The following is a 70,545-nucleotide window of genomic DNA, read 5'->3' as shown; positions in this document are numbered from 1 at the left end:
ATAGGGGCTTGGTGCACACGATTTGCCAAGAAATCCCGGTTATCACGGAATCGGTTTGGTAGTTGGTGTCCTGCTCGGCCACGGCGCGCAGGAAGAAGAAGAGCGCTGCGCGCTGGGTCCCACGTCGCAGTGAGAGAAGGGGCAGGGCCCAGCTGTCGGCCAGAGAGGGAAAAGGGAAGGGGGCGCGCCTGCTGCCCGGCTGGGCCGCGGCTTGCTGGGCCGCGGGGAGGGGGAATTGGGCCGCGCCCGGCCATGAGAGGGGGGAAAGGGGCAGGCCGGGGCCTGGTCTTCCAGGGAGTTTTCCCTTTTTTTTTATTTTTTTTTCAATTCCTTTTTCCAAAGAACTTTGAAACAAAATAATCACAATAAAACAGAACATACAATACAAAATAATTATGCTCCAGCGTGAATGCAAAACTCACGTTTCTAAACTTATGATAATTTTTATTTGCACAAAACTATTTATTTTGCTAGATTCAAATGCTCACACAAACTCTTAAATAAATCAAATTAATTCCTATTAATTGAAATTCACATTTTTGGGTGTTACAATATAGGAATGTTTCGTTTGACCGAAGCACAGTGCCATTCGTGAGGCCAGACAGAATGAATAATTGCCACACTATTTCGCCTGATGAAATACACCATCACTTGTTGCTCTGTCTCTCTGCCAATTTTCACCAACTACGCACACATGCATGTTCTCCATCCCCTGCAGCGACTTCTACTGAGAAACGTGTTTAGGCCTTGTTTAGTTCGCAAAATTTTTTAAGATTCTCAGTCACATCGAATCTTTGGTCGCATGCATGGAGCATTAAATATAGATAAAAATAAAAACTAATTACACAGTTTACCTGTAATTTGTGAGATGAATCTTTTGAGCCTAGTTACTCCGTGATTGGACAATGTTTGTCAAATAAAAACGAAAGTGCTACAGTAGCCAAAACCCAAAAAATTTTGCAAACTAAACAAGGCCTTAGTTACTCATTATTCTGAGTTCCGACGAGCTGGGCAACTTCATACTACCTACGAACGTCCAAAAGATAGCATTCTTAACTTCTCCTAATACATGTCAACCCATTTTAGATTTAACTAAATTTAAATAAAAAATCTCAAAATAAGCATAATTAAATGCATCATTAAATATAGATCATGCACTCCTTTCATTCCAAACTATAAGATATTTTGGCTTTTTTGATATTTTATTTTTATTATGTATTTAGACATAGAAAATTTATGTATTTAGAAAAATCAAAACGTCTTATAATTCAGGATAAAGAGAGTACATATTCAATTTTTAAATATCAATAATATTATCTATAAAATTAATAGAGTTTAAAATAGTTTGACTTAGGGCAAACCATGTTATTTTTGTTAGGACATAACTAGGTGCTGATTTCTTTGAGCTAATAACTCATTTGGGTACTATAACATATTTATAACTATAGCAATTAATATCTAATCATAGACTAATTAAGTTTAAAAAAATTATTTCACAAAATACATGTAAAGTATGCAATTAATTATTTTTTAATATATATTTAATGCTCTTTGCATGCGCATTCCATGTGATGGGCCGAAAAGTTTTTAGATGTGAACTAATCAGGCCTTTAGAAATTAAACCACCTTTTAGGGATAGTACTAGTGACAGTAGCAGTAAAGAAAATGACTTTCGAGGGACGAGCGAGCAGTGGACAATGCCAAGCGTAGTTGCATGGAAATTGTACACGGGCAATCATTACTTGCTGTGGCCAGAAGCACGGCTATGCACGCGTTGAAACTGTTGCGTCTGGATCGCCAACATTAGGCGCACTCGCCGGCTTTACACATTTGCTTGACGAAGATCCTTTTAGATATTCATCCATGCGGTGGTTTGCAAACTTGGTTTTACCTATTTATTATCGTGTCAGCCAACGGCTATAAGGTTGAACAGAGAGCCAAAGCATTTCAAACAAGAGACGTTTTTTTTTAAAAAATAAATAAAACAAATAAAAATGAGAAGGGATTATTGTATCTTATGAATATATGGATAAATGCCCAACATGGTTTGACTTTTCTTAGTTTCTGTTAACCTAATCATGATCTGACGGTAGATCCATCCCACCGTCTTATATAGAACCAGAAAACGGCGGAAAAAAAATGATTGCATTCCAAAGAGTACCTAGCACAGTGGAATGGAATCCTTTCATATGTATACAGTATTCCATATATTGAGACAGTACATATGAATGTACCGTATATGTGTATATAGGCCTTATTTAGTTCGGAAAAAAGAAAAGTGTTTGGACACTAGTAATTTGTCAAATAATAAATTAATTAGATTTAAAAGATTTATCTTGCAAAATAGATGTAAACAATATAATTAGTTATTTTTTATTAAAATTTAGTGCTCTATGCATATGTTAAATTCGATGTGACAAGATGGAAAAAATCATAAATGCAATTTGGTCTCACATACGACGGCGGGGCGGAGGAACAGGACAAGAGCGCGCAAGTACTGTGGAGCTGCCAATGGCATCAAAATTTTGTCCCGCCATGGATAAATGCTTGTACCGATTTGTTTGTTTTCATTTTTTAAGGGCAAAAAGAAAAAAAAACGAAGTGAAATGAAGGAAACGCTACTCTATACAAAAGGGACTGAAAGGAAACACGGGCTTAACTAGGGCGCACGACGCGCCATCATTGCGTCGGACGCAAAACGTACGTACTCCTACGCCGTTGGCCCAGCAGCCAGCACCGGCCACCATGGCTAAAAGTCTGGCCCGCCCACTACTCCGTGTGGCCCGATCGAGCAGGTAGGGTACTACTACGAATTGCCCGGTGGCGACGCCCGTTTGCCGGTCGTGCACGTACGTTTCGCCGGCGGCCGGCGGCACGGACTGGGCGATCGCGCTGCGCTGCCGCCCTGGCCAACGTAGCGATCACCCGGCCCCGGGAAATAAAACACGAGGCTGCTGCAACGCGATGCGCAGGAGTACTACAGTAGTACAAGCGAGGGCGACAGAGAGCGAGGTGGTCACTTCTCCCACCATCCCCATGCATGCAAAATGCGAGCACGAGCGCATGCAGTGCGCTGCAGCTGCACGGGCCACTGATCGCATCGCCATCATTGTGTTGTGTCCCGTGTGTTTCACGTCCTCTCTCTCTCTCCGCTATTGGTGCATGTGCATGCGCCTGCTTCCCTCTCATTCCAACACCGTCGACGTCGTACCCGCCCTTTGCCTGCCTGCATGGCGGCAAGCAATGGGTCGTGGATCGATCAAGTCAAGTTTGTGCGAAAAAGGCTGGCGCCTTTGGGGTGACTGGAAATTCTAGCAGCACTACATACCCTGCAGTGCAGTCTCGCTCGGCACGAGACCGAGCCATCATCATTCGTCGGCTATAAACCTAAACCCTTGCCCTGTGGATCTATACGTACTATGGGTTTGTAGATAGATAGGCCACTGTACCCCCGCCACGCTCGGCACCATGCATGCATTGAATTTTCCACCTGCTCTGGAGCGAGTATTTACGGGGATATAAATGATGACCTGTTGAAAGCATGTCTGAAGTTAACATATTAATTCTTGTCTTGCATGTGCATCGACGACGATCGACGGGCAAGAACAATGCCACGTTCGGCTCGCTTTGGTAGTACAAACTTATATATCGCCTTATTAGCCAGCTGATCACATAAAGAGAGAGCTAGCTAGCGGGCGCGAGAGGGACAGGAAGAATCATGTCACGTCGGAAACCTCGGCAACTATTGGTTGGCGACTGACTTGCATGCATGGTGATGAGAGACTGTCAAATAATTTGTACGACGACGACACAAGTGCTGATATGATGATCGATGTGAACCAAAGTTTCGTTAAAAGACTACAACAGTCAAATAGCGCGAGAGAGACGGCGTAGCTTAGGCACGCACGGTAGCTCCTTTGCATTGGGATCGATCGAGACGACGAGACAGAGAGACAGCGCGACACCGTACGTCGTCCTATTCGGATGTCAACCATTTGTTTACTCCAACTAACGCGCAACGTTCACACCCAGGCCATTTCTACTAGCTAGGACCGTACGTAGACCGCTCGTGTGCTCCATATCTTGAACCCCAGCTAGTGCTGTTGTAATGTTGTTGGAAATGACAAAAAAAGCAGCACTCATCATCAGTTTTTTTTTTTGAGAAAAAAACACCACACTCTTTATTAATAGAGTTGGTCATACAAATTACAAACGCCCTCAGGCGGAGTAAGCAGCCAGACATGTCTGCCGGGTACAAAAGAGATTAAGCTCCTAGCTAGGTTGTGAGCATCAACGTTTGAGCTTCTATTCTCATGAACAAACTCAACAAAATTAAAGTTACGAGCCCTAGCCTTCACCTCCTTCACAATTTGGCCATCAGTTCCTCGCACACTTTGAAACTGGGCCGAAGCTTTCCTACATCGCTTGGATACACGCGTTGATAAGCCCAGCCTGCATCCTCCTAGGGAAAGCCCATTTGAGCCAGCCCATAGGCGACTCCATAAATAAAGCCCATCTCCTCTTCCGGAAGCCGCTACGAGGCCTACGCCGCGATCGCAACCGAACCCAAAGCTCTCCCCCCTTCTACCCATCTCACCGCCGCACCGACCAAAGCCCTAACGCCCGCAGCGCGGCGCGGCGAGCGGGGGACAGCGAGAGCCATGGCGGCGGTGGTGGCGACGCAGCAGCAGCAGCGCAAGTACCAGTGGGGCGAGCTCGCGGACGATGACGGCGCCAGCGATCTCGGCCTCGTCCTCCTCCTCCCGCCGCGGGTCGTCGTCGGGCCCGACGCGGGCGGCCTCCGGACGGTGATCGAGTACCGCTTCGACGACGAGGGCAACAAGGTCAAGGTCGTCACCACCACCCGCACCTGCAGCCTCCTCGCGCGCGCGCGCCTCTCCAGGAGCGCCGTCGAGCGCCGCTCGTGGGCCAAGTTCGGCGACGCCGTCAAGGGGGACGACGCCGGCTCGCGCCTCACCATGGTCTCCACCGAAGAGGTCCTCCTCGAGCGCCCACGAGCCCGAGGTAGTAGCGCTTCTGTTCTCACCCGCATGCGTTGCGTTTCTTCCGGCCTAGATCTGCTGAATTCTGCTCCTCGTTGATTGATTTATCTGTCAACCATAAGAGTATATTCCAGTTGCTAGTTTTATGGACATGTTTTGTGTACACGAATTATGGTCTTATAGAACATCAAAAACCACCATCTACCTTGGAAAATTCTCTTTCCATGTGCTCACAATGGAATCAATGTAGTGTTACACTGTTGTTTAAAAAAAATGCATAGTTACCCAACAGCCAAAATTTGCATCCTCATTTTCTTATGACTCACCATTCTCCCTGAATTATGTATCATTCCAGTCTGTAGACCATGCATGATTTCAAGTTGCAGTACTGTGGAAGGAACATGCTGATGCAATTAACGATGCTATGGTAGTGTTACAAACAGACTAAAATTAGCATTGTGATTTTTAATCTCTTCATCCTCCCTAGTCATCTTCATATATAATGTAGTATTCAAGTCTAGCTAATGGATATACTAAAGTTTAGTATATGTTAAAAGAAGGGGGCTCACCCTTTCAGAGACATATGTGGGCACATTTTTCAGTTTCACCATGTAGACTCAAATCCCATGTTATGATCCATTGGTGATACTGTTGTTAGTTATGGACATGTTCTGTGGACATTGATTATAATGTTCTTTCTATATACACTAGTATAATCTACCATGGAAGGAACATGCTTTAGTAGTTCATTATCATTCCGATTGCTTCAGGTACAATCAGTGATTGCGTTACGAACACCCAAAATTAGCATGGTCCAGCTGTGGAGATTTGCTGCAGTTGTATCATCAACTTCAGGTGATCCATGGCAAAATATTCAAGGCAAACGCTCTAATCAGTAGAATCGTGAAAACCCTTTAGAAAAACATACTAGGAAACTATGCACATCCATAGTGTATATATTGATATACATTGTCATAGAATTTGAGATTTGAACTCGTCTTGTAAAAATTCACCTGAAAATAACAAATTTCATGTGCATATGCACTAGAGGTCAAAATTCTTGGGAATTTGTCTTCTAGTGCATATGCACTTGGAATTTATCATTTCCATATGATTTTTTCTAAATTGAGTTTGAATCTCTATTTTTGCGATAATGTACATCCATAGATGCACTACAGATGTGCACAGTTTTGAAATTTTTTGAAAACTTCAAAGTATGTTTCTGTAAAGTGTTTTCATGATTCCACTGAGTAGATGCATGGTTTGCACTTAATATTTTCCCCGTGATCTAATTCCACTGTAGAATTATATCCTCCTGAATGCAAACTCAACAGAACCTAACACGATTACTTTACTACCACATTACTAGTTTGTTTCCAGACATCCCAAGTTTTAACACAATTACTGTTGATCAAAACCAAACCAACCTGGTAAAGCATATGTCACTGTCTGCTCAATAGTTTACATCTTGTCGATATAGAGACATTCTGCAGCCAGTGTTATTGTTCTTCAGCAACCATGACACTAATATTTATGAAGTAGCTGACAGTTTATCTTCCTTTTTTTATAACACATACATCTTCCACCCCTTGTTTGAGAAGCCTCAAAACTTTTTTTTGGTGTTGCTTCAATTGTATCTTCTTGCCATAATTTGTTAGTCCTCTCAATTGTAGGGAAAAGGGCCGAGGAACCATGTACTTCTGATGATCCACTGGATATGGCAAGTACAAGAAGTGGCATTCTCATGGTTTGCCGAACATGTGGGAAAAAGGGTGATCATTGGACCTCGAAGTGCCCCTACAAGGACCTTTCTCCACAGACCCAAGGTCCTGTCGACGTTCCTTCTACTGCCGATGGCCTGGCAGCACCACTTGGTACTGGTGTGCGAGCATATGTTCCTCCAAACAAGAAAGAAGGTACTGATACAAGTGGAGCAAGCATGATGAAGAGAAGGAATGATGAAAACTCTATCCGTGTGAACAATCTCTCAGAGGACACCAGTGAGTTCGACCTCTTTGAGCTCTTCTCCAAGTTTGGCCCTGTAAACCGTGCCTTCGTAGCAAAGGACAGAAGGACTGGATCAAGCAGGGGCTTTGGCTTTGTCAACTTCGTTCATAGAGAGGATGGTGAGAGGGCTATCAGCAAGCTCAATGGGTATGGTTATGATAACCTTATCCTCCGAGTTGAGTGGTCAGAAAAGAAGAACTAGATTTTGCTTCTACTTACCTACTAGCCTGGCATATATTCACTGAAGTGTTTACCAGTATAATACGGTCGGAAATAGTACCGTGGTATGCGCATATCCTGCGTTCTGAACTTGTGCCGGTTATTTTGTTTGAACGAGATAGTTGTATGTCCCTGGTGTATTTTGTGCCCGCCACTTTCGAATGGGTATATTGGAGAATGGATGAATTTCTTATGCTGTAATTTGTCTAGAGCATTTCCAGAGTTGGATAATGGATGAGTTTTGGATGTCGTAGTTTGTCTACAGCATTTCTTTCATTTCGTTATTAGTTGCTTACATGGATCACTGGTTTCGTTTGCATGCAATTCTGCCAGCTTATTTCAAAATGACCTTGCACCGATATACTTGCAATGGCTGTCCATCCGTACTTCATACTAATTATTACAGTAATGCCCTTATTGTCCATACATGCACAGTCTAATTACCAATGCCCTTATTTTATTAATCATAATCATTGTTGTCGTATTGACGATTAACCCATAATCACGGCGGCACAAACACAATCTCGATCCCGGAGTCGTAGATACACGTAGGTATACTCCTACATCACACAGTTGTTCATGTATATATAGACCTCGTATATACTCGATACTCGTAGAGCAGATGTCGCTAGGCGCTAGCACATGTACTCTTAGGGCGGTAGGAGGTAGTAGGACCTCACTTAATATACTCGATCCGGACGCAACCAACAGTGACCATGTCTCCGGCGCACCTCGGCACGAGCGACACGACGATCGTCTTGTCCCCGTCAGCGCCGATGTCGTCGAGCAGGTCGCAGATGCCGAACCTCGCCGCGGTCTTCACGGAGCCCCTGCGCTTATCTGGGCGAACCAGGTGCGGCGTCATCGCCACGCTCCCCGCGAACTGCGCCGCCGCCGCACCCATGCCGCCGCCGCTCTGGGACTCGTTCACGAACAAGTCGAACTTGACGAACCTGCTGAAGTGGTCGGCGACCTCGATCCCCTCGACGACCAGCACCTCCTCCTCCGCGTCCTTCTCCTGGCGGGTCCTCGAGGTCCTGGGCCGCGTCACGGCCACCCTCACGGTCCGGTTCAGGGTCGCCGGGAGCGCGCCCGCGGCGGGCGCCGGAGACCCGGTCTCCGTGGTCGGCTTGGCGTTCAGCCACGGCAGGGCGACGTCCTGGTAGGTGTATCCCAGGGCGGCCGTGTCGAGGCAGTCGCGGACGCGGACGCGCACGAGGCGGGCCTCCTCGTCGTAGAAAAGGAAGCTGGCGTTCAGCCAGTCGGGGTCGGTGAAGTTGGTGTTGCCGGCGCGGAGGCCGTTCCAGACCGACCACAGGCGGTCGATGTTGCCGTGGTGCGCGAAGAAGAGCGGATCGCGCGCGGCGGAGTAGAAGTTGCCCATGTCCTCTCCGTTGGGCTGCCTCGGATCGCCGCTCCAGAAGTGTACTGTGTTGTGCGGGATGAGCTCGACGCTGCCTGCGCCGGGGTCTGGCTGGTCGCCCTGGTGGTAAGGAAGCCCAAAGAAGAGCTCCTTCTTCTTGGCACCGGAGATCATCTGGCGTATATAAGAGACATACATGTGTATCCATCCGTATGCTAATCAGTGATGAAGTGTTCAATTACGTCGAAGAACTGAGTGTTCAATGTTAGTGCGGTCTTCCAAGAACTGAGGTTGTAATATTGCGTACAACAAGACTATACTAACACTGACCTGACGGTACATAATCATTAGGTTCTGATCGATCTGCTGATGTCTTGGTATGGTTGGCTCGGTCCCGTCGTAGTCGAGGTCCAGCGTGAATGGCGGCTGGTGAGCAGGGTCACGCCTTTCGTCGTACAGCGGGGAGGTCTTGTTGGCGTAGATCGCCGGCATCGACATGCCGCCGGGCGCGTCCCAGTTCCAGAACGGCAGTGCAAACTTGTCGTCGCCGATGAGCTTCCCAAGAATCCTTTCGTGGAAGTACAGGTAGAACCTGCACGCGTTGTCCAATTTGTGAAAGAGAACTAATTAAGCAGTGCAATAGACGTTGAACTTCAGAACAAAAGTTGCACGTTAATTAATTATTAATCGCTAAAGCATACACGAGCCTTAGTTCACATGTGACACCCTACACGTACGCCAGCATGCATGGATCCGTCGTCGTCACCTGTGCCACGGGAAGAAGAGCCAGCAGTTGTGTATCTGGATCTCCAGGTCCGGGAACCCGACCTGGTCGAACGCGCCGTCGCAGTTGGCGCAGTGCACGCGCCACTGCTGCGCGAAGCTGCGCGGGTCGTCGTCCGGCAGTTCCTTCATCAGCGCCACGGCCTTCTCGTACTTGGCCAGGTACTCCTCGTCCACCAGGTGCGCGGCCGGGCGAACGCGGAGCCCGACCGCCGGCGGCAGCGTGAAGTCGACGATCGCCGTCCCCGCGCCCGGCGGGCAGCAGTTGACGTCGCCCACCGTGTCGGGGAGGTCGGGCGGGTGGCAGTCCCGGAGGTCCGGCGCCTGGATCGGCGCCGCGATCGCACCGCCGCGGCTGGACGACGACGTGAGGAGGCCGGCCGCTGCCGCGCCGCCGAGGCCGAGGAGCACGTCACGGCGGTCGGCGCCGCCGGTAGCCTTGCACCTCAGCGTCGTCTGGAGGCTGCAGCATGGCGGCGCGCGAAGCGCGGCGAAACCTCGTGGCATGGTGGCGCTCAACATGGCGCTAGGTGCTGCTCAGTGGTGAGCGTGCTGTGAAGTGTGTGAACTTTGTGAGCTGCGATCGGTGCCGTGCCATGGTTTACCGATCGAGTGGCTATATATAGAACGTGTGAGCTATGATCGGCTACTAGACTGATGTTTCATTTGGCTGTTTATTACGTGCTACTGCTACATGTGTCGTGTCGATGTTTGGTTCGTTGCCAACTATGCGTGCTACTCGTGTTTCAAAAAAACAAAAAATCGTTTCAAAAAACTATGCGTGCTACGTACGTCTATATATATAGTTCCTCGTAGACCAAGAGAAAATTACGTACTGTAGCTATCTAACTCTATGTATCACATCTCACACGCAGAATGTTGATAGCTAAGTATGGGTCGTTTAATTTGACGCAAAATTCACCGAACACACTAAATCGTGACATGCTTAGAGTTATATACTCTCTATCTGTACCACATCTCACACGCAGAATGCTGTCAGCTTCGTTTGTCACACGCGCACGTAAGTGCTACTGCTAACCCCCGTAGGATGGAGATCACACAGTTCACATTCGCTATCAGTTCATTAATCCCGACGAAAAAAGCAGCAGCTATAAACATCGTCGTTTGACAGGCGAGTCATGGACTGGTAAGTGCGATTAGCTCTGACGACCAGAACAGATGATTGAATAGTTTTTTATATCCCTTCCTTCTAATTATAACTTGTTTTAACTTATATATATATATATATATATATATATATATATATATATATATATATATATATATATATATATATATATATATATATATATATATATATATCTAAGTCCATCCCCTCTCCCCCTCCCCCTCAAAAAAAAGCTCGACCTGCAGGGATTACGACGGCCCCTGGGTGTTGGTGCAATGATGTTGGATAGTGTTTCGGATCGCACACCAGCTACGGTTAGCATATCTACGGTAAACACATGACCTTGATCACAGCAAGAATGCAGCGAACCGAGACACCAATCTAGAGATCGGTTAGGCCAATGTCGAGCCTGTTTTTCACCTGTTAGAATTTTGAGCATCTCTTGGGAAGATCCGTCGAGGAGGAGCACACGGAGGGTTTCCTAAGACTAGCAAGGGTGCCTCGAACGCCATTAAATCTCGCTAGGAGACGTGACGAACTGACGAATAGGGAGAAAAGAGGGTAAAAGGCCTGTAATAGATGTATTTTGATGATTGTAAGTTGGGATCCTTAATCGACCATGATCCTTTCGTATATAGAGACGGCGTGGTTTTATCTTACTAGGAAACAATTCCAAAACACATTCTCCAAATTCCCTGTTTAAAATGGGTCCAAAACTGTTTCGGAAACCAAACTGACTCGGAATACCAATGAAAGCCGGCTTTAGCCGACTTGGGAGTCGGCTGAGCCGATTTTCACGAGGTTTGAGCATTGTGGCTTGGCCGACATAGAGGAAAGTCGGCTTAGCCGACTTAGGAGTCGGCTAAGCGAATTGGGGCATGAAGAACTAGTTTTATCGACTATGCAAAGTCAGCCAAGTCGGCTCTGCCAAGGCAGACGCCACTTTCTTCCTTTTTTGTTTGATTACTTCACCAACTATTTCCAACACCTCTGGGATGTCAGAAACGTGTTGGTTATGCCCATATTTCATGTTGGGACACTTTTGAGTGTCAACACCGGGGGCACTGTGCTTAGGATCTTTGTGTGTAGGTCAGACATTGTGATTAAGAAGAAGACTTTTTTCATATAGGTCAAGAAAAACTTGAACCTCTGCCCTACCCATACGTAGCGGTACCGCAACACACGTAAGACTAGGGCTAACCTTAGACCTGTGCTTTGACATGGGACAAACGAAAAATTTTATTTACAACTAGCAAACCTGCGTATATGGAGGTGGGGAGTCGAACTCCTGACCTACATCATTGCACAATGGGGATGCTTTACCAACCGAGCTATTGGCTCGTCCGCATAACAAAAATTATATATTTAAAAAAGCTAGAAAAATACTTACAAGTTAGAGTAGAGGGAGTATATATATCTAGATGTAGTATTATGACATCATCGGTACATTTTTTTTGCGAGACGGCATCATGGGTACATATGACCTGAGTATCTCACTGCTGATGCGTGCCTGTTTGGTTGTTTGACAGTTTGTTATACGCAAGTGATGCTATGGGTCGTGTCTTCTCCTCCAGGAGCTGGAGAAAGTAATGAAAGAACGGTGCATATATATGTATGCTTTTAAACCGAAGGAAACTTGGTAACGAAAGGGAGCCGGTCGTGACATGCTGGTTGAGTAGTACGTATATATGGGCCTGGGTGCTGCAGTTTGACGCAAAGTTCACCGGAATACAAGTACACGAGATCGTGACATGCTTATCTATCAACCGAATCTAATTACACACACGCAACAATTTGTGAGCGCAGATAAACTATCTAGATGCGAGAATCACGGACAGATGGGTGAACCCTACCTTTAATTTTCCTGATCTGTACGTGCGGTTAGCTCGTACCGGAGGAAGAAGAAGAATGTACAGATGAGAGGTTCCTATCTTAATGGTTGAGATGAAGAGATCATATATGCATTTGCAGTGCAGGGTGTACATATATAAGTAGCAAAAGGGATTGGAGGCTGTCGAACCAAAACGATTGTAGCTACCTGCTACAAGAGCTTTAGCGCTTGTTTTGCTTGGCAGTCATAAGATGCCACGGCTTAAAGGTTAGAACAGCTAGCCAAATTTATTGACGAGAAAACTCAAAATGTAGCAAATTTAGCAAGACGTTATTGATCGAGGAGGCCGGCCGCTAGCTGCCGCTCCACACCGAGGCCGAGGAGCACGTCGCGGCGGTCGGGCACCGCCGGTAGAGCGTTGCATCCTGAGCGTCTGGAGGCTACGTACGTACAGTATGGTATGCATGGCGCGCGACGAGCGGCGAAACCTCGTGGCATGAGTACATGATGCTCTCCATGGCGCTAGCTGCTGCTCAGTGATGAACCTGCTGTGAACGAAGTGTGAACCTGTGAGTTGCATGACATGTGATCGGCCGGCCTGTTACGGCAGCCAGTTGCTTTGCCAAGTGTTTCGGTAAAGCCATATATATTTACACTCGGTAAAAGGGTCTCGGCAGAGTCTTATTCGGTAAAAGTTTTTTTTGCCCAATGCCATAGTTTAGCGCGAGAAGCAATATACAGAACGTGTGGACATGTGATTGATCGACTAGCTAGGGCTGGATGTGCCGTACCATGTGGTCTACTAGCTTGTTTTGTTACGTGCTACTCTACGTACATGTGTCGTAAGTGTCGAGGATTGGTTCGTTGCCAGGTGGAGTACGTGCTATACGTCTATACATATGCTTTGTCGTGTGTGACTGTAATTTTGCGATGCACGCACGGCACATGCATACTTTAAACCGAACAAAACTTGCGCTGTAATTAACGAAACGGGCTGGGGGCCGATGATCGTGTACCATGCTGCTGGTATAGACAAGCTATATGCGCCCGATCGAACTCGTACCACACACCAAATATATCCTGATAGCCTTAGCTATATACCACATCGATCTGACACACACGCAGAACGTTTGTCAGCTTCGTTTTTGTCACACGCGCACGAAAGTCCTACTGCTATAACCACGATGGTGATGAGCAGATGACGGTTCACATTATTCCGTATGAGTAACTAATTATTTCCGACGAAAAAAGGAGAACCTACGTACTAGCAGCAGCACACGAAAGTCCTACTGTAAACATCGATCGGACTTGGTAAGTGGCAAAAACCACTTTTTCTGATATGTGCGATTTGCCTGGACCAGAGAACAGATGATAAGTCTCTTTTCAGATCGAAGAAGGGAAAAAGGGAATTCGCTTCTACTAAAGCAAGAGCTGTTTCCTTCAAAAAAAAAAAAAACAAGAGCTGTTGCTGCAAGAGGTACTGTAGATGTGCTCACACAAGTTGAAGTTGGTGCGTGCAACTATATTTTCCTTTAAAAAAACACATTGGTTTATTTTGACTTATTTAAACAGGCTTATGTCGTCCTTTGAATAGGATGTATACGGAATATTCCCTCTATCCCTTAGTCTGTGTCGCTATATATGAGATGAGTGTTAGTTAAACTTTTTTTAATCTTAACTAGATTAATATAAAATATTAGCAAATATTTGTATTTTTAAATAAATTTTTTGTAAAAATAAATTAAAGATCTATCTAGTGGTACTAATTATGTATTATAAATATTAATATTTTAATATATATTTAGTAAAAGTTAGGTACACGTTTGAGGAGTGAGAACGATGTATAAAAATGGACGGGGAATTACTTAATAAGCCATACATTATCAAAGTTCGAACGTATCCTCCAAAATCATTTATTATTAAAGTTTGGGTGGAATAGGCTCAAACGGAATAGTAAGTGATAAATCTCTATCGGATGACTTTCATCCATGCATGGCCGGTAAAGATATCCATGACTGTCGTTTCCACAGCATCTTAATTATTCAGTATTCTACTTTTGCAACAGGACCCTAAGCTTATCATCCAGTGTGTGTGGCTCTATAAAGATGACCTGCATGTAATAGAGTGAATACTCTTTATGTCAAAATCTAACGACCATTCAACATCATTTCTTGCCTTTCAAACCACATCTTCGTTTACTAATTTCTACAACAACTTAATAAACATGCATGTAATTTCTTTGTCTAAAAAATAAATATGCATGTTGCATCTCTCTCTCTCTCTCTCTCTCATATACACACACTATTCCGAGGCCTTGGTGGTGAATAGTACTGAACACCCCGGATGAGTACACGGGAATCACGCGCGCGCGCACACACACATACATCGTGTGGGCCACTTTCGAATGGGTATATTGGAGAATGGATGAATTTCATATGTCGTAATTTCTCTAGAGCATCTCCTTGAGTTGATTAATGGATAGTATTGTATGTCGTAATTTGTGTACAGCTTTTCCTTGATTTGGTTAATGGATGAGTTCCGTATGTCGTGATTTATCTACACCATTACATCGGTCACTGGTTTGACATGCGGTTCTGCCATCTTCTGAGCAATCTGAGTGGCGCTTTACACCCCACATACTGCCATTGGTGTCCACCCTTTCTCCGATCGCATTACAAGTTTTTCTCCGGCGACACGGTAGTCACTGTTCTCTATGGTCATGCTGTTACACATTACAGACACTAATGCCCTTATTTGTTAATTATTGATGTCGCATTGACATTGGCCCATATTATATAATCACGGCGGCACGCAAACACAATCCCAAATAGTTCCCTACATATATAGTTCAACAGGAGTCGTCCATACACGTACAGCATCACACAGTTATTCATGTATACCTGATATATACTCCTGGTCGTAGAGCAGTTGTCTCTAGGCCCTAGCACTTGTGAGATGTACTCGTAGGAGGGTAGGACGTAATAGAAGGACCTCACTTAACATACTCGATCCGGACGCCACCGACAGTAACCATGTCTCCGGCGCACCTCGGCACGAGCGACACGACGATCGTCTTGTCCCCGTCAGCGCCGATGTTGTCGAGCAGGTCGCAGATGCCGAACCTCGCCGCGGTCTTCACGGAGCCCCTACCCTTCCCGGGCCGAACCAGGTGCGGCGTCATCGCCACGCTCCCCGCGCACTGCGCCACCGCCGCCCCCATGCCGCCCCCGCCCTGGCACTCGTTCACGAACACGTCGAACTTGACGAACCTGCTGAAGTGGTCGGCGACCTCGATCCCCTCGACGACCAGCACCTCCTCCTCCGCGTCCTTCTCCTGGCGGGTCCTCGAGGTCCTGGGCCGCGTCACGGCCACCCTCACGGTCTGGTTCAGGGTCGCCGGGAGCGCGCCCGCGGCGGGAACCGGAGAACCGGTCTCCGTGGTCGGCCTGGCGTTCAGCCACGGCAGGGCAACATCCTGGTAGCTGTAGCCCAGGGCAGCGGTGTCCAGGCAGTCGCGGACGCGGACGCGCACGAGGCGGGCCTCCTCGTCGTAGAAGAGGAAGCTGGCGTTCAGCCAGTCGGGGTCGGTGAAGTTGGTGTTGCCGGCGCGGAGGCCGTTCCAGACCGACCACAGGCGGTCGATGTTGCCGTGGTGCGCGAAGAAGAGTGGATCGCGCGCGGCGGAGTAGAAGTTGCCCATGTCCTCGTTGTTCGGCTGGCTCGGGTCGCCGCTCCAGAAGTGTACTGGGCCGTGCGGGACGCTCTCTACGGTGCCTGCGCCTGGGTCTGGCTGGTCGCCCTGGTGGTAAGGCAGCCCAAAGAAGAGTTCCTTCTTCTTGGCACCGGAGATCATCTGACGTAGAGTAGAGACATGCATGTGTATCATCCATATGCTAATCAGACATCAAGTGTTCAATTTTAAAGTTTTAAGATCAAGTGTTCAGTTACGTCCAAGAACTGAGTGTTCACTGTTAGTGCAGTGTCGCACTAGCAAACCTGACACCTGATCGAGGGTGTAATATTTCGTACAACAAGACACAGCCAGCTAGCTAGCTATACTAACACTGACCTGACGGTACATGATCATCAGGTTCTGATCGATCTGCTGAGCTCTTGGGATGTTTTGCTCGATCCTGTCGTAGTCGAGGTCCACCGTGAATGGCGGCTGGTGAGCAGGGTCACGCCTTTCGTCGTACAGCGGGGAGGACTTGTTGGCGTAGATCGCCGGCAGCGACATGCCGCCGGGCGCGTCCCAGTTCCAGAACGGCAGCGCAAACTTGTCGTCGCCGATGAGCTTCCCAAGAATCCTTTCGTGGAAGTACAGGTACAACCTGCACGCGTTGTCCAATTTGTGAAACTAACTAAGCAGTGCAACGACGTTCACAAAAGTTGCACGTTAATTAATTATTATCAATCGCTAAAGCATATACACGAGCAAGCTAAGATCACATGACGCCAGCATGCATGGAACCGTCGTCGTCACCTGTGCCACGGGAAGAAGAGCCAGCAGTTGTGTATCTGGATCTCCAGGTCCGGGAACCCGACCTGGTCGAACGCGCCGTCGCAGTAGGCGCAGTGCACGCGCCACTGCTGCGTGAAGCTGCGCGGGTCGTCGTCCGGCAGTTCCTTCATCAGCGCCACGGCCTTCTCGTACTTGGCAACGTACTCCTCGTCCACCAGGTGCGCGGCCGGGCGCACGCGGCGCCCGACCGTCGGCGGCGGCGTGAAGTCGACGATCGCCGTCCCCGCGCCCGGCGGGCAGCAGTTGATGTCGCTCACCGTGTCGGGGAGGTCAGGTGGATGGCAGTTGCTGAGGTTCGGCGCCGGGATGGGCGCCGCGAGCGCACCGCCGCGGTTCGACAACGACGAGCTGAGGAGGCCGGCCGCCGCCGCCCCGCCGAGGCCGAGGAGCACGTCGCGGCGGTCGGCGCCGCCGGTAGCCTTGCACCTGCACCTGAGCGTATGGAGGCTGCGGCATGGCGCGCGTGGCGCGGCGAAACTTCGTGGCATGGTGGCGCTCCCCATGGCGCTGCTTGTGAGCTGCGACCGATGGCGTGCCATGGTTTAGCGAGTGGCTATATATAGGAGTATATATAGAACTATGATCGGCTAGGTTCCGTAAAAAAAAAAACTATGATCGGCTAGCTAGTGGACTGGATGTTTGATTTGGTTGTTTGTCACGTGCTACTGCTGCATGTGCCGTGTCGAGGTTTGGTTCATTGCCAACTACTCGTGCTACGTCTATATAGTTCCTCGTAGACCAAGAGAAAGTGTTGCTGTATTTTGCGATGCACGGCACTTGTTTTAAACCGACCAAACTTGTTCCAAAAAAAAAAAACGACCAAACTTGCTTGGCAACGAAACGGGCAGGGCCGGGGGACGATCGTCGTAACATGCTGCTGGTATAGACTCCAGACCCGCGTAGCTATCTGTACCCAAGTTACTAGGACCGAACCGGATTTGATTGGTCCAATCGGTTAAACCGCCGATTTAATTTGGGTCAAATAGAATGAGGAACACTACTATAACACAACTACTAGTGGAGAACTTACCCTCCAGCCTTGGAGATCAGAGTTTAGGTCAGCCGGTTTTCATCGGTTCATTCTCACTGCGATCTATCCCTATGTATAGATAGCTAAGGCTTTGTTTAGTTACCAAAATTTTTATAAAATGAACACTGTAGCATTTTGTTTATATTTGACAAATATTGTCCAATCATAGACTAACTATGTTCAAAAGATTCGTCTCGTAAATTACAGGGAAACTGTGCAATTAGTTATTTTTTATCTATATTTAATATTTCATACATGTGTCATAAGATTCGATATGATGGGAAATAATTTTAAAAAACTTCATAAAATTTTTGGGAAGTAAAAACAAGGCCTAAGTATGGACCGTATTTGACAAATTCACTGAACACACCAAATCGTGACATGCGGATGTTTGGTTGAAGGAACTAAAATTTTATATATATATATATATATATATATATATATATATATATATATATATATATATATATATATATATATATATATATATATATATATATACACACACTTTAGTATATTTGTAATTATAGTAATTATTGTTTAATTATAGACTATTTAGATTTAAAAATCGTCTTGTAAATTATTCTCTAGCTGTATTTTTAGTTTCATAAATAATTTATATTTAATACTTCATGTATGTTTCTAAATATTCGATGTGGGTTTTAGCTATCTATACTCTCTGTACCATATTTACACGCAGAGTGTTGTCATCTTCGTTTGTCACACGGGCACGAAACTGACCACAACCACACACACACACACAACGGAGAGACCAGGATTCCTCCATAGAGACGCATCTTGGATGTAGACCTCCTATATCGTGTCTCCGTGTGATTGGAGTTTTGGGACACGTATCTTCCATCCAAAGTGGGTCTATACAGAGACATGGTGCAGAGTTTCTACCTAATTTTTTCCCATATTCGGTAACAGTTCAATCATTCGCGACGAAAAAGCAGCAGCTGTAAACATCGATCAACAGGCGAGCTGAGTCATGGACTGTAAGTGCGATTAGCTCCTATAACCGGAGAACAGATGAGTCAGGTTTCTATAGGGTGTTTGGATGTAAGGACTCGGATGTGGTTCATGGTGTGTTCAAATACTAATGAAAATAAATTACAAATTCTGTCAGTAATCTATAAGACGAAATTAGTATGTCTAATTAATTTATCATTAGCACTTTTTTATTGTAGCAATCATGGATCTATCATTAATTATGAACTAATTAGTCTTAAAAAATCATCTTGTAAATTAGTCTCAATTTATGTTTTTAGTTTCGTATAAATAGCATACTTCATACATATATTCAAACATTCAATAAGATAGAGACTAGACTTCCATTTAACCAAACATGGCCTATTTATAGCAGCTAGCTTTTTGTTGCTTCCTACTACACGCAAATGCATGGTTGAGATGGAGAGATCATCTGCAGTATATATCGCCATATTTAGATCTAAAAAGATTTTTAATTGTAACACTATAGTATTTTGGTTTTATTTGACAAACATTATCCAATCATGAAGTAACTAGTCTTAAAAGATTTGTATTGCGATTTACAGACAAACTGTGCAATTAGTTTTTGTTTTCATCTATATTTAATACTTTATGCATATGTCGTAAGATTCGATGTGACAGAGAATCTTGAAAAAAATTTGGTTTTTAGCGTGAAAGACATATGTAAAGCAAAAGGGATCGGACGCTGTCGAACCAAAATGATCGTAGCTACCTGCTACAAGAGCTTTAGCGCTTGTTTTGCTCGGCAGCCATAAGAAGCCACGGCTTACATGTTAGAACACAGCTAGCTAAATTTATTGAGAAAAATAACTCAAAATGTAGCAGATTTAGCAGAGCGTTATTGATCGAGGAGGCCGGAAAATTAAATCAAAATTAAATGTAGCAAATTTAGCAGAGCGTTATTGATCGAGGAAGCCGGCCGCTGCCGCGCGCCCCGCCGAGGCCGAGGAGCACGTCGCGGCGGTCGAAGCCGCCGGTAGCCCTTGCACGCCCGAACAGAAACCAAATCGTGACAGCCTTAGCTGTACTCTATAGTCTATACTACCACATGTCCACATCTCACACACAGTCGCACACGCAGAACGTTAATTTGTCAGCTTCGTTTGTCACAGGCGCACGAAAGTCCTACTGCTACGAGAAGATATGTGTCAGATGATTGTTCCGTATCAGTAACTAATTCCCGATATGTGCGACAATATTTTTTTTATCTGATATGCATGTGCGATTTGCTCGGACCAGAGAAACAGATGATAAATAAGTCTCTTTCTAGCTAGAAGAAGGAAAAAAAGGAGTTCGCTTCTACCAAAGCAAGAGCTGTTGCTTCAAGTGGTATTGTAGATGTGGCCTTGTTTAGGTGGCAAAAAATTGGGTTTTTGGCTACTGTAGCACTTTCGTTTTTTTGACAAACATTGTCTAATTATGGAGTAACTAGACTCAAAAGATTCATCTCACAAATTACAGATAAACTGTGCAATTAGTTTTTATTTTCATCTATATTTAATGCTCCATGCATGCGACCAAAGATTCAATGTGACGGAAAATCTTGAAAATTTTTGCGAACTGGGCATTAGTGCATGCGTGCGCAACTACAGTGCATTGGCTTATTTTGACTTATTTGCACATGCTTAGTCGTCCTTTGAATGAGATGTACGGAGCATATACTCCCTTGTCTCTTATTGAGTGTCGCTGAGTGTCTGTTCGAGCTTTTTTTTTTACTTTAGCTAGATTAATATAAAATAATAGTAATATTTATATCTCTAAATAAATTTATTATAAAAATAAATTTAAAGGTCTAACGAATGATACTGATTATGCATTATAAATATTAATATGTTTAATATATACTTTCCTCCATTTAAAAAACGCTGTCGTTGATTTTCAGACATTTTATTTGACCATCTATTTTATTATAACTTTTTGTATAATATTATTTATTTTATATGATTTATTTGATTATTAGAGATATTTTAATAATAATTTATTTATTTTATAATTTGTACAAAAATTTTGAGTAAGACGAGCGGTCAAACATGATATCTTAAAGTTCAAAATATCAGAGAGTATTTAGTAATTTTCGAGAATGACATATAAAAAAGGGGACGAGAAGGTACGTACTTATAAACATATAAAGAAACGATGAGAAGGTATGTACTTAAAGCATCCATTATCAAAGTTCGAACGTGTCCCAGACGAGTTTCATTAGAGTTTTATATCAGTCCTAATAAAGTTTCATTGAAGTTTTATAAATATTAAATATGTTGACATGGCATCATATAAATAAAGAGAGAAATAATAAAAATTTTATGAAAATAAATATAGTTTCATAGGGATAAAACCTTTTTGCACTATTTTCAAAATGCGGATGTGTTAAAAACTAAATCATAAGACTTTATTATTCAAGTTTGGGTGGAATAGACTCAAACGGAATAATAAGTGATAAATCTATCGGATGACTTTCATCCATGGCCGGTAAAGATATATGTGAGGATATAAATCCATATATCCTTATGACTAGACTTGGGTTGAATTGTAACCGGTTAGGATTAATTTCTACATTTGTAACCTTGTCCCCAAGACTATGTAAGGAGGGGGTATTACGCCTTTACGGCGGCCGAACCAAGATAAACTCCTTGTTTGTGTCTTACGTCACCATCAAGTTCGTAGTTTGCGCACCTGTCTGCCGATAAACTACTACTGTGGGTATACCCTAAGGTAGACTGCCAACCAGCTTTCGTCGATAGTGGCACGCCAGGTAGGGAGTGTGCGTACAGCTTCCCAGGCGAAGCAGATGGTCATTATCTCCGACTCCACGGCCGTGACGAGCGGTCTCACGTTCACCATCGGCCAGATTACCTAGACCACCGGCTTCAACGACTTCACCGCCACGACCATGGAGGAGGTGCAGATCTAATCTGCGCCGATCACTTCTTCATCGACGTCGGTTGCGGCTCTAACCACGCTGGCTACGGCTTCGACCACTTCAGCAACGTCTCCGACCACGTCGACAACACATCGCCGCTTCCCGGCTACAAAAGGAGACAGATCGACAACACCGATCTGCTCGGGCTTTCGACCAAGTTTCTTGGCCTACTCTGACCACCTGTCATGTCGCAATAATGATGGCTACAAAGAACAGCGCTCGCGACCACCTTCATGACAACACATCATAAAACTTGAGGATCAAACAATTTTGTCGCCACCGAACAGACTTTCGTCCAAAGAAAAGTGCACTTCTAATATTTTTATTTATTTTTAGCATAATATTTTTGATATTATTATCTTTCAAAATAACTTTTTGGTTAGCCGATTAGTTTTTTCTTCTACACGAGTTTTTTAGAGCCGGCACTGTCTCCGACTCCTCCCCACACATGCACGAGATCCGCCCTCTACGTTTCGGGTGGTCGGCAGTAGCTCTCTAGTGAGGCTGGCAATCCTATGTGTGTCTTTCCGCATCTCATGCTCTAGATTGTTGGCTAGACCAGAGCTGGTACAAGCTCTAGGATAAATTAACTATTCGTGCTAATTTTAATAAAACAAAAAATCTAAAACTGGGTGTTGTTTTTTATCTAGAGTTTATTTATACATCATGTATTACATATTTTCTATATTTATTTTTTAGGAGTTTGGCCTAGTTAACAAGCTACGCTTGGGGACTCGTCGACCATTCCCTACGCTGTGTTCGGGGATTGCTCCGACCACCGAGCATGCTTACATTCCCAACCACGCTCGGGAATTTGTTAACTAGTCTCTACGCTGTGCTCGAAGACTATGCCGACCACCGAGTACGTTTATGTTCCCAACCACACTCGGAGATTTATCGACTAGTCTCTACGTTGTGCTCGGGGACTGTGCCAACCACCAGGCTCGGGGACTAAGTGGTCACACTTCACCTTACGGTGAATATGCTTGCTTTTTAGAAGCTTATACTTTTCATAAAAGTAAAGTCGGCACACTTCACGAGAAAAGAAATCTTCTTTCTTAAGAGCACCATGCATTATTTGGACAACCTACTTTTTCGGTAATTATGAAAAAAGATTGTCCTTATCACTGGTCGAAGAAGTTCAAGACGGTGTGTCGCTTCATAATACATGGTGCTCGGGGACTAGTTGTGGGAGTATAAATTCCTATACCCTTATGGCTAGACTTGGGTCGGTAGTTTTAGCCCATTACAAGATGATTCGTAGCTTGATCCATCTACAAAGTTGTGCGCAAGAAAACTCGACGTAGGGATAAAGCAATATCCTAGTCGGTTTGAATAGGGACCCTAAGTTCATCCAGTATGTGGTTCTATGAATACGACCTCCATGTAAAAGTGCATTTCTTTATGTCAAAATCTAACGACGGTTCAACATCATTTCTTGTCTTCCCAACCACATCCTCGTTTAATATATACTAGGAAAACATGCCCGTGTGTTGCAACGGGAGAATAAACACTAATATGTCCAAGTCTAATAAACAACTGAACATTTTTTTAATTAAGGAATTGACAATTAAACATGGTTTGAGACTTTTTTAAAATTACTCGTCATTATTGCTTAATGATTTCTATTTGCATATACAATCTATGTTCACAATATTCATATGTAGACAATCAAATAAAATATGTGAAGGAGACCATATATATTCATAGTTACATATACTTTGTAACTTTTAAATTCGGAGGCAGGAAGACATTATTTAACATAATTTGTCTTTGTCTTCATCTATTTTGTTCTATAATATAAATATTTTTTTTTGAAAATAATTATCATTGTCTTGTTAAACATGTTAAGTATTTGCAAAAGTAAGATTAGGCGATGCGAACTCAAACATGAAATAAGTTGTGCACAAACACTATATAAAGAATGAATTTTATTGGATCATATAACAACCCAAAAAGAGTCACTATTTATTTGTGCTTCATGTCAAGGTAAAAGCGAGCGTCTAACTAAATCGACTGTTATTATGTGTTGGTTTGTATTTTAACCATCAATTAAAAAATTGAGTTAGCAGGAGTGGAAGTACGAAATAAAAATTATTGTACTCAACTCCCAACAATATGTTCCAAGAGTCACCAAATTTATTTTTCTATTTCCGAACCTTAACTATCCTTTCGCTTTGAACTTCCTATCAGCTCCGTCTCGAGCATACTTATATTTATCAATTTCATTTTGGATTTTCATTTGGAATGAGATGTTTTGTTACAGGTGTATTCCGGTGTATCTGTACCAGATGTTTTGTTATTCCGGACCAAACCAAAGACGAGCCAGGTGAAGCTGTTTTTTTCCGCTCCAGGTGCGCGTTCTAGCTCCAGTCAGCAGATTTTCTAGGCTCGCGGAGCTATTGCCGTCGGATATATCTCGCCCTTCTCCTCCCCAAATCAGCGCGCCCTCACTTCTCTTCCTCCCCGTGCCGCCACATCCCATCTCCGAATCAGTGCGATACCGAAGCGGACCAAACCAAAGACGAGCCGGGTGAAGCTATTTTTTTCGGCTCTAGGTGCGCGTTCTAGCTCCAGTCAGCAGATTTTCTAGGCTCGCGGAGCTATTGCCGTCGGATATATGATACATGATTTGTTTGTGGTTTCGTTTTGGCTCTACCTGGAATCTGGTATATGGTACTGATTTGTATGTGATTTTGTTTTGGACTCGATCTGAAATCTGGTACAAAAGTATGAGACGGACTGGGACTTGGATTAGACGAAAAAATTTCCTGACCAAATTTGAGGCTGAAATTTTGCCTCTTTAGTATTAGGTATATATATATATATATATATATATATATAGATAGATATAGATATAGATTAATAGGTATAGGTATAGATTTTGCATCTCAAGATATATATTCAAACTTGTATAAAATATTATATACATCGTGTGGGCACATATATGATCTGAGTATCTGACTAGTGGTTGCATGCCTGTTTGGTTTGACTGCTCGCCGTTACGCAAGTGATTCTCTGTTTTCATGTGTTGATCTAGATGCGAGAATCACAGACTGTTGGGTGAACACTACCTTTAAATTGGTGCACTGGCAAGTGTTGCAGACCACAAACTAATCAAGCAGCTTGATCGAGCACACTTGATCACTAGCAAAGAAACAGCGCCGTGGCTTCCTGTGCCTTTCTCCTACTACACTGCTTGCAGTGCTAGCGGTTGTGGGTTTTACTTCAGTCCCCGTGGTCTGGTAACTGTGATCCAACCCAGCTCCAGGACTTCTGCGTTGCTGATAACAATAGCCCTGGTAAATAAACACAGTACATTTGTAGGCAGGTACATATATGTGCATGCAACACAAAGCATGAACTTTTGCAGCACTATACAGTCTACAGAGAGAGCTCAGTTATCTATATTTATGCATGTATTGAAGGCATGCATGCAATGTATACTACTCAAAGGTGATTAATTGTGTATGATGATTTGCGATGACGACAAAAGTACTGACACGGGTGGACGTGTGCATGCATATGCATGCAGTGCCGGTGAACGGAGTGGTGTGCAAAAGAACCCGAACGTGGTGAACGCAACCGCGACATCTTCTTCCACATAGTGCCGATGGCACCAAACGCGCGCGCAGGGCTCCGCCGTGACGCCGGTGGCGGTGGCCCAGATGGCCAGATCCCGGGGCTGAACACGCTGGGCATCTCGCTGGCGCGCATCGACTTCGTCCCCGGCCGGCGGGCAGAACCCGCCGCACACGCACCCTTGCGCGTCGGAGATCCTGACACGGTGATCCAGGGCACGCTCCTGGTGGGCTTCGTCACCTCCAACCAGCTGCTCAGCAACACGCTCTTCGGTCTTCGCCAAGCAGCCGCGCACAAGTGCATGCAGCCGCGCACGCGGGTCAGGCCGCGCCATACAAGTATAGATATGAAGAGTTTGTACCACACACACACCAACACATATGTAACAATATTCTAGCAAAGGGCATATTTTACTTTCCCTCCAGTGGTTGAGAGTTTTTAAGTGGGAGTTGTAATTATGTTGCATTTTTTTTCCTCGACTAATAAAAATACGGCAAAATCTTTATGCCGTCTTTCGAAAAAAAAATATTTTACTTTCCCCTAGTTTGCTCTCTCTCCTTCTTCTTAAACTGAATTCATTACACAGCTGTTAAGCACAGCACGCTCTCCAGACGCAGCTGGACTGAGCTTCAGGTTAATTACTTGCTCCAAGTTGGGCCAACAAACTTCGGGTTCAGCTTCTTGTGTCTTGTACTCTTCTTGCTTGGGCTGCTAGGCCTCATGTGTACCGTGACAACATACAGTATTACTAGTGTGCTATAGCTATATTGTGCACGCGCAATGCGGCGTTTGCGTTGATCGAGCACATCAGTAGCATGTAGCTCGATCGGGTTGAATAATTTGTGGCAATACCGCACCGAATGTACTGCATATATTTGAAGGAACGGTGCATATATTTGCTTTAAACCGAACGAAAATTGGTAACGAAACGGGGCCGATCGTGACATGCTGGTTGAGTGTGCTGTTTGACGCAAAGTTCACCGAATACACACCAGATTGTGACATGCTTAATTGTCTATCTACCGAATCCTAATTACACGCTCACGCAACGTTTTGTGAGCATCGGTACATATATATATCGGTGGCATGCACATGAAGTGCTACTATTGGCATTCAGTCTGTTCGTCCTAGTGAAAAAGCTAGCAGCTGTGTATCCAGATGTGACAATCACGGATTGGTGGGTGAACACTACCTCTAGTTTTCCTGATCTGTGCGGTTACCTCTCGGACCAGAGGAAGAGCAGCTGACAGGAGAGGTTTCTATATATAGCAGCTAGCTGAATGCGTATTGCTTCCTACACGCAATGGTTGATGAGATGAAGCGATCGTCTGCAGAATTGCAGTACAGGGTGTATATGTAAAGCAAAAGGGATCCAACGGTGTCGAACCAAATCGATCATAGCTACCTGCTACAAGAGCCTTAGCGCTTGTTTTGCTTGGCAGCAATAAGATGCCATAAGGTTTGAACTCTTACGCGTTCCTAAACATGTCCTACAGAAACGTTGGGCACACATCTTGTCTCCATTTCATCAAGTATGGATCGAGTGGCGGTCGGGGTGGTCTGAGAGTCAAGCAACTTAGGAAGATTCGACGGTTGTGCAACAACAATTCTCTTTTGCACATGCTTGGGATCAAGCTGCATCTCAAGAAGAGGCAATGTCAGCAGTCCTGAACCTGAACATGTGGAGGCAAGTCTAGATGCACGGGATGGGGCGAGGACTGAAGAGGAGGCCCAACAAATGTTCTTGGGTTCCCAATGGCAGAACGAATGGCTTAGTAGTGTGATGTATACATGGACAGGGCAAGACCCATGAACTGAGGTGCCTTAGCTGTTAAATAGCTGGGCGAGTTTAGAGAGAAGGGATCGAAGACAAGGAACACAGTGGGAGCCTTAGAGCTACACGATGTCCACCTGCATGGCCGCAGCTTCACCTGGAGTAACGAGCGCCAGAACCCCACGCTGGAACGACTCGATCGGGTACTTGTCTGGACACAGTGGGACGAGATATTCACCAACGCCCACCTACGATCTCTTGGTTCGGACGCCTCAGACCACTGTCCTTTGTTGCTGTGCACCAACATGGGAGGCATGTCCAAGGCCAGGTTTCACTTCGAGGTGTTCTGGCCACGGTTCGAGGAATTTCAGCATGTTGTAAACGACGCCTGGAATGGATCGGACAGTCACCAGGGACCACTCGCACGGCTTGATGATCGACTTCGGATTCTAACCCGCGCCCTGCAAAGCTGGTCAGCGAAGAGGATCGGAGGGGTGAAGGAGCAACTCCTCATGGCACGAGAGCTCGTCTACTGCCTCGACTCGGCGCAGGAAGTGCGACAGCTGAGCGAAACAGAGCAGGAGCTGCGCAAGAGGATGAAACTCAGATGCCTCGGCCTCTCCTCACTCGATCGGACGATCGCCAGACAGCGTTCGCGTATCCGCCACCTCTCTGAGGGAGACGCGAACACTGCGTACTTTCACCTCATCGCCAGGGGCAGGAAACGCCGGAACTACATCCCATCTCTTACCATCGATGAACATGTCGCTGCGGACCACGATGACATGGAACGCGCGCTGTTCGATCACTTCAGCTCAGTCTTCGGTGCAGCGCCATCAACTAGAACCACGCTGAACTTTACGGCACTTGGGATTCACCCAGTACCGCTAGAGGACCTTGAACTGGACATCACCGCGGAAGAAGTTTGGCACGCAATCAAGCAGTTGCCCGCGGACCGAGCACCAGGACCGGACGGTTTCACAGGGGCGTTCTACAAGAGCGCCTGGAATATAATCCAGGAGGACGTGATGGCCGCCGTCAGTGCGTTCACTGCAGGAGATCGGCGCGGCATGAGCAAATTGAACAACGCCCTCATCATCCTTCTTCCCAAGCGGGTCGGAGCAACAGCGCCATCCGATTTTCGGCCAATCTCCATGATCCACAGCTTCGCCAAGCTAATCTCAAAAATCCTCGCGGTCAGGTTGGCGCCGAAGCTAGACGCGCTGGTGGAGAAAAACCAAAACGCATTCATCAGATCGCGGACCATACACGACAATTTCAAATATGTTCAACGGGCCGCGGTCATGCTGCGCAAAAAGAAGACGCCGATGCTGCTTCTCAAGATCGACATCTCCAAAGCCTTTGACACGCTCTCTTGGCCCTTTTTGTTCGAGCTGCTTCGGGCGCGGGGGTTCGGACCGAGATGGTGCCAGTGGATTGAGGGGCTGTTCGCCACCGCATCCTCCCAGATAATGCTTAACGGAACACCAGGACCAGCGATCAGGCACCTACGGGGCGTGCGCCAAGGGGATTCCCTTTCACCTATGCTATTCATACTGGCCATGGACATCCTTCACCGGCTGATGGCAAAGGCAAGTGCAGATGGCGTGCTGAGACCTATTGAGCCGCTTGGGATCAAATTTCAGTGCAGTATCTACGCCGATGATGCAATCATCTTCATCAGACCAACCATACAAGAAGCCCTTGCAGTAAAGGAAATTCTTTCCATCTTTGGAGCTGCGACTGGACTCCAAACCAATCTGTCCAAGTGCTCAGTAACCCCGATCTATGGCGGTGAAGAGGTCTTGAACGACATCGTGCGCATCCTAGGCTGCCAGGTGCAGCAGTTCCCACTACGGTACCTTGGTTTGCCCCTGACCACCAAGAAGGTGCCAAAGGCAGAACATCAGGCGTTGATCGAAGCGGTTGCAAGGAAGCTCCCGCCCTGCCACGGATCTCTCATGGCAAGGAGCGGTCGCCTGATCTGGATCAAGTCCGTCCTAAGGGCGATCCCCATCTACTCGACGATGGCTGACAGTTTACCTCCGTGGGTGCGCAAAGAGATCGATGCGATCTGCAGGAAGTTTCTTTGGGTTGGCAAAGATGCCTCGGTGCGCGGCCGATGCATGGTGGCCTGGGAAACTTGCTGTCGGCCAACGGAACTAGGTGGGCTCGGCATTTCAAACTTGAAGTTGGTCGGCTACGCCCTTCAAACCAGGTGGTTGTGGCTACAAAAGACGGATAACACCAGAGCATGGAGTGAGCTACCTATCAAAGCCGACCCAGAGGTATTGGCTTTCTTCAAGGCCTCCACGTTCACGCTCCTCGGTGACGGCAACTCTTCCTTGTTCTGGGAGGATCGATGGATCCAAGGAGAAGGTATCAGTGACATCGCACCCAACCTTTCCACAAAGGTGCCCAGAAGAATCAAATCTACCTTGACGGTGCGCCAAGGACTATCGGGACGGGCTTGGATAAGATCGATCTGTGGCGGGCTCTCTATTGTTGAGGCTGGCGAGTACCTAGATCTTTGGGCGGCCACTGAGAACATCATCCTTACCGATAGCCCGGACACAACCATCTGGCGATGGACAGTCGATGGGGAGTACACGGCAAAATCAGCCTACTGCAAACTTCAAGCTGGTGGAACCATTTTTCGGGGCCACAAGCTAATCTGGAACTCCTGGGCGCCGCTACGGGTAAAGATCTTTCTTTGGCTGGCCTTCAAGAAGCGACACTGGACCAATGATCGTCGGGCGAGACACGGGCTGCAAGCATAGTCTGAGTGTTTCCTGTGTGACCAGGCGAATGAGTCCATCGATCACATACTGACGAACTGCCCTTTCACTAGAGAGGTATGGTTCCTCATCCTGTCCGGTCTGGACAAACAATTGCCACCGGCGCAGCAGACAGTCATCGCGTGGTGGAGGCGCATCCGGGCCCTGTGGCATGGACCGGCGAGGAAGGGCGCAGACTCGCTGTTCGCCCTCGTCTCTTGGCATATATGGAAGCAGCGGAACGCGCGTTGCTTTCGGGGGACCACACTCACCGTACTCGAGCTACTGGCTGTGATCAAAGCAGACGCCGAACAATGGATGAGCGCGGGCGCAAGAAATTTAGGAGTTCTTGGCTCGGGGGGTAGCATCGCTATCCACCGAGGATGGTTACAGTCTGCAGTGTTTTTATTTCATTTCCTGCTACGGCAGGTGAACTCGTTTTGTATTGTTCGAATTTCCTTTCCCTTCTAATATAATGATACGCAATCCTCTTGCGTATTCGAGAAAAAAAAGAAAAGATAAATAAGTATACAATAATTCCAAAAATCCTTCCACCGCTCTCCAAATTATCCCGTCTTCTGCTATACTTTAGCTTCTTCCCTCCAATTCCTGTTACTAGTACCGCTGGTGTTATTGTGTTGACATGTGGCAAGCAGCAAACTCTGAGCAAACTCAGCAACGCTCAGTCAGATCTTGTTGAACAGATACTTAGGCTCAATCTTTGTCGGCAACTCCCTATTGTTTTGTGTTCTGATTTCTGAAAAAAAAAAAGAACAACAGCAACCTGCGAAGGACGCTGCTGTAGACATGGTCATGGACATGCAGAACAGAAGGTACAGAGCTTGCAAAACTACTGGGCTGTAGATATGGTTAGATGAGCCCATTTCTTAGACACGTATCTGTTCTTGGATCGCAGCCCATTCGGAAGTTCAGGTTCTCGTCGTGGGCTTTTGAGGCCTCGTATCTTTTTGTGTGTGTGTCCCTTTCTACTATTTCGTATTTTCTCAAACTTTTATTGTGGGGGACAATCAGACCTAAACCCCTCGAGATATTGTCATTTTACTACAAAAACAAAGTTTTCACAACGGTGGGTATATTCCCTCGCATATCCTATTCGGACAAATGAGCCAATAAATAAATACCTGGAAATATTGTGATTCACAAAAAAAAGGCAACAACGACTTTTATTTAAAAACTATATATCTTCCTGAAATTGCTAAGGAGGTGATGCACACACAACCTTGTCTTTTAAGGAGGTGCCAAGTAAGCTGTCTTTCAATAAGAAAAAAAGAACTCAACCACCAGGCCAGCCATATATACAATGTTCTTCATTGGAATGCCAGGCAATACCGAGCAATCGATGGTGTGGCGACAAAGCGGATGAGCTTCCAGACCATATGAAACCATATCAGTCCCTTTCCAACAGGTCATCAGCTGCAACTCTTCGTGCGGCACAAATTTATTTTAGGCCTTGTTTAGTTCCGAAAAGATTTTGGATTTCGGTACTGTAGCACTTTCGTTTGTTTGTGACAAATATTATCCAATTATGGACTAACTAGAATCAAAAGATTCGTCTCGCGATTTCCAGCTAAACTGTGTAATTAGTTTTTGATTTCGTCTATATTTAATGCTTCATGCATGTGCCACAAGATTCGATGTGACGGGGAATCTTGAAAACTTTTTGCTTTTTGGGGTGAACTAAACAAGGCCTTAGCCCAACGACTGCATACACATCACTTCAGATAACTACTGCCGATGCGCGTCGGATTACTCAAATGTCTGACTAGATCTCAACTTGGCCAACCAATGATCTGATCAGGTGACTAGACGGAAATTATATAAACTTTTGTTAGTGCTGTCTTGTTTATTTCGCTATCTGAGAGCCTGGGGGACTACACTACAAAGCGCAAATCTTGCTAAACAAATGTGTACCATATGTTGGGTCATTTCGACGCACCATAGTTGGTAACTAGGATCAGCGGACCACCTTATTTAGCAAAGGATTCCTCTTGACCAACCATGTTGTGGTATTTTTAATGGCGAATATGATCGATGTATATAGTGGCAGCCGCATTTGCTGCAGGGAACGCGGGGGGCCCTCCACCTAAACCTAACGGAAGCTAAAGCTCGCACATCGATCAGCTAATGGCTAATGGCTCATCCACACCATTAGTCCATTACCAACGAGCGAGCAGTAGCCGCAACTCGCAAAAATGGAAGTCGCATACCACCTGCACCGGCGCAATATTTTTTCTCCGTGCGCCAGCGGCAATAATTGGGCATATCTTGAAGCTTACATCACCGATATCTTTTGCTTACGACGACGAGGCCAGGGATGCAGTAGTGCAGACGAGCCCGAGGGAGCCCCACCCACCACGGACCTCCTCCTCCTCCCCCTCCCCCTAGCAGCGCCAGCCAGCCATCGCTAGCTTCGCCCAGCCTGCCAGCCACCAATAACAATAAGACCCCGGCGCCCGGCATCTCTTGGCTCGTGATCCACGCCCCCAGCCCCAGGCAGCAGCAGTCAGACGAGGACCTAGCTCTTCTTCCACCTCTCGATCGGTCGGCAGACAGACGAGGGGACGGACACAGAAGTGGCCGCGATCCGGCTGCCGGCTCGTGCCCGGCCTCCTGCTTTCAGTTCCAGCTTTGGCGCGCGGCGTCGTGGACGAGGACGATGTGTGACCTTGACATGGCGATGCGGGTGGAGAACAACGGGCGCCCCCATCAAGGTACGCCCGTGTCCGTGCCCTCCTTCCTCGTCTCGCTTCGGCGACCGTCCCCTTTTGCCCTGCCCGCTTCCGGTTTTTTGCCTTTTCCTCGCTTCTGCTGCTGCTGCTGCTTCTGCTGTGCTTGTGCATCTGCATGCCCCGGCCGGCCGTGTCGTCGTCCCGTCAGATCACCGCACAGTTCGCGTGCATGATTGTGCGCCGCTACGCGCTAGCAGAGAGCGCCGGGTCGGCACGGGCGGGGCCTCCTTTTGACCGCGGGCTTCCGGCAACCGGCATCCGGCATGGAGGAATCGCGCTCGTGCGTGCATCACGTCGGTCCCTTTGCTGTTGTCGTCTCGGCGACCTGTCGAGGCCGCTGTTCCTGTTGGCATGGTCGCGCACGCCCATGCCATGCCGTGCCGGCCGACTGGGCTTCACATTACACTGTTGCCTGCCTACAGACTACAGCGACTGCATGCGCTCGGGCCCTCGAGGAACAGTTCGTCGACCGGATCGTTCGTTCTTTGGGTCGCGTCGTCGTCGTCGTCGTCCGTCATCACTCATCAGTGAACTAAGCTAATAAAGCCTGCGGTTAGTGATGAGAAGGGATATACAACGTGTGGGTTGCGCCGTTGCGGTGATTCTAATGCAGTGACATGTTCAGCCACCTGCCTAGCGTAGCTTGACCGAGAGAAACAAGCCAGAGCAGCAGCATGTAAACAGCTGTGGAGCCAGCCGAGCTGAATGTGAGAGCTCGGCACCAGCTACCTCGGAGGAACGAATGCCATTGTTAGCACAGCACATGTACAAGACATTGATGGATCGTCTTTTTTTTTTTCACACTGCTGGGCTGCCTGGACGCCCATGCATGCCACAGCTGTTCACGGTCGGCGCTCTCCATGCATGCATGATGCCCCCGGCTCCATACTGACTGGTCCGCGCCCCGTAACCGCATGAAACATATCTGCATATGCATACCCATCTCGTCTCAGGAAAACCTTGATTCATTCTACTAATCCATGTGGACGTTTAATAGATTGTTGGATTAGTTGAAGATCTACATGAACCACCAGAACCTCCTCACCTCCATTTGCTTAGCGGATTTAATAAATCTATAAGCAGGCCTGTAGCCTGTTTGATCCTCGCCTACTATTTTTAGCTGATAACTAGTATTAATCTATTGGATTTTTTTTTGTGTTAGCACATCATCGTCGAGGGTGATTCATGGAACGAGTCTTGGTTTCTCAGCCAGTCTCTACAGCATTTTAATTCACAAAACGACTACATCAGTTTATAAGTAGATTTTTATTTTCGCAAAAGGACAACAGGCACAACAGCAACATCCAAAACGCACACAAACTCACAAACGCACAAGCCGAAACAGTAACCAAACCAGAACGACACCTCCAAGAGCCTGCCGACAATAGAAAAAAATAGACAGCCATTTGCCAATTTGGCACTTGCGTCGCACGGAACAGTAACGTGCCCATTAGCGCTATGCAAGAGCCGTTGGATACCCTGGTGGATCTTTCGGCCTTCGGGCCGCCACCGCGGCGGGCGGGCCCATCATCCATGGCGGCAACCGCGGCAAGGCCGTGCGTGGCATCGCGGGTGGGGGGATTCGGCTCGGTTCGGCTCCGTGCGTGGTGCGTCACGCTGTGCCAGCGATGCGGCAGTGCCGCACAGTAGCAACCAAAACCACGCGCGGATGACGCGGCGGGCCCACGGCATTATGGGCCGGGGGTGCAGTACGTACAGCAGTAGTACGTACTATACACTGTACACCCACAGCAGTACAGCAAGTCCACCACCAGAGGTGCGTGCGCCCGTAGTACGCCGTCGTGCAGGTGGGGTCACCTGCCCCTGTGGGACACGTTTCGAGCTCGGAGAGGCCTGACACGCGATAGAGGTGGGGCCCATGCGCCGTGCCGGCTGACACGTCGGCGACGACTGCCCTGGGTCCCGCCCGCGGGTCCACGGGTCCGCCGTCCGTAAATATTGTCCAATCATATACTAATTAGGATCAAAAGATTTATTTCGTGATTTACAGTCAAACTGTGCGATTAGTTTTTATTTTTGTCTATATTTAATGCTTTATACATGTGTCTCAAGATTCGATGTGATTGGGAATCTTGAAAACTTTTTGGATTTCGGGTGAACTAAACAAGGCCGTACCATCGCCATGGGCTCAAGCGAACTGTCACGTCGCGCGCCCGGTCCGCTTTGCACCGTCGTGTGACGTGTCAGCAAAGGACATCTTTTCTCGCCTCGGAACGGTATCCTCATCGCTAGTGGAGCAACAGTTCAGTTCTTGCAAACGGCTTGTTTATTTTTTTTAGGCCTTGTTTTGTTCATCCAAAATCAAAAAGTTTTCAAAATTTTTCCATCACATCGAATTTTATACCACATGCATGAAGCATTAAATATAAATGAAAATAAAAACTAATCATACAGTTTGATTGTAAATCGCGAGACGAATCTTTTGACCCTAGTTAGTCTTTGATAGAACAATATTTATCGCAAACAAACGAAAGTGCTACAGTAGTGAAATTCAAAAAATTTTCATATCTAAACAAGGCCTTATATTGAAAACAACACGGAGGAAGAAAAGAAAACGACATTGTAGCATCTGATGAAGATCTATCCTGCTTGCATTACGCATTTTTTGAAGAAAAAAAAATACGTCCAACATACTCTACCAGTCGAGTGTTGTGACTGCGTCCGGGGGTGTTTGGTTGGCTGTAGCATTTCTATTTTATTTAGTAATTAATGTTTAATCATGAACTAATTATGTTTAAAGATTCATCTTGTAAATTACTTTTTATCTATGTTTTTAGTTTCGTAAATAGTTTATATTTAGTTTTTCATACATGTGCAACGGGCGGTAAATTTTACCCTCTGTAACCATACAGGCCCTTACGGCTTATAGTAATGTGTTTGGTTGAGAGTGACACAGTTAGACTATCTCCAACAATCGTTACCCAAAATACAATACCCATTTGTCCTTTGGGTAGCGCTATAGGTAAAAAGTTACATACCTATTTTTAGTCTTCTCCAACAACAAGACCTAAAAGACAACACTCTCTGCAAATAGGTCTCAAGGAGAGAGGATACCCAAATTTGGGTTATGTCTCTTCTGATCCCAAATAGGTCTCCTATTGGAGACAGCCTTACAACTGGTTCGCCATCAGGCTGTAAGGATATATAGTTAGCTGATTATATGATCTAGTTTGGCTTGCATCAGTTGAGCTAGTTTTCATTGGATCAGGCTCGACAAATGCAATGGTTTACTTTTTTGGTCGATTGTATCTTATTAGCTTGGCGAATAAAATATGTCGTTTGGTTGCATTCGTGAAGATATGATGCATGAGATAAAAAATAATACAAGGTTGTGATTACAACAATTTTATTTCTGTATCAGCCAGTAGCCATATCCAAGAATCAAGCACACCATAGGAGAAACAACTATTGCAAGTGCACGGTAATATAAGCCATTGTATTGGGGCCATTTCATCTCTTCTTCCTTAAAAATGTTGTCAATTCATCCATTCCAAATTAAATCAATGTTAAATTTATTTGATTATTTTACCTTAATCCCTCTTAACTCATATGGATCGGGATGGATTGGTGCTGAAAAAAAACTAAAGGGTGTTTGTATCCAATAGTAATAGTTAGCTGCTAAAAGTATTTGAGACCCCATTTAAATCTATATCTAATAGATTAGCTAGTGTCTTATCCATTATCAAACTAAAAGTTGTTAGATGGTCTTTTTCTGAGCTAATAGTTAGCTAGAATAGATCCAAACGAAGTCATAATCGTCCTCATTATAATTTCCTTTTGACCATTACACAAGGGAATTTTTTTTCGCGAACGAGACCAATCGGTCTGTGTTTCATTAAGAGGCAGTGGAAAATTGAACAAGTACAAGGGGAGGCCTGGCCAGTGGCGAGAGACCATTGGCAGGAGCCAAGAACAAAGTAACAGATCTATCTACTAGAACATAATTGAGTTTATTACAAATCAGCCAGATTTTGCGACCAAAGTGTAGCAAACGCCGAGACGCAGGAGAACCCTGCCTGAACCCATCCTCTAGTGCAGCATCCCTAACCACCATGGCGATCGAAGAAGCCTTGTTATCGAAAGTGCGCTTGTTCCTCTACTTCGAGACACACCAACAAAGCAACAACAGAAGACAATCAAAGACCGGCCTGAATTGGTGATGAAGCATACGCCTTTGCTGCTTCCGCCAAACAAGGGGAAATTTCATATAATTTTTGAACCATAAGGGACACTTTCCACGTAAAATTCTCTAACTCCACTGAACCTCGATGTCCACCAGTGGTGGACTTAGGGCCTGGTAACTTAGGCGTTCATCCGGGCTTTGGCGCCGATGCACTTTGAAAAATTTATTGCTTTTACGTCTTGTTGGAAGGTTAAAGACACAAAATGTCATTGGCGTCTTGATCCTTATTACTCGGGGTCCATTCGAGCATTGAGTCCGCTATTGGTGTCCATTTAGTAAACAATATTTCACCTTGTAGATATATGGGACAATTTGATTCGATTTTCGAATCGTCAACTCCACCGAGACACACTGGCATAGTGGCATATGGGTGGGCGTTCACTATCATTGAACACAATTTCACACGATTGTAGCAGCACCCTTGTTTGATTTTTTTTTCTCCTACCAGTGTTGCGCATGCACTTCCTACTTTATCAAGGAAAACTATAGAAGTTTACGAGGCAAAAGATTCAATAAAAATGAAAAAAAACTCTTTAATAAAATATTCTAAAGTCGTGACGAAAATCAGCGAGGCTAGTCTCTGAAAAGGCTATATGTGACAATGGCAGCAGGAAAGATGCTTGCTTGTTTCTTTTGAATAAAGCTTCATTTTCTTTTCTCACCGCGTAACCTTTCTTTCTCGTATAAAAGGTGAGAAAACATTGACATATTAGATTTAAAAGTCCCGACAAAAAGCTTCATTTTCTTTGTTTCCATTGGCTAGCCTCTCCTTTCCGTGAAAGATGAGAGGAGTCATCATTATTTAGAAACAGTGGCTTCGAGAGACACCCAAACTGTCTTATTTCATGACTTGCCAATATTTGCTCGTGAATGGCAAAGGCAACGTGCTAATGCAGTGAGTCAGTGACAGCTAGTAGTGATGTTCGTCGTTCTTAGACACATCGTCAACACCGAATTCATCGCTTTGCAACAAACATCGTGGTGACATCGAAACGCAGTCACGTTAACAGTTATAGGACCGATCCACACTACTTTTTTTGCATCCCAGCAAATCTTTTCACTGTGCGCCCCGCTTCCCCCCTTGATGTGAACTCTGAAGCACGGAGACGAGGAAGAACTGTCTCGTCCCCTTCCAACAAAACCAGGGACTGTGCCCTAGTACGATCGACGTGATACTCGCTGTATCCTACGCAGTACCTAGATAGCAACACTGGCGCCACTATACGGCTCGTCGATTCCTGCAACCCTGCGTCTGCGAGCGCCACCTAGGCCTTGTTTAGTTCCAAATTTTTTTACAAAACAGGTACTGTAGCACTTTCGTTTGTTTGTGATAAATATTGTTCAATTATGTACTAACTAGGTTCAAAAGATTCATCTCATCAATTCCGACCAAACTATGCAATTAGTTTTTATTTTCGTCTATATTTAATATTCCATGCATGTATCTAAAGATTCGATGTGACGGAAAATCTGAAAAATTTTGCAAAATTTTTTGGGAACTAAACAAGGCCTAGTAGGAGTAGAAGTAGAGGCTAGAGCGCCGCTGCTGTGCTGTGTCTGTGTGCCTGTGTCTCCGTCTCGCCGTCCCGTGCAGGCTTTGGAGAAGGCCCGCGGCCGGTTGTGTCATTCTGGTCGTGAGGCCCGAGGCAGCCCACTGGGCAGCCTGGACGCGAAAGCGAAAGGGCCCCTTGCCCGTACCGCGGGCTCCATGACCGTCCCCGTCATCGGGTCGCGGGCCCAGCAGAGCAACGGCTGGTCGCGCGTCCAGTACGACCCGCCATCGCGGCCGGGGCCCACTGCGTCCTATCCAAGTACTCCTCCTACTCGATCCAGCGGGCAACTTGCGCGACGCGCTGTACTGGCACCCGACTCGCTGCGCGCTGGGCCCGCGCGGCCAGTGGGGTCGTCGTGTCATCGCCTGGGGGCCGGACGGTAGCCGGTGGGCCAGCGATTTTGAACAGTCTAGCGGTGGCCCACGCACTGGCTCGTGCGCCCCGTATGCGGAACCGATCTCAGCCATTGATCCGGTAGGGTGGCCGTAGTAGCAGCAGTAGGCCTGTGCAGCTGTGCTCGTTGCACGTTGGGTGCGATAGCAATAGCAATAGCAAATGCTACTACTACTGCAGGCTAAGGACGTCTGCAATGGTGTTCAAATCACTAGCTATTTAGTCTCTAGAAAGAATATTATTGGTTCTCAATGGCAATTTGGAAATAGCTAGCTTAAGAAGTCGCTAGCTATTAGGAAGTCACTAACTATTGTGGAGAGTATTGTGAGAGAGTTATTTCTAGAAGATTATGCTAGATTAGCTATTTATGTGTCGCTAGCTATTAGGAAGTCGTTAGCTATTTGATCTCTCTTCTCGATAGCCAATAAGAGTACTACTTTTTTATTATTTTTATATATCATCTCGCTAGCTATTCGTAAAGTGCTATTGAGAGCCAATAGAATTCCTCTTAGCATAACCATTGCGGATGACCTCATGGCTGTTGCGAGCATCGAGAGGCGCCCGCCCGTTTGACTCGTCCTCTTGCCTCTTACGGGTCTGGACGGCTTAGCCGAAACGGGACTGCATTGACAGCGACCCGCCACCGCCGAACCACCACCGTGCCCACGTTACAAAGCACAGCTGCGTTCGCCGTTGGCAACTCACGGTCATTGATGGATCCGTGATCGTTTGTTACTTTGGTTCATGCCGTACGCTCTGACGCCTGTGCATCGGTGGCCGGTACTACGTAGTATTTCACTCTCGGTCTCATGCTTCGGTATGATCGCGTAGTTCTGCGGACGGGACACGAGAGCGAGGCGATCCAATCAGCAACCGAAACGTCTTTGGGCCCTGGGCGATAACATGGCGAGGAGGGCACGATAATCCACTCCTGACACCCGTCCTCTCCTGTCTTTTGCGCCTAAAACGCTTGATTAGCCCCACTAATCCCATCGGTGGCGTCGCGCCCGAGGTGTCCTTGGCCGCCTCGGCCCCACGCCGTCAGTGGCGTCCGTCCCACGTTCTCCAGTACTAGTACTAATCCCACTCCGAACGGGTCCCCGTGTCCACGGCGACGCGACCCGCCCCGCGACCTGACCGTGACCCTGACACGGGCACCCAGCCCTGCCGGCTGCCGCAGCCGCTGCCCTCGCTTCGGCGCTTTCTCCAGTGAGCCGCACCCGCACTGCCGCTGCCGCTAATTAACCACAAGCGGCCGTCGCCTTCCCCCTCCCCCTCCTCAAAAAAAGGCGGAGAGGTGGAGGTGGTGGTGGTGGTGGTGGTCGTGGGCAAGTAGTGGAGCACCCAGCACAGCAGCTTCGCTGAGGCAGTAGAGAGCGCCATTAGTGGAGGCGGGAGCTTAGCACTCCCGCTCCGTTGCCATCCCGCGCAGCAGCCGTCTGCCGAGCCTGCTCAGGTATCGCTCCCTCCCGTAATCCGCTAGATCTGCTGCTTTTCGCCTGCTTCCTCAGTGCGCGGGGTGTAGCTTCAGCGTTCGATCGTTTCCGGGGTTGGGTTGCTTTGTTGCGGCGGTGTTGGTGCTTGAAATGAACGAGCTCGAGGGGGCGCTCGTGGATTTTGTGGGGTCTGTCGGGTTATTTGTCCGGTTCTACCTGGTTGTGAGCTGATCCAACGAGAGCTTGACGATTTGCGGCTGTTTTTGTGATCATTTTAGCTTGTCCATCTAAGCTAAGCGCTTAGTGTGGAAACCGGGGGGGGGGGGGGGGGGTAATTGCTTTCTGAGATAAAGGAACATCTGTTCTTTCAGGTGTCCAGTGCTCATATGCGGGTGAACTGATTACTTCGTTAAAACCTCAGCATATATCTAGAAATTACTGATATAGCAGTACCTCCCCTACTGGCTACATGCTTGTATGGTTATTTGCCTCTACGTTAGGGTAAGGTTCACTCCGTTTATGTGTATTTTCACTCCTGTGCCTTGGTATCCATCTCTGGTTATTGGGTTTAGGGTGATATATTTTTTTGTTGTTGTCTTTGTATCTGGCTAACAAACGAGGGTTCTTTTTAGTGCATCACATTGTGATGATTCTAACCGCAGCCTTGGCTATGATTGCGGATGTGTTCTAGGCATATTTTTATGCCTAATGTTTGTTGTTCTCACTTATCGTTTGCTCTCGGACTTGATTACAAGTTCTAGCATAGAGTTTCCTACACTCAAGGATGCAGCACGGCATTGTGAAAAAAAAATCATGTTCCTTCAATGGTTACCGAAGTGTTTGATGTTATCTCAAGGCATTGGGATTGTATTGAACAGTGGAGACTAGAAAAGGTCCCTGCTAAAACAAGCTTTCAGAAGGCCACATAAGACAGGCCTTTAGCAGTAGGATACTGATCATTTTGTTTGTATAGATGAAATGGGTATCTTTTAGCAACTTCAGTGCTACATGTTTCTCATTCATACATTTCTTCTGGCATCCTTTTGAATGAAAATGCTAGGATAATTCTTTTTTACTATTATAGAAAGGGTGACTGGTTGATTTTGTTTACTTGTTGTCTGTATATTTATTTTAGGATATTGTTATTAAACGAATAAAATAGTTGATATCTAGAGGACACCTATGGAGTATGGATGGAGCGCTTCTTTTTTGATATGTTCTTTCTCACATTTTCCTCACCTTCTACTTGGCCTCTTTTGGTTTAAATAGAAGTTTGCAGCCAACCACAAGCGGTGAAATAATAATCAAAATGAAGGAATGTTAAATTCAATAAAAACATAATAAGTCTTGTTTCCTAATACTTGTGAGATGGCATTCCCTTTCTTCTATGCCTACATGGTTTTTCTTGTTCACTGCCTTCTGGTACTTGGTCTATTTTCTCACGGGAATAGTTTCCATCATGCTGTCAAGCTGTAATTCAGAAATTTTCTATTTATTATTTTAGCAATTCCTTGATGAAGCTGATCTTCTATTTGAGTTCATTTACAGTTTCTTTACTCTCTAAGCTGTTTCAGTTCTCATTATACAACCTTCTGTCTCTATTTTTTAACAAATACGCAGTTAAACAGTTTTCTTCATGTTAAGTTTTGATAAATTATTATATTTTTACCATGTTTTAAATAGCGAGCTAAGGCCAAGGTGTTTAGCGTTTTATATACCGTAATTAGCGTACTTTAGCGGTAAAATAGTGGCAAAATTGTACATGAATACAAATAGCGACATAATTTTTTTCAAGCTATTTCGGGCTATAGCGGCAAAAATAGCGGGCTATTTTTTCCATGGTATTTTTACAATCTCACTCTTGATGTATTCCTATCATGCCAGTGCCCATCATGGTGAGGAAGAAGAGAACTGGCCCTGGTGGCTCTGGAGAAACTTCTGGAGAGTCTTCAGGAGGTTCTGGACAAGGTTCTTCACAGCGGCCTGAGCGAACTCAACAACCTGGGGGAGGACGTGGCTGGGTGCCTCAACAGGGTGGTCGTGGTGGCGGGCAACACCAGGGTCGTGGTGGACATTATCAGGGCCGCGGAGGACCTGGGTCACATCACCCTGGTGGTGGGCCCCCTGAGTATCACCCGCGTGAATACCAGGGACGTGGCGGTGAATATCAGGGACGAGGTGGTGAGTACCAGGGACGTGGTGGCGCCCGCTCCAGAGGTGGAATGCCACAGCCATACTATGGTGGGCATAGGGGAGGTAATGTTGGACGAAATGTTCCTCCAGGTCCTTCTAGAACAGTTCCCGAGCTGCACCAAGCCCCTTATGTCCAGTATCAAGCCCCGGTGGTTTCACAATCCCCATCGGGACCTGGCTCATCCTCACAGCCTGTGGCAGAGGTGAGCTCTGGACAAGTCCAGCAACAGTTTCAGCAACTTGCCATTCGTGGTCAGTCTTCCACGAGCCAAGAAATTCAAGTGGCACCAGCATCAAGCAAATCGGTTCGATTCCCATTGCGCCCTGGCAAGGGCACTTATGGGGACAGGTGCATTGTGAAGGCAAATCATTTCTTTGCTGAGCTTCCTGACAAAGACCTTCACCAATATGATGTAAGCTCCTCGTAGGGAATAATTTCATGTCAGTTTTTTCTTATGTTGTTATTTCTGTTCACCAATCGTTTGCCATCAGGTATCTATAACACCTGAGGTTACTTCACGTGGTGTTAATCGTGCTGTCATGGGAGAGCTTGTAAGACTATATAGAATTTCCCATTTGGGTGGGCGTCTACCTGCGTATGATGGAAGAAAGAGCCTTTATACCGCTGGACCATTGCCATTTACTTCTATGACATTTGAAATTACGTTGCAAGATGAGGAAGATAGTCTTGGTGGTGGCCAAGGTGGACAAAGGTATGTCATTATGCTGTGTCTGTATTTAGAACATATATGCAACATTTCATGCTGACTGCTGTAATCCTTCCTGTTCAAGGCGCGAGAGAGTATTTAGGGTGGTGATCAAATTTGCGGCCCGTGCTGATCTCCACCATCTGGCTATGTTTCTAGCTGGAAGGCAAGCGGATGCTCCTCAAGAAGCTCTTCAAGTGCTTGACATTGTACTACGTGAATTGCCTACTGCGAGGTGATTGTATATTTATTAGTTGCTTTTTCCATGCCACAAAAGTCAGAGTCTTCATTGCCTTACATTTTTCTTGTTCAGGTATTCTCCTGTTGGTAGGTCATTTTATTCTCCCAACTTAGGGAGACGCCAGCAACTTGGTGAGGGTCTGGAAAGTTGGCGTGGCTTTTACCAAAGCATAAGGCCGACACAGATGGGCCTTTCACTGAATATTGGTTAGATACTGTCACTTTAACCTTTTTGTTTCATTGTTTATCTTTCAGTTGCCACACATGATCCATGGCGTATTGTAACTAAATTCTAATTCTATGGACTCCCAGTGTAGTTTATGAAATCAGTACTGGTCTTTTCTTAGCCTTTGATTTGTGCTCTTGCAGATATGTCCTCTACCGCATTTATCGAGCCTCTCCCTGTGATCGATTTTGTTGCTCAGCTTCTTAACAGAGATATCTCAGTTAGACCATTGTCTGATTCTGATCGTGTGAAGGTTCGAATCATTATCATTACCTTACCTATTTGATAGCAACTTTGGTTTATGCTAGTTCGTGTTGAGTTACTGTTGTTTGTTCCTCTGTAGATCAAAAAAGCCCTAAGAGGTGTGAAGGTCGAGGTCACTCACAGGGGAAACATGCGCAGAAAATATCGCATTTCTGGCCTAACCTCACAAGCAACAAGAGAGCTATCGTATGTGTCTTCCATTGCTGGTATGAGCTAATAGCTTAAAGAATAGTGCAGTGACATGATTTTTTGGTTTCTTTGGGATAGATTCCCTGTTGATGATCGCGGTACTGTGAAGACTGTGGTGCAATACTTCATGGAGACTTATGGTTTTAGTATCCAGCACACCACTTTACCGTGCTTGCAAGTGGGCAATCAACAAAGACCAAATTATCTTCCAATGGAGGTTTGTGTCTTCGACTGTATCCGCTGAACTTGGATTTCTTATATTGTGCTTATCTATTTGAATGGTCTCTGAATGCTACATCCAGCTTCAGTATTATGCTTATGGCTTTGAAATGTGAAATTTCAGGTTTGCAAAATAGTTGAAGGACAGCGCTACTCAAAGCGACTCAATGAGAAGCAAATCACTGCTCTACTGAAAGTGACCTGCCAGCGCCCTCAAGAGCGTGAGCTGGACATCTTACAGGTGGCTGTTTATCGTATGTTTTTGTATAAGTTATTTCATCAGTGTATACATCTTATGAATTCAAATGTTTAACCATGTTTAGTTTATAGCCTGTGGTTAGCAGTTTTCAAGCCTTTTAGCTTTGGAAGCCCTGTTTACACATTTGCCTGTGCATTCTTCAGGGTTTAGGGTGCCCTCTTGTCTTTTGTTAACAATTAACATGATTATATATTTGCCTGTGCATCTAAAATGATCTCTGGCTCTCTGGGATTGGTAACAGGGTATCTGCAACAGTTGTTTGATTATTAAAATGTTTGTGTAAATTGTACTGTGCTGATGTTGGTCCCTACTCACTCACTATGCCTAGAGGTAGAAGAAGGGGTGAGAACAGCACACACACATACACTGCAAAAACTCTAGCGTTGGCCAAGGTTCTGCCCTTGTGGTTGTGGCAACTGAACTGAAAAATACATTACTAGGGCTGCACTTATATACACAAAGGTTTAGGTTCAGTTTGTGTATGAACTGAAACTAGTGAAGGTGGGCTGTTGTACTGCAGTCAAAGTCTACTATCCTAGATGCAGGATAAGCCTGCAATACTTATTAGCTAAGGACACAATGGCCTACCAAAAATCTGTGTCCTCACTACTCCTAGTCAAGTTGATCTGCAGTTTCTGATTTCTAGTCACAAAGCTACAGTCTTGACTCCTAATCTTGCCCTAATCTTGCTGCTCTTGCAAATTATTCAACAATTCTTCCCCTAAACTTGCTGCTCTTGCCTGATTTCCACCATTCCAATCTTGGTCCTCCGCTCCATGAACCGAAGATGGCCGAGTGGCTTGTGAGGATGTCTGCGAGCTGTCGTACGGTTTCAACACAATCACGGACGAAGTGAAAACGAGTGTCGATGTGCTTGCTGCGGTCGTGGAGGACTGGATTCTTTGCAAGGGCGATGGCGGGCTGATTGTCCACCATTAGGGCTGGCGGGTGAGCTTCCGCCTTCTCCTGCTTGCGATTTGGGAACTCCTTTGCCCAATGGCCTGTCTTCCCGCAGCGCCTATAGGCGTTGGGGTCAATCTTCTTCTTCTCTGAAGAAGCCTTGCCATGCTTGCCATCGCCACCGCAGCTGGAGGCTTCCCCGGACTTCTTCTCCTTCATCCGGGCAGCCCACTCCTCCTTTGTAAACAGCAGCTTGCCGCTGTCCGTCGTTGCTGTGACCAGTTCCATGCGCTCGTCCACCGCCCGCAGACAGCCGGTCACATCCTCAATAGTGAGGGTGGACAGGTCCAACATTGTCTCTATGGAGAGAGCAATTCGGATGTACTTCAGACTCCTACTTCAGCAGCTGGAACGTCGCCTTCTTTGCGTGATCAGAGCTGACGCACATCGCAGCAATGGCCTCCCACGCCTCCTTAGCAGTCTTCTTCGCCCCCAACGCTGTACTCTGTCAGCACAGCAGCGAGGATAGCCTCCATCGCTGACATGTCGTCTTCTTCATTGTCGGTGCCTTTGTCGATGGCATTCTAGAGCCGTCGGGCTCTGAGCTTTACCTTCATGGTCACCGCCCACTCGCCATAGTTGGTGTGAGTCAGCATCGACCAACTTGTGCCGCTGACCTCCCGCACGGTGCGCACAACGACCTTCTGTCGTGTCTGGGCAGCCCCAGCAGCACTGCTGCTGTCAGCCGTCTCCGAGCTAGGTGCCATCGCCGGCGGTTAGTCCGGCGATGCAGTTGTACGGCTCCGATACCACTTGTTGGTGCCTAGGATTCCTGCACAGGTAAAGCAGCAAGCTTACCAGCACGTGCACGCCTGCGCGCGCACGCACACACACACACTCTCACTATGGCTAGAGGTAGAAGAAGGGGTGAGAACAGCACACACACACATACACTGCAGAAACTCTAGCGTTGGCCAAGGTTCAACTGAACTGAAAAATACATTACTAGGGCTGCACTTATATACACAAAGCTGTAGGTTCAGTTTGTGTATGAACTGAAACTAGTGAAGGTGCGCTGGTGTACTGCAGTCAAAGTCTACTATCCTAGGCTAAGGACACAATGGCCTACCAAAAATCTGTGTCCTCACTACTCCTAGTCAAGTGTTCCCACTACAGCTTGAACTGTCTTTCAAAGTTGCTCTGCAATTTCAGATTTCTAGTCACCAAGCTACAGTCTTGACTCCTGTGCAAGACCAGCAGCAAATTATTCAACAGCTGATAAATAGCGCCATCTGTTTTTTTCAGAATACTGTGTAATGTTTAAACATAATATGGTACAGAGGTTTTATTTGTTTTGTATTTACCAAAGTCAGTCAGCTGAATTTATGATTCTGACTCAGTTCCTTATTTTGCCTTTTATCAGACTGTGCATCACAATGCATACTATGAAGACCCATATGCACAGGAATTTGGCATAAGAATTGATGAACGTCTTGCAGCAGTTGAAGCTCGTGTTCTGCCACCACCAAGGGTAAGCGAACAAACATGACCTCTAACAACATCTTGGCATTTTTTTTCCGTATTTGCGCATATGCTGCATGGCTGCTGACGTAGAATTTGTGCATTTTGTAATTAGCTTAAATACCATGATAGTGGCCGAGAGAAGGATGTTTTGCCCAGAGTTGGCCAATGGAACATGATGAATAAGGTATGCCTGTGTCCTGAGAAATCTAGATAAAGTCGCTCTTCCTGTGATTTTTTCGAACGCAATTAATTTTCTTATATGGTAATATTAGGTGAGGACCATCCAAATTAAATAAGTACTATATTTTGCAAAAAAAAAAGAAAAAGAAAAATAAGTTAACCTAGCAACTGGGAGATTAGCTGCCTCAGCATATAAGTTTGTTTGTCCAAGTTACATAACCCTAACTATTACTGAGTTTATTGTTACGTGGTACTTAATTTCTTCTTTTTTTTGTTAGGCATCCCTTTTTGCTATCTCCTTACCTCAAAATTCTAGGATCTACCAAGCTTGCCATGGAATTTTTTTTGGAGGGATTGATTTTGCATTATGTACTCAGAAAGATCTACCAATAAGTCCACAAAAAAAGTTCTATCAAGAACCATCTTTTATGAAATACATTTGGATTATGATTTGACATTGCTGTAATCTAGACAAGGGTGAAGCTAGAACAGAATTTATGGTGGTGCACACCTTGTAGTAACATTGCCATTTCGAGCTCATTAGCAAGGTCTAAACAGGTCACCTAATACTGCACATTTTTTCAATCAATGGTGCCAGTGCACCACAATAGATGAATGTGGTGTCACCCCTGAATCTAAATGCACTGTTTTCTAAGTTTAGCTTGCCTTCTGTCTGCATGCTCCCTTTTTGTTGATTAATTTAACAATCTCATGAGTCATAACTTTCATGTCTATTGTTCTTTGGCTGCCTTCTTTTTCTTGGAAGAAAATGGTTAATGGTGGCAGAGTCAGCAACTGGGCATGTATTAACTTCTCTCGGAATGTGCAAGATAGTGCTGCTAGGGGTTTCTGTCACGAGCTTGCAGTCATGTGCCAAATATCAGGAATGGTAAGTCTTTTCCCTTCAATTATCATTTGTCTGCAATATCCTTTGGCTATTTTTGTTATTTACTCTACGTGTTTTCTTTCCCTTTAGGATTTTGCTCTTGAGCCTGTGCTCGCTCCAGTGACTGCAAGACCTGAACATGTTGAAAGGGCGTTAAAGGCCCGTTATCAAGATGCAATGAACGTATTGAGGCCACAGGGCAGGGAACTCGATCTGCTGATTGTAATACTGCCTGACAATAATGGTTCTCTTTATGGTAATGTTCTCTTCCAAAACACACTTGAACATTGTCTGCTGAATACATTTGGTCATCATCATTCTTTTCATTTCTCAGGGGATCTCAAAAGGATCTGTGAGACTGATCTTGGATTGGTCTCCCAGTGTTGTCTGACTAAACATGTTTTTAAGATGAGCAAGCAGTATCTTGCAAATGTTGCACTCAAAATAAATGTTAAGGTAAAATCTCTCCACACTTCCATCCTTAAGTCACTCATGAATCGTTAGTTTTCTCACAGTTTTCCTACCTCTTCAGGTTGGGGGAAGGAATACTGTACTTGTAGATGCTTTGACAAGGAGAATCCCCCTTGTCAGTGACAGGCCGACCATAATATTTGGTGCTGATGTTACCCATCCACATCCTGGAGAAGATTCCAGTCCTTCCATTGCAGCTGTAAGTGCAGTACTTGTTGCAATTATAACAGGCCAGAAGTTCACATAGTCTAAACGACAGATTTCACTTTTTAATTCTTACAATATTGTTCCTTCCTAGGTTGTTGCTTCACAAGACTGGCCTGAGGTCACCAAATATGCTGGACTAGTGAGTGCCCAAGCTCATCGCCAGGAGCTGATACAGGATCTTTTCAAAGTATGGCAAGACCCACAGAGAAGGACAGTAACTGGTGGCATGATAAAGTATGATCCCAATTGAGATGATGCGATTTATTCACAGTTCTCCATCTTTGGATTCTGCTTTATGCTTAAATTCTTTTTATTGCAGGGAACTTCTCATTTCTTTCAAGAGGGCAACTGGACAGAAGCCCCAAAGGATCATATTCTACAGGTTATTATCCTTGATTGGTCAACTTTACTGATCTGTTTCTCAATATACTAAGCAGTTCTGGATTTCAGGGATGGTGTCAGTGAGGGACAGTTCTATCAAGTATTGTTGTATGAACTTGATGCCATCAGAAAGGTACATGTAATTACATACCATTCGTTTGATGTTGTTTTTCTTCTTTTCTTGACTATCCTCTCGGTACCATGGAAATAGGCCTGTGCATCCCTGGAGCCCAATTACCAGCCTCCAGTTACTTTTGTCGTGGTCCAGAAGCGACATCACACTAGGCTGTTTGCTAATAACCACAATGACCAGCGTACAGTTGATAGAAGTGGAAACATACTGCCTGGTTAGTTCTTGGTGCTCTCCATCTTTTTGGGCTTAGCATGTCTAATTTGGTTATTTGGATCTGACCAGATACTATCTTTTCATCTGAATTTAGGCACCGTGGTTGATTCCAAGATTTGCCATCCTACGGAATTTGATTTCTACCTGTGTAGCCATGCCGGCATTCAGGTTAGTTTTTTTCATTCCCCTTTTCAATTCATCCTTCGATGAAACAGGCTGATTACTGACTGCAATTTCACGTCCATTAGGGAACAAGCCGCCCTGCTCATTACCATGTCCTGTGGGATGAGAACAAGTTTACAGCTGATGAGCTGCAGACTCTGACAAACAACCTGTGCTACACGTAATACATCTACTGCTCCATCGATCAATTATTTCCCGTGCCCTCTTCAACTGCCTGTTAAACATTGTTTCCACTTTTGCAGGTACGCTAGGTGCACTCGCTCCGTGTCAATTGGTAAGCCCAGCTTGAGAACACAGTCTCTTGTCTACTCTGGCAACCCATTGCGGTGCTACTCCATAAAACAAATTGTTGACCTTTGCTTTATTGATTGCAGTGCCCCCGGCATACTATGCTCATCTGGCAGCCTTCCGAGCTCGCTTCTACATGGAGCCAGATACCTCTGACAGTGGGTCAATGGCCAGTGGGGCCCGTGGGCCTCCACCAGGTGGGGCACGCGGCATCAGAGGGGCCGGGAGTGTTGCGGTCAGGCCCCTACCCGCTCTCAAGGAAAACGTGAAGCGTGTCATGTTTTACTGCTGAGCTGCATTCACCAAGGAATCCTGGAGTATTCCATGTATCCGCACTGTTTCGGTGATACTATCGGACACTGAATTTATGCATTAAGACTTCCAGTTCATTCAAGTGATCTGGGGATTTTATGTACGCTTGTTTTGTATTCGTGATGTTGTGACGCTGCAGTTCGAGGAGCTTTAGTACTGTGATGTGTGAACTATTTGTTGCAAGTTGTAACCAGCCAATCTTAGTGTATGTTATGACGAACCTAATTGTTTTTGTGAGGCTTTGATTCTCCGATGATCATGGCAGCTAGTTTCTTGGGTACTTTTGTTACCATGCTATCAAACCTAACGAAGCCTGGCTGTGGTGGACTCGGCACGCGAGGATGCTGAATGCGTGCTGAACATAACGAAGCCTGGCTTTGGTTTGCTTGTTCGCTTGACTGAAAATTCATGAACATAACGAAGCTTGGCTTCGGTTTGCTTGTTCGCATGACTGAAAAGCTATGATTATGATTGAAAGTACCATTTATTGAATGGACGGGGTCAGTTGCAACTTAGGCAGGAGCTCGGAGGGTCAGTTCCATAGCCGTCAAGCCACGTTCATCTGAGCAAGTCTCTAGAGAGTTCGGGTTTGGATTCAGAAGCCCCAAGCCGATCCCGCATCAGAAGCATGGATGCTCGTGAACCTGCTGCCAGTTGCCAGTGCCCAGTTTGCATCGTCAATCTCCGCAGTGCAGACCCGGACGTGCTGCTCTCTGCACATCAGAAAGCGCGGGCCGCGGGCGCATCCACATTCACGGCATTTGTCTCAGTTGGGCTGCACTCTGGACTTGATTGTACCCTGCTTTTCCTTTAAGCAGGGTACTGCCCGCTTTTCACGTGCCCAATGTACCAAGGCCCGTTTGAGCAGGGTACTTACTGGCTGCTTTTTCAGTTGGGCTGGGCTCTGTGCTATCACATCGGTACTCCCGGGCCTGCACGGTCGTGCAACAGTGAAATCGAAAACAAAAAGGAGCGACAGCACGGTCGTCGACTGGACCATTGCAACGGCTGTTGTACCTGAACAACCGACCGAATCTGATAGTTGCACAGCGGACATGACTTGTATGTCGTACTACACGCTACGGTACTTGAGCTCAAGATCTAGCCACCAACAACCAGTAACGTACGTCCTGAACCGATGAGAACACACCGATGCTTTGTTTCAGCTCGCATGGCAGTATGGGTATGGAACATCTCTTTGCTCTACCTTTTTATTGTAGCTTCCATTTGCTGGACTGGACTCTACACCACCTTCACAGAAGAAACGAACCTTCGCGTCGCAAACGCTGTGCCTCCTCCGGTGTCGTGGGCACGGAGGAGAGCAACGCCGAGCGGTGGAAAACTCAAAAGCGCCATGACGCCCTACGCAGCTGCCGCGCTGCCGGGTCCGGGGGACACACAGGCGCGGACGGACGAGGGCGAGGCGGTTGAGGCCCAAGAAGTGGACGTTAGCGACACCAAGAACGCGCTTGAAACCCCCGCGATCAGGAGTGGGCCGCGCAGCCCACGGGCTTGGAGGTCGCTGCGATGTGATGCGATACGATGCCAGCAACCAAACCAAAGGCCCCGCATCCACCAAAGCCGGTGGCCGTGCGCTGCTGCTCCCTGCTTCCTCGTTCGTGGAGGTGGACCTCGGAACAGGAGCGTGAATGTGATGGCACGGCAAGTCGGCAACTGTGCCTGCGCGGTGCGTGGAATCTCCGTGGAAACGTCAGATTTTTGCCCAGTCAATACTGTTTCAATACCCGGCGTTCACTCTGCTCCCCGGGAGGCCAATACTGTCATCGTCACCATCGACTGGGGCCGGGCCGCCGGGGGAGGCCAGGCCACTGTCGATCTTGTGCATGAACCGGCTGCAGCAAGGGCAGGCAGCTAGCTGTTTGCTGATTGCAAAATCGCTGTACCCGGCCCCCTCTCTCTCTCTCTATTCACGAGATTCAACACCAAGCACGTACCAACTGCAAACACGAAAACCGTACGAGTCCGTGCCACGTTGTGACTTGTGACTTCTGAACCTCACCACAGTCCACACAGCTCTGGGCTAGCCGCCCTGATCTCCGAATCTACCACGGGGTAAAAAAAAAAAAGAAGCATGCCGAAACACCGATCAGCTAGCTACGTACGTACGTACGTGCGCACGCACGCTCGCTCGCGTGCGGCGTGCCACGTACGCCAAGGGGAGTCAGGGACACACTGCAGGGCAACAGCTACAGCCGCGTACGTACACATGATTGCGACCGAAAAGCTGTAGCTAGGCTCCAAATGCACGCATCAAGAGGAGCGCGGGCACGGCGTGCAATCAGCATCAGGCCAGGCGGCACAGGCAGCCCAGCATCGTGACATTCGCAATCGCATCGCCGTCGCGTGCTGCATAGGATTCTTCGCTCGCGCTCGCGCTCGCGCGGAAACCAAACGATGCGCCCGTGACCTTGGGCGACATGATGCTTGCCTGCATGCGCCCCGCCCCCGCGGGCGAAGGTTCTTCACCGGACATGCCAAACGCGCCGCGACGACGCTACAAACAAAACCCCGGCATCGCGTCCCAACTAACCCTTCACGCCTAAACAAAATCGCCCCGATTCGCTGCGCGCCTAATCTTGTACTCCCTCCTAATTAACAATAATTATTCTACTCTGTCTAGTCTAGCCTACTAGTTTAGCGTACGCCGCAGCACCGTGTTGGTCCGGTCATGACACAGTATACGAGTAATAGTAGTATATAGATCCCGCACCGTACATATATACGTGTCAGGCTTGCACTGTGTCCTTGCTTTGCAAGGAGACCGCTGATCATCGGGGAGCAGGAGTTCCCAGGATGGTTAACCTTTGCAGCAAGCATCCCGTGTGGTGTGCTGCATCTGCATCTGCATCAGCATCAGCAGCATCTGCGTCGTCGATCTCCCCTCCCCACGTTTTTGCGACAGTCGGAGCGATTAGTAAATGCAGAGATTCTCCAGGTCTCGGAGCCCGGCCGGCCAATTAAAAAGGAAGGAAGAGCGCTGCTGATAAAAAGCGTCAGAGTTATCTTGCTCAGCTCACGTGCGGACATTGGTCAGATCCTCCTCATGGCTGGTTGCTACCTTGTTCAATTCTAAATCGAGCTGGATAGACAGACACACACACACACATATATAGAGATGATTTTGTTTATTTTTTTGGCGCAGTACATTGCTCTGCGCGTCTCTGTAACAGCGGTCACGTGGGGGCAATACTAATTAATCTCTATCAGATGCCGCTAAAGTATCAAACAGTACAGGTGGCCTAGGTTGATTTTACCAAAATTCGTGCATATATGTAAATCTTTAGGGCAGTATTGCATCGACTAGTAAGTAGCTCTCCAACCTCTCTGATGTGAACGTACTGCTAGTCCACTAACTATGAGATCTTCCTTGACGACTACTACTAGCTGTAGCTGCTTTAATTTTAGGCATTCACAAACCCATGCATGCATGCATGCTCTGTCCCTGCAGCTTCCATCCGCCCTCCAATAATTCTCACCTTTTTGCTTGGCTTTCCAGGGAACAATTGTACTTGTGACCAATCTATCTTTTTCTTGACGCTCAATCTCATCATCATCATCATCATCATCGATCGTCAGATCACGGACAGCACACGAGACAAAAGTGAAGGCTAGCAGCTGATCGCGGGCGGGCGCATCAGCATCATGCTTTGCATGCTCTGGCCCGGCCGCGCGCGGCCCTGCCTGCTTTTCCCCTTTCCTCCCAAGAATCATTGGAAAATCGGATATCGCAGCCGCTTTTGCGGGCGAGATCGCGAGAGCTACTAGTGGCCTTTTACGGCCGGCAGCTGTCCCTGTCGGCCATGGCTGTTGGCCTCGCCGCCGTCGCCGTCAACGCAACGCTGCAGCAGGCAGGTACGGACGACTTCATTCCGACAATAATTCTCTTTCAGTAACCACCGCGCGCGGCCGCCAAGAGGAGAGCCAAAATCTTCCACAAAATGCGTGGCTGCCACACAGGGAGCCACGGTCAAACCGCGAATCTAGCAGTTAGGCCCAAACATTCCGTTCCTGAGTCGTCCTGCCTCGATTGAGAGTTGTATGTACCAACCACCATACAGTATGACCAAACCACGCCCTAGCTCTTGTCTTCCCCTCCGCCGCAAAATTTTCTTCTCGATCCTAGCTACTATTCCGAGTCCTGTATAGACATCCCTCCAAGGGTGTTTGATTTTGGAGGTGTTAAAGTTTAACATGTGCTATAGTATTTTTATTTTATTTAACAGTTATGTCCAATTATGGATAAATTAGACTCAAAAGATTTGTCTGTAAATTATTATCTAGTTGTGTTTTTAGTGTCGTAAATAATATATATTTAATACTCGATTGTGAAGTAAATTAAAAATAAAACTGGGGCAACCAAACAGGGCATAATAAGCTCCATTTGGCACAACTCTCCAACAGTTCAGTAAAAGCTGTTTGAAGCTGTTTTTTTTTTACCAAACAAGTTAAAATAAAACACCTCCTTAGGTGGAGCTTCTTGAAACCTGCTCAGGGTGGGAGCTGGATGAGCTAAAAATCGTCATAAAGCTGCTGCTACTAGAATAGACGATACATCCATTCAGCGAGCAGCTGTCACCAAGGCTCCAACTCTCTTGTTCACTATGAAAAGTTGTTTTTACCAATTTTTGTTTTTCTAAAACAACTTCAACTACATCAGTGGAGCTACTTGTGGAGTTGAAGAAAAAAACTGTTCCTGGTTCTTGCTTACAACTCCGTAAACAAAAAAAAAATCTAATTCTTTGATCAATCAAAGAATTAGATTTTTTTTTTGTTTACGGAGTTGTAAGCAAGAACCAGGATTGATCCTTGGAACTGAAATCCATTCTAATAAATCTCAAAAGAGAAATTCATTCTAATAATAACAATTTAGGCACAAATCAATGAAGCTAATATAACCACATGCAAAATATACTTGTATACTGTTGTTGGCCACATGAGAAGATAATTATGTGCCGCATTCTGTTGCAGGGGAGCGAATCGAAGAAGGTGTTATAAGTTACAAAGCAGAAATATAGAATGATGAGGATCTATAAATCTATTTATATCTCTCGCACCATGAATTTAAGACATACTTATATCTAAATTTTAAAAAGTTTTAGAATGTCTAATTCCAAGCCAAAAATAGCTCAGTCCATAAAGCACATTTCAGTTCCTCCCAAATGAAAACATCCAAACGGGTCCTAAATGATATGCATGCAGTACTCCTGCCAAATTATTTGGTAAGAAGAAAGGAATTTTTTTTGAAGGGGATCTAGACGGGTTTACACCCCTATAACATATTTACTAAAAAAAACATCAGCAAAGAAACGACTTTCTATCGATGGCCAAAGAATTAGTTTTGGTTTCAAACTGCAAATCGAGACTGAAGGTGATATGAGACCTTTAGTCCCAGTTTGTAATAGAAATTGGGACTAATTTCACCTTTTAGTCTCGGTTGTAACATTTACCAAGACGTGTTAGTGCAGGAGGCTTTAGTCTCGGTTTGAGGTACGAGCCCAGACTAAAGGTGTGACTTTTAATCTCGGTTAACCTAGACTAATGGTACCTTTAGTCTGAGTTTGTGTCTTAAACCTAGACTAAAGGTGCCTCGAGAGTGAATTTAAAAGGAAAGCATATCTTGTCTATACATTAGATGTGTGGTGGGAGTTGAGATCGCAACACGTGTAAGACTGAAGTGAGAGGTCTTAAGTTCGAATCTCCACTAGTTGCACTTCTTTTTTACCCAATAAGCATATCTAGGAACCGGGACTAAAAAATGGAGACTTTTAGTTCCAATTGTGTAATTCTGTTTCCAAAACCGGGACTAATGGGCGTTGGGAACCAAGACTAGTGCCTATTTCTCTACTAGTGAAAGGTCCAATAGTTTACAGAGGAAATTATATGGAGTGTGCAGATGTATTTATTACTAGTGTCAAAGTAAACCGAATTATTCAGACAAATGTTTCATTCAATATGGATTCAATAATATATAGAATATCTGAATTAATATTTTCAGTCGAGAATGATTGATATATATACTGATGAGAAGGATGCAATGATTTGGGCGGCCCATACCGTGGTGTGGCGCCTGAGGGTCTGTTTAGATTGGAGATGAAAATTTTTTGGGTGTCACATCGAATGTGTCGGAAGGATGTCGGGAGGGGTTTTTAGATACTAATAAAAAAACAAATTACATAGCTCGTTAGGAAACTGAAAGATAAATCTATTAAGTATAATTAATCTGTCATTAGCACATGTGGGTTACTGTAGCACTTAAGGCTAATCATGGAGTAACTAGGCTTAAAAGATTCGTCTCGCGATTTTCAACCAAACTGTGTAATTAGTTTATTTTTTATGTACATTTAATGTTCTATGCATGTGTCCAAAGATTCGATGGGATGGATGAAAAAATTTTGGAGAGAGAACTAAACAGGGCCTGAGCTAGACCGGCGTGCATGCACGAGACGATCGAAAGCTACATCCTATCGCTCGCTCTCTGTCGAACGTAGAGAGACAGCACGACCAAGCAGTAGCAAGCTCGAGCTTAGCGAGAAGCTAAGCCGCAGCACGATGTGCTGTGCATATAGGTCAAGCGCTATAGACAGTCATGGGCAGCAGGAAGGCATCTTTTGCCCTAGAGATCAGCTCGTGCTGTCCTTCATCAAAGTGGCCAATCAGTTAGAGCAAGTATCATATGTTCGTTAAAAAAAACTCAAGTATCATATGTGCAGTAAATTTAATAGGAGTTCCACTTGTCGTGCAACAACACAATGTAGCGTGAAGTAGTACAAAACGTATGAGAGTATAAAATGAACCTTAGCTACGCCACCCACCCCCTTCTAAACTAGTTAGACAACAAATTTATTTATCTCTGTTAGGGTTTGTCTTATCTTTGTTTGGGTTTGTCTACCCAGGGTTGTTTAGTTCTTCATGGAATGAAAAATATAAAATGTCAACTATTTTGCAATGATGAAATACAAAATGATATTTTTTTAAAGTTATGTTTAGTTTCATGCAAAATGAAGAATTTATTACTCTCATTATGGCCTCTTCAGACTTTTTCGAGCTTTTTAGCCTCTTGATGCCAAAATCCAAAATGGAGAGTGACAACTATTTTGCCAAAAAAATTTACATGTTGTTTAGTTCAATTGTGTAAAATAATGAACTAAAACCCAAAATTTTTTAGGATCAAAGGAGAACTAAACAACCCCCCCCCATAGTATCCGGGTGGAAATCTTTCTCTCCACCGCACCCATTTTTTTCCCCTTTCTTCTCCTAAATGGCTTGCATGGAAGAGAAAAAGAGTAAGATTCTTCTCTCCACGCCTCCAAATTCCGGTTACCATCAACTTATGCTCGATTTACATTTTTTACACCACTTGTACTACAGGGTCAATGATTATTTTGGTATAATTTCTAAGTATAGTTGGTGTAACTTAGAATAATGAATATTTCTCCTAATTCTCGCAACACCTTAAAGTAGCACTCCTCCAAAACACCATAACATTTTTTTATAATTAATATGTTCATAAAATTCGGGTGAATGACCTTTTTCACCCATGTATACTATATCAATACTAGGAAAAGAACTCCATCCTAAAATAGCCGCAAGTGCATAGTCAGAACAACACTTATTTTGACATGGATTTAGAATTATTTATAAGGTCTAAAAGATTTGACTTTGTTAAAACGAAATTGATTTTTTTCAGACCCTAAACGCTATCTTGATAACAATCCTCCTGGCTGAAAATATATGAAATACTAGCTAGGTGTACACATGCATGGTTTTATGATCTTCAAACAGAAAGTGAGTGAAGTAGTGTTTTCTCTCACAACAAATCAGCATTAGCCCGCCAAATTTTAATGAAGTGTACTTTTTAGCGAAGAAACAATATTTTCTCTCAAAACAAATCAACATCAGTATCAGCCAAATTTCAATGAAGCGAGGTGGACTTCAGACTAATAAATAAGAAAACATGGCAACATATCGTTGACTGCAGAAAGAACACTTGACTATAGTATATATATGCATCCACAGGAAAACAGCATGAATTTGAGCTAGCATAATTAATGGCATTGTAAGGGGAATATTGTTTTGCTACAAGAGAAAAGGAAATAAAAAATAGCAGGAGAGGGAATGGTGCTAATTAAGCTGCAAATCACACGCCCCCATTAAGCTAGCTACAAACATCCTTATTGGTTCTATGACCAGAAACTATACTTAATCCAACAAAGATTATCCAACTACAAGGAAGGGAAAACCAACAAGAACAAGACCAGCATGAACACCAACCCCCACCACGAGCAAAGGGGTCATCACATGCGTCCAACTCGCACTCTAGCTTACTCCATTAGTCAAAGAAGACGCCTTTCTCTCTCACCCAAGGTCCCTTCGGATGATGAAAGCTAGCTAGCTAGCTTGCTTTATCCCTTGCATGAACTCACTCATGCGACTCAGTTGCTAACTTGCATTTGTTTGCCGCTACGCTATATAACGACGACCTTACTCCTCTCATTGCATCTGCTTGTTGATCAAGTCTCTGGCTTACTGTGCGCGAACTTATGTCTTGTCTAAGCTCGATCGATGGCCGCCGATGGGTCGGTCATGGCATCCTGCCACCGTTGAAGGACGAGGCCGACTTCATCTCGGCCTCCAGGGAGCTCATATCGCTGCTGCTCTGGTGGTCTCCTCCTCCTCCTCTCGGCGTCGATATCCCGCGCACGATGCCGCCTCCGCCGACGCCAAGGAAGTCCCGTGTCATGTCTCCGCCACCCTGCCCGAACTTCACCTCGTGCTCCGCCATGTTGCACAGCTGCCTGGGGTCAAACATCCCCGCGCTGACGGCGCCGTTGCCGCCGCCGAACATTCCTCCGCCGCCGACGCCACCTCCAGCGAGCGAGTTCATCAGGTCGTTCAGGTTCGCGTCGCTCTGTTCCATGTGCGGCGTCGCCGGCCGCACGTGAGGGGAAGAAGAGCCCACGAAGCCTCGGAACATGGATGCCGCGCCGCCGTTGGTGCTCGAGGTCGCGCCCATCTGCGCCGCCTTCTGCAGCAGAGCGGTCGCCGACATCTGCGGCAGCATGGAGGCTTGATCACTGTAGAGCCCCGGCGGTGGAACTTGATCTCCACCACCAACGAAGTTGCCGCCAAAAATCCCCGCCGCCGATACCTCCGAGCCCCCGCCGCCACCGCCTCCACCTGCCCCGCCACTGAACTGGTCGTTGTTCATGAGCCCCTGGCTTGCATGCTCGTGACTGGACCCCGAGCTGTTGCCATTGTTAGCAAAGAAACCCAGGTTGAAGAGGCTGGGGCCTGAGGCGCCAGGGCCCCCAGCACCGTTGCCTTGGAGGTCGGGGAGCTGCATGAGCCCATGGAAAGGCTTGTTGGCCTGCAGGTACGAGTGCGGCCCATTGCCCGCGTCGTCCCCAAAGTCCTGCCCGACCGATGCCCCCGCGTTGAGGAAGAAGGACGCCGACGACGGCGGAGCCTGCGGCGAGCGGAAGGCGGACGCACCGTTGGGCGACAGGAGGTGGTCGAGGCGCGCGGCGATGCTGCTGCCGCCGCCGCCGGCCGCGGCGCCGAGTCGGAGGAGCTCCGGGGACGGGTGGTGGTGGTGGCCGTCCTGGAGAGTGGAGGTGAGGTGGGAGCCCACCTGCGAGAGGCTGAGCGCCATGTTGCCCGCGTTGGTGGCGCCGTAGAGGTGGCTGGTGAGGCTGCTGAGGCTCGTCGGCGGCAGCCGCGCGCTTTCCTGCGCCAGGGCATCGCAGAACGCCCGGTGCGTGATGAAGCTGTCCCTCCTGCATGCATGGACCAACGATATGATATCATTCACGCATGCTTGCATTGCTGTGTAGAGTAGTGTAGCTAGGTCAGAGCTCAGAGAAGGGAAGCAGACAATCGCATGAGCCCGAGACGGCGCAGTGAAAATGTACAGTAAAAGGTTTCGTAGGAAAAACTGCAGGCAGACGCATGCATGCATGGCCAAATGTCACGCTGCAGACGGCGCAGGCATCGAGGAACAGCGGCATCTCGGGTTTCTGATGGACATGTGAACGCCGCTGCAACTGGATGCATGCATGCTGATGCTGTGCCACTGAATGTTGTGTTTGTAACATGGATCTGAACGGTAGTGATCCATTTTTTTTCCCCTGCAGGCTCTGCAAATTTCCTTTTTTGTGGATAAAGAGTCCGCAGTATGTGATGTGTGCAATCAGGAGTTTATTTCACTTTCCTAATGGTGCTAGAGACTAGTATTACCTGAAACATTACGTGGTTTGTCTTGTCTGACAGCATTGGTCAAAGGTGTTTGGTAACCATGCATGGACGCATGCAGACATCAAAAGCAGCAGGCTAGCCTCACCACAAAGCTAGCTCAAGATCCCAGAAACCCATGTCAATCAATAATGGAGAAAGAAAAGGTGAGATGCGCTGCCAGGTTCGCACTAGTAGGAAGCTTGAGACGAGGAAAAGGCAGCGAGACATAGGCATCAGAACTGTCATGCATCTACTCCTACACGAACACACACACACACCAAGGAGATCAGAAAACTTTGTGGGGCTGGTAAGCTCACTTCCCAAGGGACCAAGACACAGTCACACACACCGTGATTTTTTTTTCCTTGCAATCCTTCAACAACGCACTAAATGGATCTAATAGTAGGCCCTAATCAAGATTACTGTTTGACAACAAAACGTGTGGAATCTATGGATTTAGTGTGAGCAAACAGTGGAAGAGAAGGGCTTCTTCAATAGAGCAACTCAAGCGGCCATTAATGCAACTCCTGTTGATGCAACTCAGTAGTACTATATATGCTTACTGCCTATTGGAGAATTTTTGCCATACCCATGAAAGAGAGTAGTGAGAATGCCCACGCCACTTTGGGACATGTTTAACACCGCCAGCGCCAAGAAATGTGAACAGTGGCTCAAAGTTACACCTACTAGGTGATGCATGCGTGACTAGGGCATACTGTGAGGAGGCCAGGCCATGGCAAATGTGTCCATGAAAAGGGGTGGACCTGGCCTGGCTCATTGGCACGGCCAACGAACGGCCCTGCCTGCCACATCTAGACAGCGGCCAACTCACATGAGAACAAGCTAGGCTTACATGGCAGCCAAGTGATGCAGTCCTTGCAACTTAATTGACTGCTCCTGACAGGATGGACCAGTAAAAATGTGGGTCTACAGGGTCAGTAACAACATAGGCCTTGTTTAGTTTGCAAAAATTTTCAAGATTCCCCGTCACATCGAATCTTTGGTCGCATGCATGGAGCATTAAATATAAATGAAAATAAAAACTAATTGCACAGTTTACCTGTAATTTGTGAGATGAATCTTTTGAGCTTAGTTACTCCGTGATTGGATAATGTTTGTCAAATAAAAACAAAATGCTACAGTACCCAAAAACGAAAAATTTTGCCAACTAAAGGAGGCCATAGACTCATGCATATCTGTGTAAACATGATGGGTAACACTGACGAATCAGTTCAGCCGTTCAGGGGAAGAAAAGAAAAAGATAGATAAATACTAGTGACTGTGACGAGTGTTTGGCGAGACAGACTTGAGGGAGTTTGCTGGTTCCTGCTTCCCTAGGAAGGGTAGTCGGGAAAGGGAAGCATCATCACCAAAGGCCAAAAGGCTCAAAAAAGAAGCCATTTCTGCATTCACGTGCAAGCAGTCCTCCCAGCTGAGCTCGCTCGCTCGGCCTGGCTAGCTAGCTAGCTATTCCTCTCTCTCCTCCCCACGGCGGATCTATCTTCGTTCGTCTTTCTAGCTCATCATCAGGCAGGCCAGCTGAGCTGCTGAGCAGTGAGCACCAAAACTATACAGGCGCCATGTCGCCGCAAGCCCAAACAAAACCCTAACCCTAAAGAACGAAGGCCAGCCAAACCATGGAACTTTCCTAATACTTTACTCGCTCACCGAATCCAAGGGGTAGCCATAAGCCGACAGCTACAACAGGCTCATGCAGTGCAAAACCCCATGACGATGCCATGCCTAGCTAGTTATATACACTCTTGCCATATCATGATGCAGCAATCATGAACATACTCTATATATGTACATACACACATACATACAAATGCAATGCAGCTATACCTTGCCATCTGTGTCAATAACACTGCTGATATAGACTACAGTACACTCGAGCGAAAACGAGGCGATGGGAATGCATGCGAGAAACCGGCCGGACACGGGAGCGATAAGCAGCGAGAGAGGCATATGTTGGCGGCTGCATTACCTGGAGAAGAGTGTGCCGCAGTCGCATCGGTACTCGCGGGTGCCGCAGATCTTGGAGTGCGCCTTCCAGTCCGACTGCACGGCGTAGCGCTTGGAGCACTTGTCGCACTTCCACTTCTTCTCGCCGTGCTTGCGGCAGAAGTGCTTCTTGATCCCCGTCAGGTCGCCGAGGGCGCGCGCCGGGTCGTGGTGCACGCACGTCGGCTCCGGGCACAGGTACACGCGCCGCCGCTGCGCCTGCAGCGGGTTCTTCTGCTTCAGCTTCCACGGCAGGTTGTGCCCGCGACGGTGCAGCTGCAGGTTCTGCTCCCGCTGGAACCCCTTGTTGCACACCTCGCACACGAACCGGTTCGTCGCCAGCAGCGTCTTGGGCGACAGCGCGATCACCTCAGCGTCGGGGTCTGCAAGTTCCATCGAAGAGAAATAATCAAACACAAGTCTATAGTTAGCTAATAGGAGTATCGATCTAGCTTTGCAAAAGAATCAAAGAGAGAAGAAATGGCATATATATATGATTGATCGCGAACTGATGCATGCATGATGATGGACAGGAGGGAAAATTTACTTTGAATTCCGCATCAGCGAACAGTAAAAGAATGCATTATGGATGCACAAGGAAGGATATAGATGATCGTCAGCACAACACTTGTTGTGGATTAGGAAGGAGGACAGTAGCACATGGTTTTTCTATATTGATGATTGAGTTTTACTATTAATTATTTCGAGGGAATTATTGTTCTATGCGGATGCGGGAGTCATTAATTTATTTTGCTTATATAAGTTAGCCATGCATGATTAAGAAACGATGGTGGGAGCTAGTAGCTAGTAGTACTGATGATATAGTAATTTGGGGACGGAAGATATTTGTTTTGGTTTCCGCTTTTCTCTCGGTGGGTGTGAGACTGTGAGCTGTGGCACGGTAGAGACAAGCTATGAGACGGAGGGGAATATTTTGCAAGAGATATTTTTTGGGGAAGGAGAGGAGTTTGCATGCAGGAAGAGATATAGAGAACAAAGGAATGGACATGGATTGTGTCATGGCTCCTATTTGCTTCTCATAATTGGGGGAAGAAGGAAGAACTGAGTAACAGGCTAACAGCTCATGCATGCACACACATGGAATCTTGGGATGTAAACTGATTTTGTTTTCTTCTTGAAAAATATGGAACTTCCTTAGCCTTTTTATTATTTACCAAACAAAATAAGTTGGTACGAGTTTGAATTCTTCAACCGGTTAAAACAAAAACGTGAGCCTTGCCGAGAAGAACACAAACAAGCTAAGAGCGCGGCCAGGGGGGAAAACTGGTAGTAGCGCCATGAATTGAATGAAGTCTACTGACTCCAACCTTCCATATTCTTCACCTGAATTAATTCTCACTCTCAGCTCAGGTGTGACTGTGAGGACAGCCAGAGAGCTTTAAATGAAGTATATTGATTGAACAGGTGCAAACTGGAAGGCCAAGCTCGTCTCGTCAAGTCTACTACTTGCTTTGCAGCCAAGGTAGGGAGGGGATCCACCTCGAACTAGGTAGGGAGGAAGGGAAGAGAGAGAAAAAAAAACAAGAACTTGAGAATTACTATACTTTTTTTTCATAAAATCCAGCTTCCAACAAAAACAGGCAGTAGTTTGCAGTGCACACATCGATCTGCGTTGGAAAACCAGGCAACAATTCTCTGGACTAATAACTACGCAGTGCAGACAGCAGTGATCACAAATCAAGAAACTATAACGAGAGAAACACACAGACAAGAAACCACGAAGAAATGGAAAGAGAAACCGATCGAGTGCATGTGAGAGAAGAAGATGCTCCTGCTGCCAGCATCCAACTCATAAAACTCCAATCGATCCAGACGAGCGAGCGAGATCTCTCGCAGTCGCAGCAGGCAGCAGAGACCTGACCGACCTGTATATGCAGTGTGCATGCACGACTGGAATCAGAAAGGGGGGGTACTTGGGTTGCGTGAATTACCGGGCATAGTCCTCTTCTTCTTGGGCGGTGGCTGCGGCGCCGCCGCGGTCGGCGCGCCTTGGCCGGACGCCGCAGGCACAGCGCCTGCCACGCCGGGCAGCGCCGCTGCCAGCTGCTGCTGCGGTGATATCAGCGGCTTAATCTGGTCTTGCTGGTCCCCATCCCTAACGCCAAAGAACGCCGCCGCCGATGAATTCGATGCCATCACTACCGCCGCCGCCTCCCGATTTATCCTGCAGGCACCACCAGCTCCAGCACGCCAACGACACTGCTTCTCCTTCCTGCCGGTCGCTTTGGCCCGTTGCTAGGAATAGGATTGGCGGCAGTGCTCTTCGTCCTTCCCCCTCCTTCTTCGCTGAAACAAAGCAAGAGACTTTCCAAGTGAGACCGATGACATGGCAATCAACAACGGCATATATCTCCAAGAAATTAAAGACACACACAGCATGCGAGCGACGCCGACGACCATGGGAGCGAGACGAGACAGATTTCGCTGCCTGTTCCTCCGATCCGGAGACAAATCGAGGAGCGAGGAGCCCGACAGAACCAAGGAGACAAAAACTACCGAAAGGAGAGGAGAGAAGGAGGCCCCAAAATTCCTGATGGCTAGACCTTTCTCATATGTATGTGCTTGGATTGGAATTGATCTGAAACAAGAAACAAATCGACAGGCAGCCGAGAAAAACTCCAAGGCATCGGCCGCTTAGGACTCTTCCGAGATTAACAAAAGAACAAAGTGGACAGGGAAATCCAAACAAACAGTTGCACTCAAAACAAGTAAAAAAGCAAAACAACAAAAGCTCGCAAACACCCACACCCCCGCAGACTACTCTCGTATATGATGACACAAACATACAGTGAGGCAGATATATAAATATATTTTTAACAGGAAAAAAGAATTCGAGTGAGTTTGTTTCTTCTCTGTACCTCACTCTCCCTGGTACTGCAGCTAGCTTTGCTCCTCTCCTCTTGCTTGCTATTGCTGCTACTGAGGAGAGATAGCAGTGGTGGTGGAGAGAGGAGGGGCTAAGAAGAAGGCTGTTCTCCCATTTCTCTCATTTCCTTGTCATACTTTTCCTTCTCTCTCTTCTCTTCTCTCCTGCTGCTTTCCTCTCCCACACTCTTATATGCCCCACTATAAATCAATTTCTGGAATTTCTCCTTGCGCCCCCTTCCAAAGCCTATCTGTGCACACCGGGAAAATATACAGGAGAGGGGAGTATTTTTATATACAACTCGGAGTATGAGAGAGAGAGAGAGAGGGGGGTACAGCGGATGGGAGCGGGGGGCATGCTCACGCAGGCAAAGCGGTGTCGTGAAGCGTCTGAGGATTGGGTCCACCGACTGCGTGCGTGGGGCTTACCTCTCGCCATCACACACGGGGCACACCCGCAAAAACTTTTCCCCCGGGTTGTTTTGGCTTTTTAGAAGTTTATATGGCTTGCAAGCGTGCATTTTCACAAGGTTGTTATGGTTTCTTAGATGTTTGTAGGTTGCAAGCATGCATTGACATGCGTGTGACTGTGTTTTCGTATAGTCTTGCTAATGCATCGGACAAATACTACCTAATTTCTGTTAGATCCAACAGACCTTTTTGTTAGTATTTGTTTGCACGTGTACAAATTTTGTATCTATGATGACTCACATCATTATTACTTCTAAGATGTTACCATATATCGTGTTCTACATGTGAGAGTAGTGCTAACAAGAGCTATTTTGGCGAGAGTAGCAAACATACTGAGGAAGTATATTGCGTAGACACCAAGTTATACCCTATATAGTACAAAATACGTTCTAACGATATTGTTGTCCGTTTCGAGTACACGTATAAAGTTCACTTGCTTGTGTGGCTATGATTAGCATATACCTACACTGTTGGTATATCCAACCAAATCACGCGTAGTGAGCGATGCAATTTCCTGTGTAATCATATACAAAACTTATATGCACTAATTTCCTATTTGAAATTATATATCCTACTAATAATTATGTATAAAATTCCTACCTGCTAGTTGCACAAGTGGCACAAATAAAGTGGAAAATTTTCGTTTTGTAATATTAATTGTTAGCAGTACCCACACTATTAATTATTTCTTGATGATCCAGCTAATTATTTTTTTACACTACTCTTTTTGTCAAAACAACATCTGCGTGAAGGAATTAATAATATATATGACGCTATCACTAGTTGACACTCAAGCTCTATCTATCCTCTTGTGCACATAGGATGCCCGGCCTGTTAGCTGTTTGCTTGGGCTAGGTACTACCAAAAGATATACGGGAACCGCGTGTATTAGATATCATCTAACAATGCAAAAGGATACACAAGCAATAGAAATGCAAGACGAGATGTAGGATCGATCTCAGCACATTACATCAAGTAAACTTAGTGTCCTTATTCTATCTTATTATACATTTAAATTACCTGAGAGTTGTAACTCGTATTATATATGCTAGTTTGATGCATTTGACATGCATTCCTGATGCATGACAACGACAACCACGCGCAGTTGTAACTTGTATTATTGCACAGCAGTACATAGTAGTACATTGCATGTACACGCTCATCCATCCTCCCAAGAACTAATTTTGGTAGGCCTTTTTTCTCTTTATTTCCATTTTATCGATCAAGTAGGTCATTCCATCTAATATAAGTGGCCAGTTATTAGGATGTTAAATTTTCAGCCGGGAAACTATTTTTCCTCTTCGGTTCATTTGAACCCCAACTCATCAACTACCCACTCTCATGTATATATTATATTAATTAATTAGTTGGAAAGACTGGCAAATTTGAACAGCAGACAACCATGACGTACGTACGTGTAAGAGCTGGAACAATCAATGTACAGGCTATAGGCAACAGTTTCCAGTCGAACATGGAGAAAGCCTCTTCGAAAATGTCCAAAGAAAGCCATCGATCGAGGCCAAACGTTCGCGAGGCATGCAGTGCAGTGCAGCCGTGTGACACTACTGCTACTGCTGGCCGGGAAAACGTCCGAGAAAGCCGACGTAAGCTCGGCGCTTGTCGTTGTTGGCGCGCTCGGGTCTAGCTATAGTTTCGTCATGGCCTTCAACACGCTTTGAAAAAGTTTCGCCGGTAGCTAGCGACGACGTAGTACGTCAAGATACTAAGCGTCCTGCACGTAGACGTCTTAGGTTATTGACACATGGGCATGCATATATTTTCTTTTTGTGTGGGTGCATATTACACATATATATATATATATATGCAAAATACTTTTTTTTGTGGGGGCATGTGCAAAGAAAAGAAAGTTCAGCAACCGGAAAGGAAAGGGAGAAATGGAAATCAACTTTGCTCTCAGTGGGTGTGGCAGTTTTCGACGTGTCACTGATGTGGTAGCTAGCCTTGATGAGAAGATGCGCACGTGTTGTGTGCACAGTTGACACATGTCGGACCCATACGTTATATGGACTATGCTGGCGTACGTTTTTTTTTCTGAATGAAAGTGTAGGTCGAACAACATTGTTTTGGGCTTTGATGTACTCACTCCATTTTAAATTGTAAGTTGTTTTTACCTTTTCTAGATATATAGTTTTTGCTACGGACCTAATATATATTATGTCTAAACATAAAGTAAAAATTATATATCTAGAAAAATCTAAATAACTTAAAATTTGCAATAGAGGAGGTGTCTTACTTCCCATCATCTCCTCCTTACACGAATTGTCAAGTGCTTGACACCATTCGTCCTCCACAGGCTCAGTGTCACTAGGGCTTCAAGGATGGTTTTGGAATGCCATTCTCCTTATATGGAGATAGGAACGAGGACATTGGCATAAGAGTGATCAAAATCAACACTTCTGTAGTATTGTGTGGTATAGCTAGTCAGGTCACTGCACGTAGGGTTTGATTTAAAAATTATACCGTAGTGAATTAGCTACATCCTACAATACTAGAGACGAGGCTTACCAGGAGACAAAATGTTTTTAGGGTGGTCTAGGAGGACAGGGAAGGATAGATGACCTAGATGGCACGGACTCCTGATAGTGCACGACATGCTAACCAATTAGAAATACACTACCAAACTCAGGATAATTCATGACGGTTCTTAACTTTACTTACGGTTTTTAATAAACCGACAATAATATGTAAAGACTCATGTCGGTGCAACAAAACCGATAGCAAAGACTTGAAACATTCCTGTCAGTTGCTTCGGGCCGACAGTAAATAAGGAAACCATCAGGAATAAACCAAAGAAACGTGCCAGTCTCTAGAAACTGTCAGGAGAGATATTTCCTATCGGTTCCCTTGTGTAAGGTCCAAAAGGCTAGAGGGGGTGAATAGCCTAATAAAATATCTTGGAAAAACACAAGACCACTTGTTAGACTAAGAGATAGTGTAATTGCAATGCTAGAGCTTCAATTACTTCCATGCAAGCCTTTCTAACAAGTCTAGCAAATAGGCTAAACAACTAACACCCTATCAACAACTAGCCTAGCAATTCTAAACAAGAAAACCCTAGGCACTTCACTAAACTAGCACGGGCAATAAAAAGAACAAGTAAGAGCTACACAAGCTAGCAAGTTCTACTCAATATCTAGCAAGACAAGTAATGTAATAACAAAAAAGTAAAGCTAGATACAAGAGAGGGGGTTGGATTGTTATACCGACGTGAAGCATAGACGGCCAATCACCCAATCAAGATAACCACACAAGAGAATCCTCGGCAATCACAATATTGACACAATGATTTTTTTTACCGAGGTTCACTTGTTTCCCGGCAAGCTAGTTCTCATTGTGGTGATACACTTGCTTGGAGAGATGCTCGCTCAATTGGCTCTCAATGCCAAATACCGCAGCCGGGAGCAGCACTCTCAACACAAAACAAGGATCCTCCAAGCCACGCACAATCCCTAGAGTATCCTTTCGCGAATCTCCCGCGGAGAAGGATCAAGAACCTCTCACAAGATCACCGGTGTGGCCTCGAACAATCTTCACTCGAGCTCAACACCACCCACTGCTCCAAACCGTCTAGGGTGACAGGAATCACCCAAGAGTGACAAGAACTTCGTAGCGAAATCGAAAAACAAGTGCCTCTAGATGCAACTTTCAATGCTAGCACTTGATTCTCACTCAATCTCAGTCAACAATGCTCAATCAAGTCAAAAGATGAGTGGGGAGGAGTCTCTCTAGCTCAAAGGATGCTCAAAGAAGTTAGAATGGGCAAGAGGTAGCTCCCCAACCGACCAACCATCTATTTATAGCCCCTACTTCCCAACCATTATGCACTTCGGGCGGCCGAGTTACAAGAGACGGACGCGTCCGGCGCCGTTTTCGCAAACTAGCCATTGGATTCTTCATTCAAAACATGTTTCGGAACACACACCGGACGCGTTTGATGCATGCGTCGGACTCCCTAGTAGACGATCGTTACATTTGAATCCTATGACACGTCAGCGTCCGTCGCCTCCTGTGCCGTGTCCGGCGGCTCGGCCCACGACCAATCCTCTCTGAGTAGCGTCTAGTGACCGCTGGACGCACGATCCAGCGTCCATCCTTCTCATCTAGCTCGAGTCCACAACTGACAACACTTGCATGCGCCGGATGTTGCACAGTACCAACTGTGCGTCCGTCGCGCGCGCGTCTGGTGAAACCGCAGTCCGCAGCTCTCTTGCATGCGCCAGACCGTTCTGGCCCTCGTGGCCAGCGTCTCGTGATGCTTCCAATTTGTGGCCTTCTCTGTGTCGCGTCTGGCGACCATCGGACACCCGACCAGCGTCTGTCTAGCGAAACAAAGGCTAACTTCGTCGTTTCCTCACGCCGTCGTCGATCCAACTCGAACCACTTGCCTTAGGTGCCAACTCCAACATGTAGAACACTCTTAACCACATGAGTTAGCATTACAACATGATGAACAAGGGCAAGGGTTAGCTTTCTAGTTAGTCTCTCATATGCATCATGCAAAGTCAAAATAGAGGCACTTGGACCGCAAATTCAACAATGAATTCCCATCTTGATAGTCGGTTATCGATCCTAAACATGATCACACTCTCTATAGTGTCTCGATCACCAAAAGGGAAAACACCTATCTCTTTATACCTTGGCCTTGAG

General features: G+C 46.1%; 5 protein-coding genes across 7 annotated transcripts; 2 read left to right on the top strand and 3 right to left on the bottom strand.

Moving 5' to 3' along the window:
• LOC8056610 (eukaryotic translation initiation factor 3 subunit G) lies at window positions 4,544-7,491 on the top strand. The gene is made up of 2 exons (XM_021462277.1): window positions 4,544-5,025; window positions 6,677-7,491. Exons 1-2 carry the CDS (start codon window positions 4,662-4,664, stop codon window positions 7,210-7,212), a joined length of 900 nt encoding a protein of 299 aa, XP_021317952.1. The 5' UTR covers window positions 4,544-4,661; the 3' UTR covers window positions 7,213-7,491.
• LOC8056609 (polyphenol oxidase I, chloroplastic) lies at window positions 7,667-9,942 on the bottom strand. Its single transcript, XM_002446900.2, has 3 exons — window positions 9,359-9,942; window positions 8,923-9,184; window positions 7,667-8,766 (listed from the first exon to the last, which is right to left on the bottom strand). Exons 1-3 carry the CDS (start codon window positions 9,895-9,897, stop codon window positions 7,906-7,908), a joined length of 1,662 nt encoding a protein of 553 aa, XP_002446945.1. The 5' UTR covers window positions 9,898-9,942; the 3' UTR covers window positions 7,667-7,905.
• Window positions 15,073-17,544, bottom strand: LOC8057594 (polyphenol oxidase I, chloroplastic). The gene is made up of 3 exons (XM_002446899.2): window positions 16,819-17,544; window positions 16,405-16,666; window positions 15,073-16,188 (listed from the first exon to the last, which is right to left on the bottom strand). The coding sequence occupies exons 1-3, from the start codon at window positions 17,394-17,396 to the stop codon at window positions 15,328-15,330; spliced, it is 1,701 nt and encodes a 566-aa protein (XP_002446944.1). The 5' UTR covers window positions 17,397-17,544; the 3' UTR covers window positions 15,073-15,327.
• On the top strand, window positions 32,341-50,521 carry LOC8056608 (protein argonaute 1B). Of its 2 annotated transcripts, none has more exons than XM_021463832.1 (23): window positions 32,341-32,683; window positions 42,172-42,893; window positions 42,973-43,193; window positions 43,273-43,422; window positions 43,501-43,634; window positions 43,797-43,906; window positions 43,997-44,103; window positions 44,185-44,323; window positions 44,450-44,566; window positions 46,908-47,015; window positions 47,121-47,192; window positions 47,955-48,077; window positions 48,165-48,330; window positions 48,409-48,530; window positions 48,607-48,744; window positions 48,844-48,986; window positions 49,072-49,134; window positions 49,203-49,266; window positions 49,345-49,480; window positions 49,574-49,647; window positions 49,728-49,822; window positions 49,905-49,936; window positions 50,037-50,521. In XM_021463832.1, the coding sequence occupies exons 1-23, from the start codon at window positions 32,629-32,631 to the stop codon at window positions 50,240-50,242; spliced, it is 3,297 nt and encodes a 1,098-aa protein (XP_021319507.1). In that variant the 5' UTR covers window positions 32,341-32,628; the 3' UTR covers window positions 50,243-50,521. The 2 variants fall into 2 exon arrangements, with proteins under 2 accessions (XP_021319507.1, XP_002448347.2); XM_002448302.2 differs by lacking the exon at window positions 32,341-32,683 and adding an exon at window positions 40,014-40,307 and having other exon boundaries at window positions 50,037-50,515.
• LOC8057591 (protein indeterminate-domain 5, chloroplastic) lies at window positions 58,289-65,693 on the bottom strand. 2 transcript variants are annotated; one of them, XM_002446898.2, is made up of 4 exons: window positions 65,400-65,693; window positions 64,473-64,827; window positions 62,504-62,903; window positions 58,289-60,059 (listed from the first exon to the last, which is right to left on the bottom strand). In XM_002446898.2, the coding sequence occupies exons 2-4, from the start codon at window positions 64,675-64,677 to the stop codon at window positions 58,865-58,867; spliced, it is 1,800 nt and encodes a 599-aa protein (XP_002446943.1). In that variant the 5' UTR covers window positions 64,678-64,827; window positions 65,400-65,693; the 3' UTR covers window positions 58,289-58,864. The 2 variants fall into 2 exon arrangements, with proteins under 2 accessions (XP_002446943.1, XP_021318855.1); XM_021463180.1 differs by lacking the exon at window positions 65,400-65,693 and adding an exon at window positions 64,916-65,345.

Source organism: Sorghum bicolor, chromosome 6, assembly GCF_000003195.3.
Source record: "Sorghum bicolor cultivar BTx623 chromosome 6, Sorghum_bicolor_NCBIv3, whole genome shotgun sequence".
In the NCBI taxonomy this organism is placed as follows: domain Eukaryota; kingdom Viridiplantae; phylum Streptophyta; class Magnoliopsida; order Poales; family Poaceae; genus Sorghum; species Sorghum bicolor.
The sequence above is the reverse complement of the archived record's forward strand: the minus strand, read 5'-3'. Positions and strand labels throughout refer to the sequence as shown.

Bases quoted from the DNA above. Each gene is read 5' to 3' on its own strand.
- LOC8057591 (XM_002446898.2), bottom strand. From the start codon at position 64,677: ATGGCATCGAATTCATCGGCGGCGGCGTTCTTTGGCGTTAGGGATGGG. The intron at 62,904-64,472 runs GTAATTCACGCA...TGGAACTTGCAG, and splicing joins GAAGAAGAGGACTATGCCCG to ACCCCGACGCTGAGGTGATC. The intron at 60,060-62,503 runs GTAATGCAGCCG...CCATGCATGCAG, and splicing joins TGCGGCACACTCTTCTCCAG to GAGGGACAGCTTCATCACGC.
- LOC8057594 (XM_002446899.2), bottom strand. From the start codon at position 17,396: ATGGCACGCCATCGGTCGCAGCTCACAAGCAGCGCCATGGGGAGCGCC. The intron at 16,667-16,818 runs GTGACGACGACG...CAACGCGTGCAG, and splicing joins CTCTTCTTCCCGTGGCACAG to GTTGTACCTGTACTTCCACG. The intron at 16,189-16,404 runs GTCAGTGTTAGT...ACTCTACGTCAG, and splicing joins TGATGATCATGTACCGTCAG to ATGATCTCCGGTGCCAAGAA.
- LOC8056608 (XM_021463832.1), top strand. From the start codon at position 32,629: ATGTGTGACCTTGACATGGCGATGCGGGTGGAGAACAACGGGCGCCCC. The intron at 48,531-48,606 runs GTAAAATCTCTC...CTACCTCTTCAG, and splicing joins CACTCAAAATAAATGTTAAG to GTTGGGGGAAGGAATACTGT. The intron at 49,937-50,036 runs GTAAGCCCAGCT...TATTGATTGCAG, and splicing joins CACTCGCTCCGTGTCAATTG to TGCCCCCGGCATACTATGCT.
- LOC8056610 (XM_021462277.1), top strand. From the start codon at position 4,662: ATGGCGGCGGTGGTGGCGACGCAGCAGCAGCAGCGCAAGTACCAGTGG. The intron at 5,026-6,676 runs GTAGTAGCGCTT...TCTCAATTGTAG, and splicing joins CGAGCGCCCACGAGCCCGAG to GGAAAAGGGCCGAGGAACCA.
- LOC8056609 (XM_002446900.2), bottom strand. From the start codon at position 9,897: ATGTTGAGCGCCACCATGCCACGAGGTTTCGCCGCGCTTCGCGCGCCG. The intron at 9,185-9,358 runs GTGACGACGACG...CAACGCGTGCAG, and splicing joins CTCTTCTTCCCGTGGCACAG to GTTCTACCTGTACTTCCACG. The intron at 8,767-8,922 runs GTCAGTGTTAGT...TATATACGCCAG, and splicing joins TAATGATTATGTACCGTCAG to ATGATCTCCGGTGCCAAGAA.